This window comes from Cupressus sempervirens, chromosome 7, assembly GCF_028749045.1.
Source record: "Cupressus sempervirens isolate cs-2001-9-10 chromosome 7, ASM2874904v1, whole genome shotgun sequence".
In the NCBI taxonomy this organism is placed as follows: Eukaryota; Viridiplantae; Streptophyta; class Pinopsida; order Cupressales; family Cupressaceae; genus Cupressus; species Cupressus sempervirens.
This window is the reverse complement of record NC_143124.1, coordinates 880,345,031-880,417,119: the sequence shown is the minus strand read 5'-3', so window position 1 is coordinate 880,417,119 and position 72,089 is coordinate 880,345,031.

Here is a 72,089-nt window from a genome sequence, read left to right as displayed (position 1 = left end):
TTATTTTAAAAACTAAATGTCTGATCGCAACTATTTCTCCTTGACCAATTCCCCCCAGAGATTTGATCCTTGGACATCAATCAATATACATGTAGCTAACGCGAATTTTGCGCCAATGTCTATGCCAGCATCAAAACAACAATTTGTTGTTTTTAGTAATTAAATTACAAATTAAAGACTGTATCACAACTATTTCCCCTTGACCAATTCCCCCTAGAGATTCAATCCCTAGACATCAATCAATTTACATGTAGATAACGTGAACTTTGCACCAATGTCTATGCCGGCATCAAAACAACAATTTGTTATTTTTAATAATTAAATTAAAAATTAATTTAAAACTGTATCGCAACTATTTCTCCTTGACCAATTCCCCCCAAAGATTCTATCCCTAGACATCAACCAATTTACATGTAGATAACGTGAACTTTGCAACTTTGTGCCAATGTCTATGCCAGCATCAAAACAATAATATTAATTTAAAACTATATGTTAAATTTAAATTTAACTTAAAAAATACCATTTTGATGCTGGCATAAACATCTACATAGAAAAATGAGCGTAGGTTAAGGGAAAGATTTGGGAATCTGATTCACGGGAAATATAATTGATTAGTTCATACTATAGTAGCCTCCTATTTCCGTGGGTTGTAAATGATTTCAAGATTTAGTGGACAATGCCAATACTTATTGTAAGTTTTTTCTTTATTTTTACTAATATTTTATTTGCAAAATTTTTTATTAAATGATAAAGAGGAGATATTTTACATCAGCTAATATTTGTTGTAGAGGTAGGAACACACATAAAATAGTCTACTATAAGGTCAAGAAGTTAAGAACAATAAAACAAACATGTCAATAAGGTTATAGATAAAACAAACAAATCAAAATATTGAAAAAATGTTAGAATCAATAGTGAAGATGTCTTTAAGTCAAATTGTTGTAAAATACATTGAATTTAATCTACCAATCTATTGTGGTGGATTTAAATATATTATTATCATCTAATTTTCATTTGTAATGGAGAACAAATATGAAGACAAATTTATATTATTTTTATAAGATCATTAAAGATATCTTTATGTAATAATTGAACTAAATTATATTAAAATAACATATAGTAGAAGATTAAACATTGAAAGTAAAAATAAAAAATTAACTCCAAATAAGAATGTAAAGATAACCATAAACCATACTTGACAATAAAGTGGGCAAAGGCCAAGCAAGGAACACTCTCAAGGTGTCATAGGCAACAAGATTGGTGGCTAGTCTCCAATCAAAATTAGAATAGAAATCATTAAAGATTTATGTAGTAGGATAATATGATTCTTATGTTGAATTTTAAGGGTTAACTTGTACTAATGGATATTTTAGTAATTAAATAATATGTTAAATAAATAGTACAAATAGGTTTTAAAATGAGTTTTTCTATACTATTAATCTTTTAAAAAGTTAAAATTAACATTATTTTATATATTTGTGCATCCTAAATATATAAGACCAAAATATATTAGCCAATCAAATTGCAAGAAATAATTTTCATGATTTAAGAAATTAAAAAAATCACATGTATACTTTAGAAAAAATGAAAAGAGGCAATAAATAATAAAAATAGTTAAATCTAATTGGTAGAAATAAAAAATATTAATAACTAAGTACAAGTACAATAATGGAATGAGGATTGAATTATATAGTTCTCGGTGTGTTGAAGATAAGATGGATAGTATGAGGTTAGTGTTAGAGTTGTGCTATTAAATTTATCAAAAGAACATGTGTATATGGTAGTGTGACATTGTTGGTTGGCCTTGGTGGCTTTGCATGTTACTATCGTGTTTCATCCTGCCATTTGTTATTGATTTCTGTGGGCTTGTTTATTATTTTGTTTTTGTTTCGTGTTGTTTTTCCTTGCCATTAGGTCTTGTCTTGTTTCTTTTCTATGCCAGTTTGGTTTGGGTGCTCAACTCCTTTGTTGGCTTGCACATGTGACTCATACTAGATGGACGAAAATGATGATACTGTAGCAAGTGAGTTGTTAGGCAAGGATACAATGTGTGTTAATGATGATAAAGAGTCAAAGACAAACACTTCAGGCAATAATAAACCAGAGGATTCTGGTAATGATGGAAAGAATGCCCTCGATGAGGATATTATTAGAAATATAGGCCGTAATAAAAAGAGTGAGAAGCCTTCTTATAAGGAAACTCTTACTGATGTTTTAGTTCCAGTTTGTCTAGAGTTAGCTTGTTTTGAGAGTAAGTTTGAAAAGAAAGCAGTTGCAAAGTTTCCTAGTGGAGTGGGAAAAACCAAAACCCATGGAGATAGATGAGATGTTGGAGATTGCGGCGAAGCTACTCCTAGAGATGGAGATGGTAGGAATCTTTCTAATGGTTTGAAAACCCTAGCCTTATCTCCCAATAAGGATATGGTTAAAGCAGTTAGAGCAGATCAGAGTTGGTCAAGAAATATTGCAATTTTCTTTATTTTTCTTAGATGTTAATGTCTTACCTTCACGAAAATTTATTGATGAATGGTTGAATGTAGTTTGGGGAAAGAAATTTATCTTACATGTTATTTTTTGCAGAATGCTTCAAAAAAGGCTCTTTTTTATTTAAAACAAAATCATAATATGGAAGAAAGAATCCTAAAAAGGGGGTTTTGGAATGTTGAACATTCTCTTTTTAGAGCATATGCATGGTCAACAAATTGGAATTTTGAAAAATTTATTAAAATATCCACACCAAATTGGGTGGAGATTAAAAATCTTGAAGCTGAATTTTGGCCCTTTATTTCACATATCTTGAAACCTTTAGGTTCTATTTTATAGATTGAAGAATCTAGAGTTACTCTCCCCCATTTGAAGCTCGTATCCTTGTGGCCCTTGATCCCAATATGGTTTTTCCTAATATTATTTCTCTAGACCTAGAAGGAGAAAAATTATCATGGGAAGTCTCTCTATCAAGCAATTTACATGCTTGTTTTCATTGTAACCTTAATGGACATATTAAAAAAATTGTCTGGCTCTTAAAGTGCATTTTGATAAAGATAAAGTGAATGAACTAATAATGGTAAAGAACCAATTCTGAAGATGGTTAACAATGATGAGGCCACAGTTAATGATGGTTTACCACCTACCCTAAAAGATAATTTGGATAGTTATAATTCCAATCAATCTTTGCCCTCAAAGATTTCTTCTATGGTTGATTCAATGGAGTGTGGTGGGTTTTCCTCTTTAGATAATCCTCTATATGATAGAGAGTTTGAGGTGATCCCAACTACACAAGCCAAACATAATTATGGTGAAGTTCATCCCATGACTCTCGCTATGGCTTCTCCTATTATTTCTACCAAGACTAGCATTGGTGAGATCCCTACAAGATTTAATGCTCAAAAAATTGCCATCATATCCATTAATAAGAAGGATAGGGTTATTAAAAGTATTATTGCTGAACCTATGGAGGTCAATATTCCCTCACTTGTGATTCAAAAGACTTTAGATGCAAACCGTAGGGGGAAATTCACTGAAGTTGTTAAAAAAAAAGACATGAAAAAAGATCTATCTCTAGTAGTGATGGTAGCAGGAATGATATCCTAAATTATTTTAATAGGCTTTATAAGGCTCCAAAGCCTCCTTGTAAATAATTAGCCTCATGATGATCAATATACATAGTTGGAATGTTATAGGACTTGAAATGAAAGACATGAAGTATATTGTTAGAAAATGGTGTAATAAGTTTCAAGATAAGGGCATTATATGTCTGCAAGAAATTAATGTTGCTACTTTTCAAGCTTCTTGTATGATAAAATTTCTATGGGACAAAGCCATAGGGTTTCATTCTGAGCATGAAAAAGGTAAAGGTGGAGTGGTCACTTTGATTGGCCCCAAATGGGATGACTCCATCTTTCAGCATGGCTGCTCTCCTTGTCAAAAAATTTTTTGGGTAACTTTCAAGCATGACAAGGGATTAATTGGGGTATGTAATAATTATGCTCCAAATGATTACAAAGAAAGAGCTAAGCTTTGGGATTGGTGCTCAATAGAGTTTCCTAAAGCATACTATATTTTTACAGGAGACTTTAATATGGTGGAATGTGGGTGTGATAAACAAGGTGGATTGAAACACTCATGGAAAGGTAATGAACAATATTTTTGGTTAAAATTCAAAAGATTCTTTAATTGGATCAATCCTCTAGAAAATAACAAGAAGAACTTCAAAGATATTTGGTTCACTTGGTATAATAATTAAGGAGATCATAACACAGTCTTCTATAGAATAGATAGGGTTTACTATGAATCTTCGTATTTCTCCTTTCAATCTAAAGAGGGTCACTCTCCAATAATTGTTTCACCTACTGTAATGTCGGATCACTCTCCTATTTCTATGAGGATTCGAATAAATAAGGATGAAAATGTAAGCAGTAAGAATAATAGATGCAAAGTATTTAAGTTAAATACTTCATTGCTCAAGGATCCTCACAATACAGAGGCTATTAGAATGGTGACATTCTTGTCAAATATGTGTAATCAGACTCAAAAACTAGTTAAACAATGGTGCTAATTAGTGGATACTTGAAGGAAAATATATCAGATTATTGGAAAGAAAGTGGCTAAGGATGGAAATAAGGAAGAGAATGATCTTCAAACCAAGTTAAATGAAGTAGAATTTGCAATCCAAAATAAATCGGATGACCTTTTGCTTCTTCATGAACTAGTCTACATCAAGCATCAATTAGGTTTTCTAAAAAGATACAAGATCCAAGGATAAAGGATTTGGGCTAAAATGAATTGGTTAAGTGAGGGAGATATAGGATCTAGAGATTTGTTTAACATTATTAGGGATAAACAAAAGGCAGAAATGATAGATGATATTCAAGTGGAGGGTGGTAGAACTAATGATTCAGAGGTTATTAGGGAGGCCTTTTTCAGTTTCTATTCTGAATTTTTTTCTTCAAAGTTTGGGTCAAGACCAGAAAAAAAAAGTTAAAAGAGTGGTTGAAGATATATTGAACATGATAAGCTCAATAGAAGCATCTCATTAGAGGAGATTCAAGAAGCCATCAAAACTATGGCTAATGACAAGTCCCCTGGACCAGATGGGCTACCTATTGAATTTTATAAAGATAATATAGATTGGATTGGGGAAGAGCTTCTATTGTTTTACAATGATGCCTTTGAGTATGGTTCTCTAGGCAGCTCAGTGAATATACGAGTCATTAAATTTCTTCCTGAAGTTAGGGATAGATCCCTAGTTAAAATTTGGAGGCTTATCACCTTGCTTAATTTATCTTATAAAATTATTGCTAAAGTGTTGGCTAGAAGAATTGCAGAAATTACTAAGAGTATTATTTCAGTCACTCAAATTGGTTTCATAAAGGGAAGATATATTTTGGAGAACCTTATCACTAGTTGGGAAGCTATGAACTGGACAAAGGCTAGTGGGCAAGATGTGGCTATGTTTCTTCTTGATTTTGAGAAGGCTTATGATAGAGTTGAGTGGCCCTTTGTCATTGGAATGTCGAGAGCTTTTGGATTTCCTCCTTATTTTTGCAAATGGATTAAAATTATGTTTCAATATTCTTCTGCTATTATTGATGTGATTGGGGAATTATCAGACCCTGTTGTTCTTTAGAGGTCTATTAGACAAGGTTGTCCTATCGCACCCTGCTTATATGTGACCTCCTGTTGATGCTCTCTTCTACATTATAAGGGATTCCTCTTTGGGCCCTGCTATTAAGGGCATTAATCTCCCTAATTCAAAGGAATTAATTAATGCTCAGTTTATGGATGACACTTCTCTCTATTTGGAACTATCTGAAGGTAACTTCTCTTTGGCTCTCAACCAACTTAATTTTTTTGACATTGTTTCTAGAGCCAAAGTGGCCTCTCACAAGACATTTGTTTTGGGTTGGATGGAGATACCTCCTAGTTGGATTCTAAAGATGGGTTGGAAATGGACTAGGCCTAAAACCATTACTAGATATTTGGGTATCCTTTTTTCTTTGGAACCTTCTTTTTGTGATATGTGGGAGCAGATGTTCAACAAGATCAATAGAAAACATATCAGATGGAAAAATCATTCCCTTTCATTGGATGGAAGAGTTAGAATTGTGTAGAATTTCCTTTCTTCTCATCAGATTTATTTTTCTTTGGCTTGGATGTTTACTAAATCTCAGTTTGGTATGCTTGAAAAAATTCTCAGAGATTTCCCATGGTCAGATGGTTTGGGATCCAAAAAAAAGTATTGTGTTAGATGGGAGTGTTGCTTCCTTCCTAAGTACTTGGGGGGCCTAGGGATTAAAGACACTATAATTAAGGGGATTTCTCTCATGGATAAATGGATATATAAAGCCTTCTGGGGGAATGAACCTTGGAAGATTCTTGTGAGAAACAATGTTGAATAGTTAGTGATTAAGAAAGATAAACATTGGGGTAACATTCCTTTTTGGGATATTATTATGGGAGATTTTAAGATGAATATTTTAGGGTCTTGAGTGTTTAACTCCCTATGGTGTGCATGGGCACAAGTGAGGGAATTCATCTTTAGTAGGAATGCTACTAAGGGACCTCCTAACTATGTTGTTTCTCATAGATCAATCTGGTGGGGTTTGTATTTGAATAATAAACCTCTTGCTCTTACTCTAAGTTGTTTTGCAAAAAAGTGGAATAATAAAGAAATTTCTTTGATTAGTGATTTAATGGAGAACAACAAGCTTGGATCATGGGATGAGATATCCAATAAGTTTGGTATCCCCAAATCTCAAAAAAAGACATACACCCTTTTGTCCAAAGTGATAAGAAAGGAGAAAGTTGGGAAAATTGTGAATGGTGATACTTTCATCAGAAATATAAAATGGAAGGATGATATTATTATTGATAACACTTCATATAAATAGATGTATGGAATGTTTAAAGATGATCACTCTGTGTTGCTGCGTATAGTTAAATGTTGGGGTCTTAACTATCCTTTCTCAAACTAACATTTTTTCCTTGATTATTTTTGGAAGGGTCCCTATGAGCATGAATTTATTCATTTTAGATGGTTGATATTGATTAAGAAGCTTCTTGTTGGGTTAGTGTTATCTTCCATTAATGTTGAGTTTGTGACTTGCAAGTTGTGTAATAAGCCTAAGAGTTTTGAGCATGTTTTCTTTGAGTGTATTTATGAAAACAAAGTTTGGGCCATCTTCTTTCGGTCTCCTATTGATTGGAAAAATAGCAATGGTTTCTCTTGGTATAAAATTTTGGCTGGTTATTTGAGATCTTTTTACTTATCTTTTAATAGATTTTGGTTTTCTCTTACTAGTGAAGTACTGTGGTTTCTTTGAAAGGAAAGGAACAATGAGATATTTTCCCTACTGAGTTTAATCTTAAACTCATACATTTTTACATTATGTCATAGGTGTCCTTCTATCTAGAGATTCTAAAGTCCAGATTCACGAAGCTGGTGCATCATAGAGTGCTGCAAATTTACAAAGATGAAGTTAAGGCAACACAGTATATTGAGAAATATCAAATTTTTCTTACACAAGTAGAGATTGATGAGTTTAGTAGTCTTCTAGATAACTATCATATGGATCCTGATGGAAACAATACTAAATATAGATATCATTGTGATGAGAGGATAAGTGATAGAGGGGAAAACACATGTGTTGTCTCTGTAATAGAACCTATTGATATTACTATTCAGTTGGGTCATGATTATCAGAATTCTTAGAATATACTTCTGTTTTGTATATGTTGATCTTTTTGAATCCAGTACTATTTTGGATGCTCATGTAAAAAAACAAAATATGTAGTTCCTATGGGGCTAAGTCCCTAGATGGTTAGTCCCTAGAAGGTTAAAGTACTTCCCTCCATTTTTGTATTTTAATGAGGGCTGGTCTATGGGCTTACAAAAAGTTCTCTATGATATTGTTTATACTTTTTTAATAAATAAAAGTTAGCATAGAGTAGAAGATTAAACATTGGAATTAAAAATAAAAAATTAACTCCAAATAACAATGTAAAGATAACCATAAACCATAGTTGACAATAAAGTGGGCAAAGGTTATAGCAAGGAACACTCTCAAGGTGTCATAGGAAACAAGAGTGGTTGCTAGCTAGCCTATAGTGCCTACCCTCGTTCACATCTTTTCTAGACTTATTGTTGCTATTATTATTAGACTATGTAGACAAGTTTTATGTTGATGGTTTAGTGGTATTGTTTTGACACTATCAGATATTGTGATATGAATTCAGTTGTTATGTATGATGATCATTACATTGTTTTTAGTTATTAATGATGATTAGTTAGATGGTTTATTATCTCATGTGTTTTATTATGGTTACTTATGAGATACTTGCATGTGTATGGTGTGCGTGTTTTCTTATTGTATGATGTTTCTGATGTGGTTAAGGAAGGGAGTCGTAGTCACCTGGTTAGTCAAGATCTACATGATGCACCACTTCCTGCCATTGTCTGTTTAGCTTAGCATTATATATGCTATGTACATGCATGGTTTTCTGCAGGTTGCAGGTACCGGGTATCGACTTCCCTGAATTGTCAGGATGAGCGTACCCTATTATACTATCTCAATGATAAGAGAAGGGAGATAAATTCTCAAGTCCAAATCCCAAACCTAAAAACCATTTGTCCTAGTGAGTTAGGACAAGTATCAGAGTTGAGTACCCACCGAATGTGTCAGATGACATATTTCATGATTTTTAACCCTTTAGATTTATTTTGTATGATTTTTTCTATGATGGGTTTTCATATTTTATCTTGCAGGTCTATGGTGAATTTTCCATTAATTAAGTCTTAACAAATAGATTTAATTAATAAATTATTTATTTGAGAAAATTAATAAAACATAATGATCTTTGATATTTTGATTGTGATTAATTAAATGTGAATTATTGAGGAAAAGAATTAAATAAAAGAAAACTAGAAATTAAAATTAATAATAATAATAAAAGTTATAAAAAATTAAAATGAAAGTTATAAAATTTAAATAAAAATTATTTTAAAAGTAAATTGGAGTTATAAGATTGCATGGGAATTAACATGTGTCAACACGGGGGTTAGTGCATCAATTAAGCACAAGGTGTCTACAACTCTATGACTCACCAAAAAGGTGGGAAAAGACCCATTCTTAGTTGGTGACACCTTTCAGCGGTTTCAAGAAACATTCCAAAGGTTTCTTGAGAGCTCTTTATATTCAGGCATTCTTAGAAGCTTGGAGAGCGTTTTGGAGTGCAATTGGAGCATTGAAGGATTCGAAAGTTCTAAAGAAGGGAGCTTGCTCTGCGGGTTTTCTGAGGAAAAGCGAATTAGCATCAGAATCTGGGTAGATTCTTGTGATTTTTCTTATGCTATTTCTGCATCATGCATTCTTGTCTTCTTCGTGTCTTCCATATGTCTTCTGAGGAATTTCATATTTTTATTGTATGCATTTTTAGTATGGGCAATTAAATTTATTTGAGAATTTTATAGATCTGAAAGGAAGGTGGGGCTAGGGTTTAAATTATAGCCAAATCCATTAGAAAGTTATTGAGAAAATTTAAAGGGTAAATATTTTAGAATCGTATATATATATATATATATATATATATATATATATATATATTCTTTGTGAAATATATATTTATATATATGATTTTAGATTTGCATTTTTAATGCATATATATATATATATATATATATATATATATATATATATATATATATATATATATATATATATATATATATATATATATATATATATATATATATATATATATATATGTTTATAAAAATTTTGCATACACACACACACACACACACACACACACACACACACACACACATATATATATAAATTTAAATATATATAAATACATATATATATATACACATATATGTATATATATAAATATATTTATTGAAAGTTCAAATGTCATATCGCTCTATGAATTTCGTTTCTTGTAAAACGTTTATAAATTTCTTTATTAAAATCGAATGTCGGTGGTAAAACGTTTATTTCAAACGTTATCGAAAATCGCAATTGAAATATATATAAAAATTCATATGGAGGGGCGAGATTATACCCCGTAACCCCCTCCCTTACCACTATGGCAGGCCTATTGCAGCGAACATGACTGACGTCATGACCCGTATACTGTTCAGCGACAGTAGTCGCAGGCATTCACTGCGACCGTGGGTGGTACAGACCCGACACCCACGCCGAGTATAACCAAGCACGGGGTACGGGCGATAGCATATCGCTTATGCATAACAATTTCTTTATTCGGTTTTACATATAATGTTATTAAGTATTGTTCATTATTAGATAATGTTATAAGTTATTATATATATATATATATATATATATATATACATATATATATATACATATGTATATATATATATGTATATGTATATATATATGTATATATATATATTTATATGTATATATGTATATATATATATATATGTATATATGTATATATATATATATATATATGTATATATGTATATATGTATATATGTATATATGTATATATATATATGTATATGTATATATATATATATGTATATGTATATATATATATGTATATATATTATCAATAATTACATTATTTAAAATGATTTGTATAGATGGATCAATTTGTAAAGATAGATGATTTAAAAATATGTATAATAATTTATCAACTATTATTAAGAAATAGTAATAATTAACTTAATTAAATTTAGTTTAATTAAGGATAATTATTAGAATGTGTTATGAGTCAAAATTTTGGAAATATGTAAATTTTGTTGATAATATTGAATTCATTGGGAATGTCATTTTCAAACAAAGTTTATGTAAACAAAATATTATTAGAGCAATTAGGAAATTGAGTCTAATGGAGAAACTTTTTATCTATCAAACAAATACATGAGTTAGGTAAAAGGTGAAATTTCTCCACTTGATATAGTTTGGGAAACGTAAACCGAGACTTTTGCATTTGAATTAAAATTGAAAACTTAGCAAAACCAAAACATGTGTTTACATTGTGTATTCTTTATGCTATTGTTTTGGGTTTTGGGTTGACTAGTGTTGACCAGTTATAGGACGTCTACCAGAGGCTTGGGAGTTATGTGATTGTGATGTCATGATGATGTTTAATCTCAATTTTTATAAACCCAAACATGGTTACGTGATGGAATGCTCGATGTATTGGTTGTAATACTGATTGTTATAGATGAGACACTTGACTTAACCATTATTTTTGGTCATTGATCAGTTATCCTTGGTTATTTTCTAGTTGCCATGATGGGACTGAAATGTGGATTTATCCTTGATGATGTCATGTTGTGAAATATTTGACTCAACCATTTTTGGAGTCTTCGATCAGTATGATTGAGATATATTTTGGTTATTAAGAACCATTGGATACTTTTGATTATCAGTGATGCTTCAGTTGCCAATAGAGAGCTGTTGTGATCATGATTTTCTATGTATATTTGCTCATGGTGATTTGATGCTTTTATGCATATTTGATGATTTTGTTATGGATTATCTTTTGTGATTTTGAGTTTTATGATTCCATGAGCATTAGGGTAGGATATCTACATGTAGTGTCGGGAAGTGGCTTGCAATGGGGTCGGGGCCCTAAGAGGCTGCCAGGGTAACTCATTGTAAGTTGGATTAATAAGTGATAACATTCACACCTAATACTAACTGAATGAACCTAAAAAGATAAGAGTTTTGGTTCTCGCCCATGCCTTGAGTGCTTGTATAGGCTAGGATGGGAGTAGTGAGAACACATGGTTGCGACCTTGCATTCCTTAGTATGCCTTGTCAGTATGAGAGGATACTAGTGGCCACATGAGATCTGTATGGACCTGTGGAGTTTAGCTAACTGCCAGGGTAACTTGTATGAGATAAATGCGATGACACTTTCTCGCTTGCATAGTAGGTTCCTACATGTCATTGTGTGCCTCTGGGAGGTAGATGTCAGTTTCGTGATTGGAACCTTTGAGTTAGTATACTTTTAGGATTCCTGGACTATAGAGATTTATGCTATGTGTTATGGATAGCCTGTTTGGTACTTGAGAGTATCTCCTCAGCACAGTGGGAGTGGACCACTTAGGTACCACGTGGTCGGGTGGTAGTGTATTTTCCACTCTTATCATTTGAGATTCATTGAGACATCGTGGCTGATGCGTCCTTCATGATGGTAGATATGTATCCTTTCATTGATGATTTGCATTTGTTAGATGATGTTATCTTATGCTTTTATTTGCATGTAGATTACTTTCTGCATATGATATAGTATATGTTAGGAGTGACATTCCTACTATGTTCATACCGATGATATCTTCGGTGATTTTGGAATGTTACGCACGGAGGGATGGCTAGGGCCCACGATGGTCTAATGATGCTATTAACAGTTGGGAGGAACCGTGCACTTAGTTTATTAAGTTTGATCTTATGATGGATGTATATGTATTTTATGAAGATGTGTATCATGTGATTATCTTTACTTTGATGTATCATGGATTAGAAAAGGATGATGTACCTTATTTCACATATCTATATTCTTTTAAGCCTTCATACCCTGTGACATGTACAGTGGATGATGGTGCATTCTGGGATGTAATTCAAAAAGGACATTTGTATGTATCTTTATTATTTCATGTGGAAGTTGTACTAGATGGATTCATGTATGTAATTCAACGTTAAGGGATCTTTAAAGAATGTAATCGGTTATGTATGTTATGTTTACCTTCAGATGGACATTGCTATTGCTTTCATTATTATGTACAAGTTATATGTGTCATTTACTTTCATGTTATTTAAAAATAAAAATAAAAATGTGTTACCAATATTAGTGAAATTCTAGGTTAACTCTTTGGATCCCTTGGCGGGGCATTACATTTGGTATCAGAGCCAGAGTTTCTACATTGGGAGCTCTGGGTATTTTGGAACAACTAGAACTATGAACTATTAAGTGTATCTCTTCAACTTGAAACTAGGTGAACTAAAATAGAACTTGAACTGTTACTTGAATATTTTTCATACTCCAACACTTAGTTTTCAAAACTAGAAATTTTACTTAAACCTAAACATAGAATTGAACTTAGTCTATTGCAAACATGTGTCTTTTGATTGCAATAGTACCTTGTTCTATTGTAAGATGGTGTCTGGGACTAGGTCTTCTGTTAGAGGCCATGGTAGAGGCCGAGGAAGAGGCCGTGGTCGTGGCAGAGCTATCAGTGCCCACGAGTCTACCCATGAGGGATCAACTCATATAGAGAGCAGGGAAGAGCACTCTAATAGCCAGCAGGAAGAGAGCCATAGAGAGGACCAAGCTGAGTCTAAAGAGGTTGGGTTGAGACAAATGATGCAGACTATTCTAGAATGTTTACCTCCTAAAGTGCATCAAACAAAACAAGAGCATAGACCCAGATCTAGAAGTCCTCGGAAGGATCATTAGAGGTCCATTGTGTCCACTCAGATGAAGGATCTTTCAAAATCCAAGGTTAAGGCTTTCAATGGGCAAGGTTTTGGTTATGTGGCCAAGCAGTGGCTGATTTCCCTCAACAGGATTTTTGCCATGCAAGATTTTGACAGCAATGTTAAGGCAATATTTGTGATCACTAATTTAGAGAATTTTGGGGCCACTTGGTGGATGATTGAGGAGAAGAAGCTGGGAATCGATATGAGCAGTGTCACGTGGGAACTATTCTTAGAGATTTTCCATGAATGATTCCTACTAGAGGAATGGAAACTACATAGGGCAGATGAGTTTCATAATCTCAAGCAGTACACTATGTCAATGATCGAGTATGAGCGTAAGTTTTATGAGCTTATGCATTTTTCAAGGTTCAGTGGAAATTCAGCTCAGTTGACACAACACTTTATTAGGGGTTTGAACAACCGTATAATTGGGGGTATCAAGGTATTTGAGCCAAAAACTCTCAAGGATGCGGTACATCGAGCAATCCTTGTTGAGAAAAATTTCAACCTTGGTCAAGGTGGTTTTGTAGGAGCACCAGCAGCATTAGGATCTAAAGGCAAATTCAATTTAGGTGGTAACAAGAAGCCTTTCTTTTCTAAGGGAAAATAGTATTAGCAGTAGTCTTAGCAGACGCAGCAGTAGAAGGGATCAAATTCTCAGGCTCAAGGTGGTGGAAAAGGTTCTAACTTTAAAAACAACCACAATTCTCAACGCAATAAACAAAATCAACCCAATCAGCCAGCTCAGAGCAGCCAGTCTTTTGTTAGCAAGAACAGTCATCAGCAATCAAATGTACCACCTATGGGTAGAGGATCTGGCAGGAATACTAAATGTTTTTCATGTGGACAGATTGGACATTATGCAGCTCAGTGTCCACAGCGAGCACCTCATTTTTTTGGACCTAGGCCTACAACTTCAGAACCCACAGTTGGTGATGCAGGGAGAGCTCATAGAGTTTTTGCAGCAGTTGATCAGCGTCAGGCAGATCATTAGGGAATAGTGGTTGAGACCACAGGTGCTATTCGAAGTATATCTCTTTCAGTATTGTTTGATTCAGGAGCTACAGATTCATTTATTTCACCATCTATAGTTTTTAAGTGTAAGCTGGAAGCGGTGAAACAAGATCATGGTTGGCAAGTGGAGCTAGCCTCAGGCATTAAGGTCTCCACAGATTCTATAGTTCATAAGTGTGGGCTTAGCTTAGGAAGCTTTGATTTTGTAGTGGATCTTCGAGTCATACCCCTTGGTTCCTATGATGTGGTTTTAGGCATGGAATGGCTTGGATCTCATAGAGCCAGTATAGATTGTAGGAAGAAGATAATTATGTGCCAAGATGACCAAGGGAATGATGTGAAGATAGTTGGGATACCAAGGCCTATATCTCTGTGGATGATTTCTGCTATGCAAATGAAGCAAAGTTTCTGTAAGGGATGTCAGATATTTTCTGTTATGGTAAATGATCTTGATGAGGAAGACTTTAGATCACCCAATTTTATAGGAGTACACAGATGTCTTTCCAAGTGAGATTCCAGGCATGCCTCCAAGAAGGGACATTGATTTTAGCATTGATCTAATTCCTAGAGTGGAGCCTATCTCTAAAGCTCCTTATCGCATGACTACTCAAGAACTGGGTGAGCTACGTCTTCAGTTAGAGGAACTTCTGGCCAAAGAGAGTATTCGACCTAGTCTATCACCATGGGGAGCTCCAGTGCTCTTTGTGAAGAAGAAAGACGGTTCTTTGTGCCTTTGTATCGACTATAGACAGTTGAATAAGGTGACTATTAAGAATAGGTATCCTTTGCCTAAGATTGACGACTTATTTGATCAGATCAAGGGAGCTACGGTATTCTCCAAGATTGACCTTAAGTCAGGATACCACCAGCTTCGTATTAAGGAAGCAAATATTCACAAGACTGCTTTTCAACTGTGCTATGGGCATTATGAGTTCACAGTGGTACTTTTTGGGTTGACTAATGCTCCATCAGTGTTCATGAGTTTGATGAATGGTGTTTTTCTATCATATCTTGACAATTTTGTTCTCGTGTTTCTTGATGACATATTGATATTTTCTAAGACTCGGAAGGAGCATGACGAACACCTGCGATTGGTATTGTAGTGTTTGAGAGACAATCAGCTTTATGCCAATGCCGCTAAGTGTGAATTTTTCAAATCAAAGATTCAGTATTTAGGGCATGTCATCTCAGATGATGGTATTTTAGTGGATCCTACAAAGATTCAGGCAATAATAAATTGGCCTACCCCGACTAATGTGTCAGAGATTCGTAGTTTCATGGGTTTAGTTGGTTATTATCGCAGATTTGTCCAAAACTTCTCTAGGATAGCACATCCTATCACTTCTCTTTAGAGGAAAGGAAAGACGTTTGTGTGGATAGAGAAATGTGAGGAAGCATTTCAGAGGCTCAAGGAGCTTTTGACTAGTGCACCGATTTTAGCCATACCTGATCCAGAAGGTGATTTCATGGTATGTATAGATGCTTCTCTTGAAGGGATTGGAGCAGTGTTGATGTAGAATGGATGGGTGATTGTGTATGAATCACGCAAGCTCAAGGATCATGAGTTAAATTACCCTTCACATGATCTTGAGTTAGTAGCAGTAGTTCATGCTTTGACAAGGTGGAGACATTTCTTGTTGGGTCACAGATTTGAGCTACATAGTGATCATCATAGTCTTCAGTACATTTTTACACAGCCTAATTTGAATGCTCGCCAGAGATGATGGATGGAATTTTTATGCGAGTATGATTTTGAGGTTAAGTACATTCAGCGTAAGGAGAATGTGGTGGCAGATGCTCTGATTCGTAAGAGACATGTGGTAACATCGATAACTCTTAGTGTGGATTTGAGGAGTCGGGTTCTTCAGGTACTTTCTACGGATTCATGGTATCAAGAAGTGTGCAGAGAGATAGATTCAGGAAGACCCTTGGAAGGTAGGTTTGCAGGTTACGTTCAATGGTATTTTGAGACATTTGGGGAGGATTTATGTGCCATTTTTGGATGAGCTTCGCACCCTGATTCTAGCAGAAGCCCATCGTACACCTTACTCAACACATCCAGGTGTCAAGAAGATGCATGCAGATTTGAGACGTTTGTTCTTTTGGTCTAGGATGAAGCAAGATATTGCTGATTTTGTGGCTAGGTGTCTTGAGTGTCAAAGAGTCAAGGCAGAACACCAGCACCCGGTAGGACTATTGCAGCCTAACCTCATTCCTTCTTGGAAATGGGATATCATCTCCATGGATTTTATAGTAGGATTACCTATGACAGTTCGACGTCATGATGCTATCATGGTTACCATTGATTGGTTGACTAAGGTGGCACATTTTTCATCGATCAGGTCTTCCTACATAGCAGCTTCTATAGCGAATGTCTTCATGCATGACATTGTGAGACTACATGGTATTCCTAGAAAGATTATTTCTGACAGGGATCCTATATTCACATCTGCATTTTGGACATCGTTGCAGCATGAGCTTGTAGCGTAGTTAAACTTTAGTTTGGCATATCATCCAGAGACTAATGGTCAGACAAAGAGAGTGAACCAGGTTTTGCAGGATATGTTACGGATGTATGTGATGGATAGGCAGACACATTGGGAGGACTATCTCTACCTAGTGGAGTTTGCTTACAACAATGGGTATCATAGTTCTATTGGCATGGCACCTTTTCAGGCTTTATATGGTCATCCTTGTCATACACCCTTGAGTTGGGACAACCTTGAGGATCACATCCTATTGGGTCCTAAGATGCTTCGTGATATGGAGCAATAGGTAGTGCATATCCGTGAGCACTTGACTACGACACAGGATAGGCAGAAGAAGTATGTTGATGCTCATAGGATAGATAAGCAGTTTGCAGTGGGAGATAAGGTTTTCTTGAGAGTGCGACCGCGAAAGAGTCTGATCTGATATGGAAAGGGTTCTAAGCTAGCACCTCACTTTGTGGGACCATTCGAGATTCTTGAGAGGATTGACCCAGTTGCTTACCGCCTTGCTCTACTGCCCAGCCTAGCTCGCATTCATGATGTTTTCCATGTTTCAGTGCTTAGGAAATATATTCCTAATATTGTACATGTTCTTGATTGGAATGCATTGCAGGTAGAGGACGGGCAACTGGCTTTGGAGCCGGTTTGTATTTTGGAGCAGCGGGAATTGACCCTCAGGGGTCGAACTATCGAGAAGGTAAGGGTCCAATGGGACCCTACAGATGATTCTTCAGCTACTTAGGAGGATGTAGCTAGATTGTGGGAGTTATATCTCTATTTGTTTGTAGGCTTCCAAGAGTAAGCCTAATCCAAGGGGGGGTGGATGTAGTGCCTACCCTCATTCACATCTTTTCTAGACTTATTATTACTATTATTATTAGACTATGTAGACTAGTTTTATGTTGATGGTTTAGTGGTATTGTTTTGACACTATCAAATATTGTGATATGAATTCAGTTGTTATGTATGATGATCATTACATTTTTTTCAGTTATTAATGATGATTAGTTAGATGGTTTATTATCTCATTTGTTTTATTATGGTTACTTACCCCATACTTGCATGTGTATGGTGTGTGTGTTTTCTTATTGTATGGCATTTCTGATGTGGTTAAGGAAGGGAGTCGTAGTCACCTGGTTAGTCGGGATCTACACGATGCACCACTTCCTGCCATTGTCTATTTAGCTTAGCATTATATATGATATGTACATGCATGGTTTTCTACAGGTTGCAGGTATTGGGTATCGACTTCCCTGAATTGTCAGGATGAGCGTACCCTATTATACTATCTCAATGATAAGAGAAGGGAGATAAATTCTCAAGTCCAAATCCCAAACCTAAAAACCATTTGTCCTAGTGAGTTAGGACAAGTATCAGAGTTGAGTACCCACTGAATGTGTCGAATGACATATTTCGTGATTTTTAACCCTTTAGATTTATTTTGTATGATTTGTTCTATGATGGGTTTTCATATTTTATCTTGGAGGTCTATGGTGAATTTTCCATTAATTAAGTCTTAACAAATAGATTTAATTAATAAATTATTTATTTGAAAAAATTAATAAAACATCATGATCTTTGATATTTTGATTGTGATTAATTAAATGTGAATTATTGAGGAAAAGAATTAAATAAAAGAAAACTAGAAATTAAAATTAATGATAATTATAAAATAATAATAATAAAAGTTATAAAAAATTAAAATGAAAGTTATAAAATTTAAATAAAAATTATTTAAAAAGTAAATTGGAGTTATAAGATTGCATGGGAATTAACATTTGTCAACATGGGGGTTATTGCATCAATTAAGCACAAGGTGTCTACAACTCTATGACTCACCAAAAAGGTGGGAAAAGAGCCATGCTTAGTTGGGGACACCTTTCAGCGGTTTCAAGAAACATTCCAAAGGTTTCTTGAGAGCTCTTTATATTCAGGCATTCTTAGAAGCTTGGAGAGCGTTTTGGAGTGCAATTGGAGCATTGAAGGATTTGAGAGTTCTGAAGAAGGGAGCTTGCTCTGCGGGTTTTCTGAGAAAAAGCGAATTAGCATTGGAATCCGAGTAGATTCTTGTGATTTTTCTTATGCTATTTCCGCATCATGCATTCCTATCTTCTTCGTGTCTTCCATATGTCTTCTGAGGAATTTCATATTTTTATTGTATGCATTTTCAGTATGGGCAATTAAATTTATTTGAGAATTTTATAGATTTGAAAGGAAGGTGGGGCTAGGGTTTAAATTATAGCCAAATCCATTAGAAAGTTATTGAGAAAATTTAAAGGGTAAATATTTTAGAATCGTATATATATATATTCTTTGTGAAATATATATTTTTATATATGATTTTAAATCTGCATTTTTAATGCATATATATATATATATATATATATATATATATATGTTTATAAAAATTCATCATACACACACACACACACACACACACATATATATAAATTTAAATATATACATATATGTATATATATAAATATATTTATTGAAAGTTCAAATGTCGTATCGCTCTGCGAATTTCGTTTCTTGTAAAACTTTTATAAATTTCTTTATTAAAATCAAATGTTGGTGGTAAAACGTTTATTTCAAACGTTATCAAAAAATGCAATTGAAATATATATAAAAATTCATATGGAGGGGCGGGATTATACCCCGTAACCCCCTCCCTTACCACTATGGTGGGACTGTCGCGGTGGACATGAATGACGTCGTGACCCGTATACTGTTCAGCGACAATAGTCGCAGGCATTCACTGCGACCATGGGTGGTACAGACCCAACACCCGCGCCGAGTATAACCAAGCACGGGGTACAGGCGATAGCATATCGCTTATGTATAACGATTTCCTTATTCGGTTTTACATATAATGTTATTAAGTATTGTTCATTATTAGATAATGTTATAAGTTATTATATATATATATATATATATATATATATATATATATATATATATATATATATATATATATATGAGTATATATGTATATATATTATCAATAATTACATTATTTAAAATGATTTGTATAGATGGATCAATTTGTAAGGATAGATGATTTAAAAATATGTATAATAATTTATCAACTATTATTAAGAAATAGTAATAATTAACTTAATTAAATTTAGTTTAATTAAGGATAATTATTAGAATGTGTTATGAGTCAAAATTTTGGAAATATGTAAATTTTGTTGATAATATTGAATTCATTGGGAATGTCATTTTCAAACAAAGTTTATGTAAACAAAATATTATTAGAGCAATTAGGAAATTGAGTCTAATGGAGAAACTTTTTATCTATCAAACAAATACATGAGTTAGGTAAAAGGTGAAATTTCTCCACTTGATATAGTTTGGGAAACGTAAACCGAGACTTTTGCATTTGAATTCAAATTGAAAACTTAGCAAAACCAAAACATGTGTTTACATTGTGTATTCTTTATGCTATTGTTTTGGGTTTTGGGTTGACTAGTGTTGACCAGTTATAGGACATCTACCAGAGGCTTGGGAGTTATGTGATTGTGATGTCATGATGATGTTTAATCTCAATCTTTATAAACCCAACCATGGTTATGTGATGGAATGCTCTATGTATTGGTTGTAATACTGATTGTTATAGATGAGACACTTACTTAACCATTATTTTTGGTCATCGATCAGTTATTCTTGGTTATTTTCTAGTCGCCATGATGGGACTGAAATGTGGATTTATCCTTGATGATGTCATGTTGTGAAATATTTGACTCAATCATTTTTGGAGTCTTTGATCAGTATGATTGAGATATATTTTGGTTATTAAGAACCATTGGATACTTTTGATTATCAATGATGCTTCAGTTGCCAATAGAGAGCTGTTGTGATCATGATTTTCTATGTATATTTTCTCATGGTGATTTGATGCTTTTATGCATATTTATCTGATTTTATTATGGATTATATTTTATGATTTTGAGTTTTATGATTCCATGAGCATTAGGGTAGGATATCTACATGTAGTGTCGGGAAGTGGCTTGCAATGGGGGTCGGGGCCCTAAGAGGCCACCAGGGTAACTCGTTGTAAGTTGGATTAATAAGTGATAACATTCACACCTAATACTAACTGAATGAACCTAAAAAGGTAAGAGTTTTGGTTCTCGCCCATGCCTTGAGTGCTTGTATAGGCTAGGATGGGAGTAGTGAGAACGCATGGTTGCAACCTTGCATTCCTTAGTATGCCTTGTCAGTATGAGAGGATACTAGTGGCTGCATGAGATCTGTATGGACCCATGGAGTTTAGCTAACTACCAGGGTAACTTGTATGAGATAAATGTGATGACACTTTCTCGCTTGCATAGTAGGTTCCTACATGTCATTGTGTGCCTCTGGGAGGTAGATGTCAGTTTCGTGATTGGAACCTTTGAGTTAGTATACTTTTAGGATTCTTGGATTATAGAGATTTATGCTATGTGTTATGGATAGCCTATTTGGGACTTGAGAGTATCTCCTCAGCACGGTGGGAGTGGACCACTTAGGTACCACATGGTTGGGTGGTAGTGTATTTTCCACTCTTATCATTTGAGATTTATTGAGACATCGTGGCTGATGCGTCCTTCGTGATGGTAGATATGTATCCTTTCATTGATGATTTGTATTTGTTAGATGATGTTATCTTATGCTTTTATTTGCATGTAGATTACTTTCTGCATATGATATAGTATATGTTAGGAGTGACATTCCTACTATGTTCATACCGATGATATCTTCGGTGATTTTGGAATGTTATGCACGGAGGGATGGCTAGGGCCCACGATGGTCTAATGATGCTATTAACGGTTGGGAGGAATCGTGCACTTAGTTTATTAAGTTTGATCTTATGATGGATGTATATGTATTCTATGAAGATGTGTATCATGTGATTATCTTTACTTTGATGTATCATGGATTAGAAAAGGATGATGTACCTTATTTCACATATGTATATTCTTTTAAGCCTTCATACCCTGTGACATGTACAGTGGATGATGGTGCATTCTGGGATGTAATTCAAAAAGGACATTTGTATGTATCTTTATTATTTCATGTGGAAGTTGTACTAGATGGATTCATGTATGCAATTCAACATTAAGGGATCTTTAAAGAATGTAATCTGTTATGTATGTTATGTTTACCTTCAGATGGACATTGCTATTGCTTCCGTTATTATGTACAAGTTATATGTGGCATTTACTTTCATGTTATTTTAAAATAAAATAAAAAAATGTGTTACCAAACTTAGTGAAATTCTAGGTTAACTCTTTGGATCCCTTGGCGGGGCATTACATAGCCAATCAAAATTAGAATAGAAATCATTAAAGATATATGTAGTAGGACAATGTAGTTCTTATGTTGAATTTTAAGGGTTAATTTATACTAATGGATATTTTAGTAATTAAATAATATGCTAAATAAATAGTACAAATAGGATTTTAAATGAGTTTTTCTATACTATTAATCTTTTAAAAAGTTAGAACTAACATATATTTTTATATATTTGTGAATCCTAAATATATAAGACCAAAATATATTAGCCTGTCAAATTGAATGAAATAATTTTTTTGATTTAAGAAATCAAAAAACTCACATGTATACTTTAGAAAAAATGAAAAGAAACAATAAGTAATAATAATAATAATTAAATCTAATTGGTAGAAATAAAAAAATATTAATAACTAATTAAATACAAGTACAATAATGGAATGAGGGTTGAACTATATAGTTCTTGGTGTGTTGCAAGTTACAAGATAAGATGGAAAATATGAGGTTAGTGTTAGAGTTGTGCTATTAAATTTATCAAAAGAACATATGTATATAGAAGTCCAATTAAATGAACATGAAAAATAAGTGACATATTCATAAGAAAGTCACAAAAGAGAAAAACAATTTCTCTCTCTCTCTAATTGACATATAGTCAATAATTTTATTGTATTATTTTAAATTTTTTTAATTTAAAAAAAAAAGAAACTAGAAAATCTTATCGAGAAAACTACAAGATGTATTTTTAGCAAGTGAAAAGTGTCAACAAATCAAAGAAAAATTATATGTTTAAGAATTGGGTAGTGTCACAAGATCAAAGAAAAAATGTTCAAGGAGAAACTGAATTCATATCGTCATATTTTTTTAATGTTTGTTTTGTTATATTTCTATTAGGCCATCTGATGAGTTTAAGATAACAAAAAGAAATGAAATCTTGAAAGAATGGATTTTTATCCTTGGGAAAGGAGTTAACATAAGAATCCCTATTAGTACTTGTGTTTTCATTAGACATGTTTGAATTGATCCTAATTTTTTTCAATATCATTGGAATTCCTTTTTCCAAATCATACAATTAATCACCACTAAAAATTATAAGCCCTCAATTTTCATCATTAATATTAGAGGCTTACACTAGGAAAGACATGATCTCTACTGTGCTCTTTTAGAACCATTCAACATTCCTAATAAGACTAAGGATGGAATCTCATGGAGGGGGGCTTCCTAAGTAAATTGAATGAGTGTTTAGAGATTTCTTATGAATATTTTAGACCTTGTTCTAATGTAGTGCCACTTAAAAGTTTAACATGTGTCCCCATGAACTGTTAAGAGCTATCATTCCATTTAATCATAGGAAAATGATAATTTAAAATCTATCCCTAGTTTTGTGGACTAACCACTACTAAAATTTTAAAATATCTCTTGAATAAATAATATAATGAGAGATTAGGTCTAATTTTCTCTCTTTTATTGTCTCCCACTTTTTCTCAAATCATCTATATACAAATTATTTTATTAACATTTTATGTAAATATTTTATTTAAATGATTTAATAAGAAATAAAGAATAAAAATTAATAATCATAGGCCACTAGCTTCAAGAATTGGTGCTAGTTAAAACATTTGTCAATTATAATTATAATATTTTATATTAAAAATTTAATTATAAAAATATATTGTAGAAATAAAATTGATTATACCATTATAGTACATAAATAAATGAAAGCAAATGACAATGTCAAAATATAATATAAATATATAAAATAACATTTACTTAATATGAATAGGGAATGGCCCAAGATGGAGTCCAGCATTCATTTTCTCCTTCCTTGGAGGGGCATTATTCGAGAACAAAACAAGGATTGGCTTCTACATTACCTTCATGCTTTTGATGCCTGCACTAAACCTAGGGTGGATTTTCAAGATCTAGATAGGTTGGATTTCTCTTTCCCCAACTTTATCAAATCAAAGCAGGACAAAAAAAGATACATTTTAGCTCTAGGAGCAATGGTCACAGAATTCGAGGAAGTGGATGGCCTTATCATGGTGTTTTGGAAAAAAGAGGGGGAATAAATTTCCCTCCTTTCCATTTTTCCTTATGTTCTATTTAGTTCTTTTCAATTTTCAGCTTTAGGTAGTTTCTTCTTATTTTCTCCTCTAGTTAGAATTGGGTCTCCTTAGATTTAGTTGGGGAATTTTGGTGTCTATTTATAGGTTTCCTCCTCTGGATAGTATGTTTCTAGACTTTTGACTAGCTAGTTTTGGTGTATAGGGTTAGTTTTCTTGCTGAATTTAGGGATCTAGTTTTTTTGGTCTTCTAGATCCCTATATATAGCTTTGGCTTTTTGTATTTGAAATACATGTAAATGCAAAAGTTTAATATTATATATCAATATGTTTAAGGTATAGTTTTGGAATTCCTTGTTTATTGGATTGTTTAAGCTTTTAATTCTTAGTATCTATATTTAGTAGTAATTCAATCTTCAATACTTTGGCAAATATTTGCAATCAAAATGAGGGAAAGATAGATTTCTGGTTTAAAAGATGGGGTATTTGTCATCATGGTAGATTAAGGATGACCTCAAATGAACTTTAAATTAATGTATCAATTTGTTTAAGGCGTAGTTTTGGAATTCCTTTCTTATCAAATTATCTATATTTAGTATTAGTTTAATCTTCATTACTTTGTCAGACATTTGCAATCAAAAGATTTCTATTTTAAAAGATGGGATATCTGTCATCATGGTAGAGAAGGGATTTGGGTTTTTTGGTCTTTTGGATCCCTATATATAGCTTCAGCATTTTGTATTTAAAATACATGTAAATACAGAAGCTTAATGTTATATATCAATCTATTTAAGGTGTAGTTTTGGAATTCCTTTCTTATTGGATTGTTTAAGATTTTAATTCTTAGTATCTATATTCACTAGTAGTTCAATCTTCAATAGTTTGTCAGATATTTACAATCAAAATCAGGGAAAGACATATTTCTAGTTTAAAAGATGGCATATCTTTCATCATGGTAGAGTAAGGATGACCTTAAATGAACTTTAAATTAATGTATTAACCCAGATTTCAGCCTTTAGTAGGACACATATTATGATAGTCATCAATTGATAGGTAAATAGGGTGGGAGATAATAGAATAATAATTAACATTAAGAATATTGAAAGTAAAATGATTACAAATCACAATAGACTCTAAAAATAAGAAATGATCATGAATCACAACATAGACATTAAAAATAAATAAGTATATATAAATATTTAGTCACTAATCCTAAAGAAGAAACTATTATATACTTTCTTTTTGAATTTAGTAGAAGGCATCCACAATATAATTGGTGAGGAATTAGATCTGTAATCATATATTATAATTTAGTAAGAAGTTTAGAATAAAATTATAAGAATAAAAGAATAAAATTATTAATATGAATCAATTCAACCTTTTGATTTTTGAAAAATTTAGAAGATAGAGTAGAGCTTAATGTAATTTTTAATTAGCTTAATATGGGATAGGCTCTTAAGCATCAACTTTAAAATAGTCTTGTATTAAATATAGATATCAAGTTTTTGTACCCAAAATTAGAAGAATTATTGATAGATAGTACTAATATTTTAAAAAGAAGTTTGAAGTGGTTTGTGATTGCAGAGAATCAATAAGAAATACTTCATAAATAGAGCACAAAGCATAAGACAGATTTAAGAGGATAATCTTGGCCATGATCAGATACAATGAAATTTTTTTTAAACATATTCATAAAAGATGGAAATGAAGATTTTTCTTGCAAAATTACAATTCTATCTGACAATTAGTTATTAAAATACACACAAAGGAGAAATTTAGCATAGAAATGTTGTAATATGACAATCAAATTCTAAAACTGGGGAATGCCCCTTTTATATATGTACTTTGTAAAGGACTAAGGTCGCAGGCAAGGCTGGAGGTTTTCTTCTTAGTTCTTTCCTACCAAAGCCCATTTGAACAGAGATATTTGTAATTTTTTCTTTATTAATATAGTATATAAGGCTTCAACCATTTACTAACAAAAAAAAAACATTTACTTGATATCTAAATCTATGCATAAATAGTAAAAAGTAAAAAGTAATAATTAACTTTGTATTAATATTATGAATTTAGAAGTAATTTTATAATAATACATCAAAATAATATTTATAAGAAATATATTAATGTAATAGTGAAAAATAAACTAATTTTAATATTTTCATAACATTATGGAAATTTGAATGAGGTAGTGGATGCAAGCAAATTGGCTTAAAAATTATTAGCTTTCCGTAAAATTAGTCTGCCCTTAGAAATGGTCAAATGAGAAACCCTATAATACTATATAGACTCTTATTTTTTACAAGAAGATTGAAAATGATCATTTTCTTTTATTTTTTCTTCCTAAAAAATTGAAGCTTGAACCTCTTCATAAAACCTCATCCTAAAAGCCCATAGAACAAATTCTATATATTTTACCACTTAAATAATAATTTTTTTAAAAATAAAAAATTATTCGTTTGTTTCTTTATTTTTTAATTAAATTTCCTCAAAAAAACCCACATATAATTTATATGGACATCAACATGCACAAAAATACTATCAATTATCTATTCAAAATTTTATAAGCTTCAATCTCTAAATTGGAACCAATATCTTTAACCTCAGAACCCTCCAAACAATATGACATATCATATATCTTGAGCACAAAATTTTGACATATATTAGATGAAAAATGTTAGAATCCTCAAACACAAAAAAATAAAGTGGTGTTACCATATCAAATTTCTTTGTAAACAACAATATATAAAACTTTACTGTATTCAAAATACCCAATGCAAAATCTGCACAATGCCACAAATAATCATTTTCTCAAACCCTGAAGAAATCCCATGGTTACCAAATCAATGGAAATGTTAGCTAGCTATGGGTCAAAGATATAAATTTCCATATGCAAACATAAAGCAAAAAATTGAGGCACGCAAACTAAAATGCCACAAAAATGTGTCTTTCAATTTATTTTGAGGAAATTGTAAGATTTTTAGCTAGGTCTGAAAATAAAAAGAAGAATCTTGATAGAAGAAAGAAGACAAATTGCACAAATAAAAGAGAAAGCAAAGCAATAAAAAAATAAAAATCTCTATATTATATTGAATAGAGCATAGCTCAACAAAATTACATCACCATGTTCATTTACAGTAGCTATCATTTTATTATAGACTGAAAAACAAACCTCCCCTACATATACTACAGTCAAAGTTGCACTGGCAGATGAGAACAAGCTAGAGTCACCTGCATTTACGTTGGAGTCACCTATTCTACCGCTGGAGATTTGGAGTTGAAATTAATCACCAACACCCCCCCTTAATTCTAACTAAGGAGAAAAGAAAAATCTAAGAAGAGGAAAGAGGGAAAACCCAGTAGGAATAAAACCCCCCCTCAAAATAGATGCTAATAAAGCAATAAAACTACCATACTACAATTTCTTTGACCCCAAGAAGATCTCAAGAAAGTGAAATGGAAGAGAAGATAGATCCCTCCATGGTGTGTAGTGAATGGTAGATGCTCGACATTGTGTGCAAAAGGTGGTCCATGATCTTCGAACAACATTCTTCCCTTTAGAAAGAAACATAACTGAAGATGTATGAATGAAGTGTTGGAAATGATTGAAAAGCTCATGAATGAAGAGTAATGGAATTGGTAAAGAATGTTTTCAATCATTGTTTTTTCATTGATGTCAAACTTGCTACTTGTAGGAATGACAATTGCTTTAGTGATCCAAATACTATAAGTTGGTTGGTTGACAAGGAGGTGGCAATCAATAAGATGTAACTAGAGTACCTAGATAAACGTTGAAGTTATGATGTTGTAATGAATTATAAGGATCAACTAAGCCATTGATGAAATAGTGTATTGATGAAATACTCTAAGACATAGAGGATAGACACATCAAGACATATCAAAGATGTAAGGTTTAGCTAAGTCATTTGTATAGCCTAACTAAGTTCATAAGAGAGTGTCGAGCAAGCTAGTTAGTGCCGAACAGATTCTTAGTTGAAGCCGAGCAAGTTCACCTTTAGATTGTGTCGAGTGATCTTCAAGTACCGAGTAAATATCAAGTGTCGAGTGATCTTCAAGTGCTGAGTAAATATCAAGTGTCGAGCGAAGATCAGATGCCGAGCAGAATACAGGAGTCGAGTAATACAGAGGGTGCGAGCATCAGTAAACCAATAGTGTCGAGGTGCTGCATTATTTTGAAAATCAAAGATTCACCAGATCTGAGTCGACATGGTAGTTATCTAGAATTCTGTAAACCAGATAGAAGATAAGAATGATGAGTTGGTGGCACAAAACACTATGTAAACCATTTTTGGCAATACAATTGGACTCTAGACAAAGTTTCTAGATAAGAGCAAAATATGAGATAGATACATTATATCTTACCTAATCTATTGAAACCCTAAAGTTGGAAAGGGAGAATCGAGCGAGAAAGGTATTCTAGATTTCTATTTAAGGAGTCATAAGGTCATGAAGCAAAGAGTGGTGTGGTGGTCAAGCATGAAATTATGAAATGCTGAAGAAAGTGCTAAGGTGGAAGAGAGCACAAATACTCTGCTTTGATAGGTGACCATAGATATGATTGCATTGGTGTAATGAGTAAGAAGACTCAAGATGAAAAAGCTTGAGATGACAAACTTTTAGAGCTGCAGCAATTAAAACCAAGCAAAGGATTCAGCTAAAGTGTGATCTATAATCTGCAAGATATGTTGTAAGTTGTATCAGATCAAAAGTCATTATTGTTACTCTCTAGCAATTGTAACAGTTAAGATAAACCCTATGGACTTAGCTTGGTTTAATAGCCATGTTGTAAATCCTTTAACAGGGTGACATTCCAAGTGAATGTTCCAAAGTCTTTTAACCAGGCCCATTCCTAACAGTATGGTGAAATCCTCTAACAAGGTCACATTTAACAATGTGTTGTAGCCTTTAAGAGGGTAGGCCTTTAACAAGGCAGACCATCAGAAGTGGTTGAAATCAATTACGCAGTTATTTTGTGGGTATCATCCCCACCCCAGTTTAGCCTTCTTATTCCTAGAGGATTTCTAGGTTATCAAATTCTTAGTGTTATGGTGTGATGCATGTCTACTTTTCATAGTTGTTTAAATGTTCAAATTACATGCATGATAGCTTCAGTTATGTTCTATTGAGGATTAAGAGAGAAAAAGTGGCATTGGACCTTGAATAACTGATTCACCCCCCCCCCCCCTCTCAGTTATTCTAAAGAATTATAGCATGAAGTCTCCCCAATCCAGAAAGGAATATGAAGGAAGAAATCTCAAGATGTATGATTCCTCTGACAACTGCTCCATGGTCTCTGTATAGATCTTGAAATGTCTATAATCTTTTAGAAACTATTGTAGAACATAATCAAAAGACATATTTTTCACCTCAAAAGGCAAATAGATCTCCTCAAAATTTTGTGCAAATGTATCCAAACTCATATCAATCTATGAAGAATGACTATGTAGAGAAGGAAGAAGAGGGCCAAGAGGCTCCCTCACAAAAACTAAAGAAGAGTCACCTTCGTCAAAGAGAAGATGAATAAAATCAATGCTATCATCTAGATCAAAAGTGAGGGATTCTAAAAACAAAAATGATATGTCTAGTAGAAATCTATCCCAATGAACTAGATCCAGAAGACACAAATGATCTTGTTGTAAAGAAACATTGGAAGCTTTTGATGAAACAACTCTAATCTCTGAAGAAACAATAGAAGCACCAAGGTCATCAATAAACTGATCATCCACAAAGGATTTGTTCACACAAGATGAGGCAACTAAAATCTTAGTATCACCCATAGAAGTTTGGTTATCCAAGAAATCATCACTTTCAGATGAAGAATCAATGTCTCCATACAACTACCGGATGATGGTCCAAGCAATGAAAGGGCAACATATCCTCAAAAATACTAAGACATATTAGTCCATAGACAATATCATTACTATTAAACCATGCAATTTTTTGTTCATACTCACTTGGCTGATAAATGTGTCCAAGGAGATAGGGCATTAGATCTTTCTCAATGCAATGATCCTTTATCCCTTTTTTCCAAGACAGATAATTTTCTAAGGTTAGCTTGAAAATAGATGGATGAAAATATATACTAGACATCATTGATCTCTCTCAAAATGGAACTTTATCTCAATTTGTGATTACAAATAGAAACACATTAACAACCCCCAATGTAATGAAAAATTTTCATTTTAAATGAGCTCTAATCTGCTATACCTACAACAAAAATAATACTTCTTCTTCCAGCCAACTATGCTCTGATACCATGTAAGATTTTCAGCTAGGTTTGAAAATAAAATGAAGAATCTTGATAGAAGAAAGAAGAAAAATTGCACAGATAAAAGAGAAAACAAAGCTATAAAAAAAATCTCTATATTATATTAAGCAGAGCAGACCTCAACAAAATTACATCACCATGTTCATTTACAGCAGCTATCATTTTATTATAGACTGAAAAAAAAACCTCCCCTACATATATTGCAATCAAAGATGCACTGGCAGATGAAAACAAGCTAGAGTCATTGTTGCGTATTTTTGTGCCCCGCCAAAATTTGAATTCAAACACATGCTCAACCCCACCCAACAGCTAGTTCCAACTTTGTATTATCTTAACGTCCCAGAAATATCAAAAAAAAATTTAAATGATCAAACCTTATAATTTATTTCTACAAGCTCAAAAGTTCGCAATCGTTAGATCAAGGCAAAATCAATGGTCAACACTATGTCGCTATGGAAAGTTGCATGGTCCTTTGCCATAGTGGCATAACACCTTGGTGATGCATGGCAGGTGGGTCCATTTCTGTCTTGTGGGCTGCAGGTTGGACAGGTGGTGGCTAAGTTGGCAATTCTATTGGTGCTTGCTTCCCTGCATTTTGAACTTTGTCAGACCTTCTAACAATGCGACAAAGTGGGTTCTTGACACATGGATAGCATGATGTCACAATGGATGGTTGCAGAGGTCCAGAAAGTACAAGTTATGAGCACCGTCAGATCTCCCCAAATCAAGGGCCGAGGCTTTCTCGCATTATCAAGATGCAAGGAAGTTAAATAATGTGGGGAAGCAGTTTGGCAACACCTATCTTAGTTGATTTCATGGGCCCAATTTCTCAGAAGGCATCGATAGCTTGTCTTTCGTGGCAGTTGTCAGATGAGTTAGAGTATGATGAAGGCATCTCATTGGCCCACCTAGCTTACCAGGTATGCAGTCCTGCACATCGTCAGATCTCAGAGGATCAATGGTCGATGCATTCTCGCATTATCAAGATGCGAGATGTTTAAATAATGTGGGAATGCCCCTTTCTAATTCATGGACAGCATGATGTCACGCGGGGTCTTCCTCAAGTTTCAACGCACAAGTTGTGAGCACCGTCGGATCTGCGATGATCGACGGTCAGCGCACCCCTGCTTGATCAAATTGTGAGTGAGTTAAATATTGTGGAATAGCAGGTGGAGGACACATGTCTCGGTGAGCCTAGTCAAGGTATTAACATAGAGGCAAGCAAAGATCTTCCACCACCATTGATCTCATGGAGATCTATGGTAGGTGCTATCGCGCTATGAGAAGTTGCATGATGGATACCAATAGCACCATTTCACCACGTGGATTAGTGGGGCCAGGTCTTGCTAGGATAAGATTATAGGTTGTGCTTGGTGGTTGCCAAGTGGACTCATGGATTAGAAACCTTATGGGGGCAAGCACAAGAAATGATGAGTCTTCATGATTGTCAGATTAAGGAAGATCCATGGTAGGTGTTATCTTGCCATGGGAAGTTGCTCAAAAGATTCCCATAGTGACATAGTGCCTAGGTGACACGTGTCATGCGGGCCCGACCAAGGCATCATTAGTAAAGGCAGCGTGGTTAGGGCTGGCGGTTGTAGTTTCCTGAGATAGTCAGGGTTTGCAAGGGTGGCACAGTTAGTAATAAAAAGACATGGTCAACCACGTTAGACTTCTACACGGTGGCAAAATAAAAGAAGGTTATTGGCCCATGTGGCCCATTTTGGATGCAGAGTTTGGTTGACTTGCTGACCTGGCTAATTCAGGCAATCAGGAATGATAAGAAGTCAAGGTCTTACGTGAATCTAATCTTCATGATCAATTCCAACTGCCAAAAGTGAATGCGAGACAAGGAAGAATACTTTACCACCTCGATCTAATCCATCTACCTAGTTAGAGAAAACTTTATGGCGTCACTTCTATCTTCTCAAGGCCCTGTTTTAGTTAAATAGTTAGATTTCATGGTACCAAAAGGCTATACTTAGATCAAATTTCTCTAGATCCCCATGATTATTCCTTGCAAGACTTAATGGTGGTGGTTTCAAGACAATTTTGGAGGGAAAATCTCAGTTATGCCTGAACTATAAAGGCAAATTTTGTAAATTTTGTCAGGGTCGATCCTTCTTTGACTTTTCTCTGTTGTTGTTCTATAATTTTAGTGTAAAAATTCCCCTGTGCCTCTGAATTGTATGATTCTCTACTTTATCTCCTTCAGCCATTGGTATGAAAGTGCAAGAACTCTTTGCCTTCACCATTATTTTGTGGAAGTTTGTAATTTACATGACTGTATCTCCTTGGATTGATGAATGATAATATAAGTGAATATCCCTTTCCTTGTGTCATTCATCTTGGTCTTCTGGTCTGCATGTGGTTATTAGATTAAAGCAAGTATGGATGTGTATATCCTTGGTTTCATTCTAGTTCAATAGTGCATATATGGGCAGAGATTGGTTTGAACACTCTATTTTGGTGCATCACCTCTTTAGATTAGATTAGCTAGATTTTTTTTCATGCTCTCCTTCTCCCTTTTACTCTCCAAGAGTAGTTAGGTGCATCCTAATAGTAAGAGGAAGCCAACCTTCTTCAGAGACTCAACCTCACAGTTCAAATCCTACAGCTGGGAGGTTGTTTCCATGTTTCACTAGGTTGTCCTCATGCATAGGCTCTGGAAAAGGGTGCAAACCTAAGTGACAACAATTTTTGGCATGCCCGGTGGGACAACTTTCAGATTCAAATCAGTTTCTAGAACCTCCACCAGTCATACCAACAATTTTTGGCATGCCTGGTGGGACAAGGTTTAGAAAATTTCAAGCCTACTGGTGTCAAAAGAGAAGATTTCAAGATCAATACCAAGGAGATAGTACTGGCTTCGGTGTTTAAGCCTTCAAGAGGTTCATTCTTCAAAGTACTTGGTGACTCTAAGCTTCAAGTACATATCTAGTTCCAGACCAAAGTTGTAGTGATTCATGCCCAGAGCTGAAACAAGGGCATCTTCTAGAGGTAAGTTCCAGTATCAAGAGCTTTCATTCTCAAACCCTAGAAGAAGGAAGACTAGAATATCTTTATCACCAATTAGGAATGCAATAGTAACAAATACACCTACAAGATCTATCTCTACTCCTCTTGCTGTTAGATCTTAGCCTAGACTACCATCAATACATATCAACAGATCACTTGTCTATATGGCATTGCCTAGAGTTCATACTTTTGCCACCTTTAATGGTGGGAGTCCTCTCTTATTATCCCAAAGACATGATAAACCAGTATCTGCACTCAAAAGTATACCAGAGTTTACTAGTGAAATTTCTATCTCCCCCTCAAAACACATTCAAGAGGTTGCAAATGTCTATAATAGCCATGGTATTACAGAGGATGATGTTTTAGTTAGGCTTCTATCCTCATCCTTGAAAGGAAAAGCACTACAATGGTATAGAGGTTTAGCTCATGGTTCTATAACAGATTGGGATGGATTAGGAGTAGGATTGTGCAAATATTTTGAGGATAAAAGTGACTATTTGTCACTTTTAGAGTAGTTGACTACTATAAAAAGTGCCCCCCATGAATGTATGACTGATTTTAATTTTAGATTTCAAAAGACATGGGATAGAATAGCTACTTCAGTGAAGCCTACCCCTGGTAATGCCTTCTTGCATTATCTTAGAGCTTTTAATAGTGATATTGCCACTACAATCCAAACTATGGGAGGAGATACCTTGCCTAATGCTTATGACATAGCAATAAAATCAGAGACCATCCTAATACAGGGAGGTAAACTAGCTCCAAGGCCTCCTATGCCTTTCTTCCCTGATGTTCCAAATCATCAACCAGCAATGACTCCCCTTCCCACAACCTCTACATCACAATCCCTTACTCCGGCCCCTCAAGCTTCCACATCTTCAAATGGGATAGATGAAATCAAAGAGATGATGCAATCTCTGATATATAACATGGATACAAGAGAAAAGAACCTTGAAAAGAGATTGCAAGATTATGGGAAGAAGCTAGAGGATAATTCCTCTATTATGCAAAAAGTGAGCAATAAGGTGGTGACCTTAGAAAGATAAGCTCAAGGTAGTAAAGCTCATCAATTGCAAGGTCAAACTCTAATAGGTGGTAGGCCTCCAAATCCTAGTCATTGGAACAATTCTTTTGATCAGAGTAGGTAGGGTGGCCATGCTTCAACCTCAAATATGAACCAAAGTAGGGCCATCGTCCCTCAAAACAATATGGCTCAAGATCAAGATTTTTGTCCCTCCTATAACTTCTCCTATGCCTATTGTATGTGTTAAAAGGTTGATTCTTTTATGGCTTTGACAGTCCAAGAACCTGCAACAAAACCATTACACAAGGAGGACCAATTTAAAGATGCCTCGGATATGCAAAGACAGGGTGATTGCTCTTTTATGAATCATCAGATGGAGGAGCATTGTAATGTAAACCAGGATTCCATTGCTCATAATACTAGAAGCAAAAGAAGAGCTATGGAAGATGCTATCCCTCCTCCTCCCAATTAGGCCTCAACTTCAAATGCAATATCTCATGAACAAGTAGAAAATAATCAATCAAGTACCTTTCAGCAACAAAGGCAAAACCATGGGAAAAAGTTCTACCAAGACACCTGCTATTCCATTTAGTGTGGTAAAGCAAATGAAGAAGACAAATGTGAATATCTCCATGTGGGATGTTGTTCCTACTATACCCAAGCAAAAGAGGTTGTTGCAGCAAGAATTTGAAAGAATTGAACCAAAGGATCAGACACGCAGCATGGAAAGTGCCACAAGCCTAGTACAACCGTCAAGGGAGGTAAAAACAAGTAAAAAGGTTAGACCTCCCCCATTCTATTTTTTCTCTAATTATAGGGGGCAAAATAGTCCATAATTTCATGATTGATTCAAGGGCTAGCAGTTCAGTGATGCCTAGGTGTGTTGCTGATGCTTTGGGAATGAAATATGAGCCCATTGTTAGGTATGTATTACAGTTGGATGGTAGTACTATCAAGACTGTAGGGATCCTTAGGAATGTGGAGATGGCCTTACATGCATGCCTTGGTTGTACTATAACCCAAGATATCTCTATTGCTGAGGTCAAGCCATCTTTTGCCATCTATCTGTCAAGAGACTTTACTGCCCAAATAGGTGGTTTCATATCTTCTGATTGGTCATATATATCTTTTAAGACAAGATATGAAGCCAATGCTTCAATTAGAGCAGAGCCTCAAGCCCTCCATCATACTGAATCTTACACCCCCAATTCCATCAACATGAATTGCCCTATCCTAAAGATGGATGAGAATGAGATAGTGAGTGAGCCCATCACTTCCCTAGCAGAGATACCTAATTTTTTCTTGGATGAGTGGGCTAATCCATATCAATTTGACCCTATGTCAGAAACCCTTGAGACAGGTCTCAGTATATATTATATATTGGAGAAAGATGCTCTAATTCTCAATCTTGTGGGTGCTAGAGAGTATATGAGTGGGATGTGGAGTATGTACTTTGATGGATCAAGGAATAAAAATGGATCAAGGGCTGGTGTGATGTTAATTTCTCCTACACAAGTAAAGTACTACTTCTCCTTTAGGCTCCAATTTAGTTGCACTAATAATGTAGTTGAGTATGAATCCTTGATTCAAGGTCTCCTATTTGCATAAAAAAGAGGAATATAGGCCTTAAGGGTGTATCGGGATAGTGAGTTGGTGGTTAATCAAGTGATAAATTAGAATACCACCAAAAATGGTTTGCTCAAGTCTTATAAACATAGGGTATGGGATTTTCTTGAAGGTTTCAATGCATCTAATATTCAAAGCATCCCTAGAAAAGAAAAGAAACATGTTGATAGACTTGCAACAATAGGTGCATCTTATGATGTGCCAGGGAATCTTGAGGGGGAGAAGAAGCAACAAATTAGAGTGGTAGTAAGGCCTATTGTCCCTGACAATAACATCCATTGGCAAGTTTTCGAGTCTGATGAGAAAATTGTGAGCTTCTTGTAGAATGAGGTGGAATTTTTAGAGAGAAATTAGTCAAGACTGCAGGATCGGTATGGCAACCAGATCATTAACTTTAGCTCTAACAAGCTTCCTAAAGGTCTCATTACCTTAGAAAGTGTTTTCAATCATGATGATCAAGCAAGAGGCAGAATCATGAACCTAGCTACTGATGAGGATGATCATACTCCAGTCATGATTGCTCATGGAAAATCCTTAAACATGGGGAAGGTATGTTCTAAAATTGAACAAGAAAATTTGATTCATCTATGTCAAGAATTTAATGATGTATTTGCTTGGGCATATGATGATTTAAAGGGCTTTGACCCAAGGTTGTTTCAGCATACCATAGATTTAGTTGATAATGTCAAAATAGTAAGACAAAAGCAGAGGCCAGTGAATCCTAAAATTGAACCCTTAATGAGAAAGGAGCTATCCAAATTGATTGAGGCCAATATAATTTTTCCCATCAAACACTCATCATGGGTAGCAAACATTGTCCCTGTTAGGAAGAAGAATGGAGAAATTAGATTGTGTGTGGACTTTAGGGACCTTAACCTAGCTTCCCTTAAAGATCACCATCCTCTCCCTTCTATGGAGTAGATTTTGTCCAAGGTCAGTGGTTCAAAGAGATTTTCATTCCTTGATGGATTTTCTGGCTACGATCAAGTGTTGGTTAAAGAATCTGATAGGTACAAGACTACATTTACCACTAAATGGGGTACCTATGCTTATTGTAAGATGCCATTTGGGATAACCAATGTAGGTGCTACATTTCAGAAGGCAATGGAGATGGCCTTCAAGAATTTGATTGACAAGTTTGTCTTAGTTTATCTTGATGATATCATTGTGTATTCAAAGGATGTTGAAGATCATTTTGATCATCTAAGACAGGTATTCCTAAGATGCAGAGAGTTTGGGGTTTCCCTTAACCCAAGCAAGTGTGTCTTTGCTACTAATTAAGGAAAATTATTAGGACACATTGTATCTAAAGATGACTTAACTATTGATCCAGAGAGAACAAAAGCAATACTTGCCCTTCCTCTTCCTAAACACAAGAAAGGGCTGCAAATTTTCCTAGGCAGGATAAATTTTGTGAGGAGATTTATTCCAAATCTTGCTACCATGTTGAAACCTCTTACAACTATGCTCAAGAAGGGTATGGTCTTTGCATGGAAAAAGGAAGGGAAGGAAAGTTTTGAAGAGATCAAGACAGCCATAGCCTCAGCCCCTACTCTCATGAATCCAAATTTTGAGAAGGATTTCATTCTTTATACCTTAGGTGATGAGTCAAGTATCTCTATTGTCCTAACTCAAAGAAATGATAAAAGTGAAGAGCATCCCATAGCTTTCTTCAGTGAAGGGCTTAATGAGTACGAAGATAAATATAGCTATGTAGAGAAGCAAGCCCTTGTAGTCATCAGAGCTTTAAAAAAATTTAGACATCTCCTGTCTCATAATAAGATTCATTTGTTAGTACCCCATGCTAGTGTGAAGGATTTCCTTTTGAACAAAGATGTTAGTGAGAAAAGAGCTGGTTGGATTACAAAGGTAATGGAATATGATGTTGACATTCAAATTACCAAGCTGGTAAGAGGGAGAGGATTGTGTAAATAAATGTTATCATCTCAGGAACCTGATGAGGAGGCTGCTATGATACTGACAGAGCAACAAGAGGCAAGAAATGGTGACCCAAGGAGTTGGATGGATGATATGAAGAATTTCTTGCTAGGAAATGGATACCCTCAAGGATTAGATAAAGCTAAAAGGAGACGGTATAGATTGCAGTCAATTCCTTATGTCATAGTTGATGGTATCCTTTTTAGGAGAGATTTTAATGGAGCCTTATTAAGATGCATTGATATAGACCAAGCTGAAAGAATGATTAAAGAGCTTCATGATGGTCCTGATGGTGGTGACGTTTTAGCTAGGAAAACTACAATGAAGATCATGAGGGCTGGTTATTACTGGCCATCTCTGTTCCATGATTGTCATAGGTATGTGAGGAAGTGTGAAAAATGTGCTTTCTTTTCAAGAAAACAAAGGCTTGCAGCTCTTCCCCTTCGTCCTATCCAGGTGGACCAATCTTTTGCTCAGTGGGGATTGGATTTCATAGGCCCTATCAATCCTTCCTCTAGTTTAGGTCACAAAAGGATTTTCGCTACTACAGATTACTTCACCAGATGGACAGAGGTAGTTGCATTGAAGGATGCCACTGAATCTTTAGTTGTTGAATTCCTTGATGGAATTGTGACCAGGTTTGTTGTCCCTTCAACCATTATTTTAGATAATGCAAAATCTTTTTTTGGAGCTCAGATTTGTGCATGGGCAGTGGATCATAATATCTATTTGAGAACATCTTCAAATTACTATCCTCAGGGTAATGGTTTGGCTGAGTCATCCAATAAGAACCTAATCAGAATCATGGAAAGAACAATTGAGGATAACCAAAGGTGTTGGCATAAAAAGTTAAGGACTGCACTATGGGCTAATAGGATAACACCTGAGAGATCATTAGGGAACTCTCCATTTGTGTTAGTATATGGCAGAGAAGCAAGGCTTCCAATTTCATTGGAATTCCCATCCCTAGAGCTAGCTCATCAGCTAGAGTTGGTTGAAGATGATGCTATGACAATGAGAATGGCAGAGTTGATGGAGTTGGAAGAGAAGATAAATAAAGCCATGTAGACCCTAGAGACACATCAACAATAAATGAAGAAGAGCTTTGATAAGAAGGATAGGGTCAGAATCTTTAGGGAGGGAGATTTGGTTTTAAAATGGGATGCAAATAGGGAAAAACTAGGAAGACACTCAAGGTTTGATACATTATGGAGTGGTCCCTACCTAATTAAAAGTTGTAAATAGGCCAATGCTTTCCAGTTAAGTAGGCCTGGTGGTGAGATCCTGCCTATCCTAGTCAATGGGATTTATCTTAAGCCATATTTTTTACAGGGTTTGAGGTTCCATGTACATATTAGAGTAGTTTTCTTTCTGTTGGTTTCCTACTTTCCAAGAATTGCATGAGCACACGTTTGTCTCTGTGAGATAGTAGGTTTTCAAAATTTTAAAGGTTGCAGAAGATTTTTTGTTTTCTAGTTCCAGTTGCAGAAATAGAGTTTCTTCAGTATTTTACTATTGCCGCAGAAGTAAGGTTAGGGTTTCCTAGTACATTGATTCATATTTTCCATGACTCTATAGCCCAATGGATGCTTTAGGCCACTGGTCATATGCATAGCTGGCTTGCATCCCCTGTGAGTCACCAAAAATGTTGCATATTTTTGCACCCCGCCAAAATTTGAATTCAAATACTTGCTCAACCCCACCCAATGGCTAGTTCCAGCTTCGTATTATTTTAACTCCTAGAAATATCAAAAAAAAATTAAATGATCAAACCTTATAATTTATTTTTGCAAGCTCGCAAGTTCGCAATCATCGGATCAAGGAAAAATTAATGGTCAGTGCTATGTCGCTATGAAAAGTTGCACAGTCCTTTGCCATAGCGACATAGCACCTTGGTGACGCGTGTTAGGTGGGTCCATTTCTATCTTGTGGGCCGCAGGTTGGATAGGTGGTGGTTGAGCTAGCAATTCTATTGGTGCCCGCTTCCCTGCATTCTGAGCTTTGTCAAACCTTCTGAAAATGCGAGAAAGCAAGTTGTTGACGCATGGACAACATGATGTCATGGTAGATGGTTGTAGAGGTCTAGAAAGTACAAGTTACAGGCACCATCAAATCTCCCCAAATCAAGGGTCGAGGCTTTCTCGCATTACCAAGATGCAAGGAAGTTAAATAATGTGGGGAAGCAGTTTAGCAACACCTATCATAGTTGACGTTATGGGCCCACTTTCCTAGAAGGTATCGATGGCTTGTCTTCCATGGCAATTATCAGATGAGTTGGAGTATGACAAAGGAATCTCATTGGCCCACCTAGTTTACCAGGTATATAGTCCTGCACAGATCCGTGGGCATCGTCAAATCTCAGAGGATCAACGGTTGATGCATTCCTGCATTATCAAGATGTGAGATGTTTAAATAATGTAGGAATGCCCCTTTTTGATGCATGGACAACATGACATCACACAGGGTCTTTGTTAGGTTTCAACGCACGCACCGTCAGATCTGCGATGATCAACGGTTGGCACACCCCCACTTGATCAAATTGTGAGTGAGTTAAATATTGTGAAATAGCAGGTGGAAGACATGTGTCTCAGTGGGCCCGGTCAAGGTATTAACATAGAGGCAAGCGCGAATCTTCCACCATCATTGATCTTGTGGAGATCAATGGCAGGCGTTATCATGCTTTGAGAAGTTGCACAATGAATACCAATAGCACCATAGCACCCTTTTGCCATGTGGATCAGTGGGGCCAGGTCTCGCTAAGATAAGATGCTAGGTTGTGCTAAGTGCTTGCCAAGTGGACTCATGGATCAAACACCTTATGGGGGAAAGCACAAGAAACGGTGAGTCTTCATGATCGTTAGATTAAGGAAGATCCATGGCAGGTGCTATCTCGCTATGGGAAGTTTCTTGAAAGATGCCCATAGTGACATAGTGCCTAGGTGACATGTGTCATGTGGGCTCAACCAAGGCATCGTTAGTAAAGACAGTGCCATTAGGGCTAGCGGTTATAGTTTCCTTAGACAGTCAGGGTTTGCAAGGGTGGCACAGTTAGTAATAAAAAGACATGGTCAACCACGTTAGACTTCTGTAGGGTGGCAAAATAAAAGAAGGTTATTGGCCCACGTGGCCCATTTTTGATGCAAAGTTTGGTTTACTTGCTGACCCCACTAATTCAGGCACTTAGGAATGATAAGAAGTCAAGGTCTTACATGAATTTGATCTTCATGATCGATTCCAATCACCAAAAGTGAATGCAAGACAAGGAAGAACACTCTACCACCCTGATCTAATCCATCTACCTAGTCAGAGCACAGTTATGGCACTGCTTCTATTTTCTCAAGGCCCTATTTTAGTTGAATAGTCAGATTTCATGGTACCAAAAGGCTATACTTAGATTAGATTTCTTTAGATCCCCATGATTGTTCCTTGTAGGACTTAATGGCGGTGGTTGCAAGACAGTTTTGGAGGGAAAATCTCAGTTATGCCTAAACTATAAGGCAAATTTTGCAAATTTTGTCAGGGTCGATCCTTCTCTAACTTTTCTCTACTGTTGCTCTACAATTTTAGTTTAAAAATTCCCCTGTGCCTCTGAACCGTATGATTCTCTACTTTATCTCCTTCAGCCATTGGTATGAAAGTGCAAGAACTCTTTGCCTTCGCCATTGTTTTGTGGAAGTCTGTAATCTGCATGACTATATCTCCTTGGATCCATGAATGATAATATAAGTGAATATCCCTTTCCTTGTTTCATTCATCTTGGTCTTCTGATATGCATGTGGTTATTAAATGAAAGCAAGTCTAGATGTGTATATCCTTAGTTTCATTCTGGTTCAATAGTGCATATATGGGCAGAGATTGGTCTGAACACTCTATTTTGGTGCATCACATCTTTAGATTAGATTAGGTAGATTTGCTTTCATGCTTTCCTTCTCCCTTTTCCTCTCCAAGAGTAGTTAGGTGCATCCTGATTGTAAGAGGAAGCCGGCCTTCTCTGGAGACTCAACCTCACAGTTCAAGTCCCACAGCTTGGAGGTTGTTTCCATGTTTCACTAGGTTGTCCTCATACATAGGCTCTGGACAAGGGTGCAAACCTAAGTGACAACATGCACCTACATGTACACTGGAGTCACCTATTCTACCACTGGAGATCTGGAGTTGGAATTAATCACCAACAAAAATTGGTTGACATTGTAAAATTGTCTGATCATGTTTGGGTATTTTTTCTCCTTGGAGATTAGAATTTGAGTGTATTGAATATTGGGTTCTAGAATCTTAAGAACAAGTTTCTAGAAATATTGAATTTTTAATATTTTGTAAGTATCATGTAAGGAAGGAAAGTATAAAATGGAAACATCCATTTTTCTTACCACTAGCTTTCTTCTGTCCGTTGAGAGATAAATATTAAAATATTTTAGGACCAGACAAAGCTATTAGTGTCTACTACTTTCTCTTAATTACTTTTTTATTGAACAAAACTAGTTGATTTTAATTTTAAAAATATAGTAATCTTTAGATAGACTATGCGAAAAGTAAAAAATAGGTAGTAACATTATAAATTGGATCATACAAGCATCTTATTCAGATAACATTCTATAGACTAGCTAGTCCAACCAACTTACCATACATAGAATCAAATACATATTAAACTTGGAATTAGAAAAGAATATGTAATTATTTCTACATTTTATCTATGTCATGATATTTTAAAAATGATGTTTGATGTTTGAATTGCAACAAGTGTCTTCTTTCAACATTTGTTGAAAATTTCACCCAGCATAACAACTACCCTTATGTCAATTTTGACTATTTAACACTTTTAATTTAAGAATCAATTCTTAGTCTGTGATATTTTAGTCATCCACAAAACATTCATAGAAAGAATTAAAAAGACTAATCATTGATGCAATACCTGAGCCAATATCATAGACCTAATCATGAATACTATTAAGTACATCTCCAAAATAAATATAAGGATGTATTACTCATGGTTAGGTGTGGGAGATAGTGTTCCATGGTTGATTCCTCTTGAACAATATGATATTGCATCAATTAAATTAACCTTCTTTCATTTTCTCAATGGCTTTGTTTAGGTGAGTGTAACTAATTTCAAATTTTCAACCTTAATTTTATAGATCATAAAAAGAGTTATGCTAAAATTAACATATAATTAATCACATGTAAGGTGTTTCTTATATGAAACTATTGATTTATTTATCGATATTAATGGTTTATATTTTACAACCCAAGATCATAGGAAAACCCTCAACAATCCACTTAATTTTTATAAATTTGAAAAAAAAAAACTAAAAAGAAGATAAAGTATTTTAATAATATTCTATACTAACAATCTTGTAGAAGCCATGGGAGCCTTACAATATCTAAAACTTGCTAAGGAAATGGGAACTAAGTATGTTTTGGATGAGGGAACTATATGAATATCATTAAATGTCTAAGGGGTGAAAGTATAGCTTCATGGACCATAGAAAACATTATTTTAGAGGCCAAGTGCATTTGAAATAATTGTTCTAAAGTTTAGAAGTAATAAAAAATGTATAAGAAAATATGGGTATGGGTCAATCATGATTTGAGCAACCTCATAGATTTTGATAGATTACAAGGGAGAAAAGTACACTTTTAAAATGAAAATGATTTCATGGCACCAATTTGAAACCAATGGACATACAATTAAGGAAAGTAGAGGAGGAATTATTATCCTTTACAATTTGTACACTTTTTGGGTGGAGAAAGCTTTGAGTTTATGGGTTGTTCTATGTTGTTGGATTCTCACTATGAATAGGATTGAGAAAGTGTTTATTGGTGAAGTATAAAATGATGGGTGGAGATCTTAAAAGACATGAACCTTCTACCCATGAGCATGTAATAAGAGACACAAAGATTTGGAGAAATTTAGAGAAGGGTGGGGTTGTGAGGTTCCTAGAAAAATTGTATGACTTTGATACGAAAGTTACCAAAATCTTTGTGCATGATAGGGATAATGGTGTTATCTCCATTTAGGGGGGGGAAATTATTAGTAATGAGGATGTGGTGGTGGTTTCTACTAGTATGTCGATGATAGGGAAAAAAATATTATAATGATTGTAAGATGGGTAAGAAGGCCTTTGTTAAATTCCCTAAGACCATGAAGGAGAGTGACATACTAGGTAAGGGTAACCGGTCTTACCATGACCCTAAGAAATTATTAGAAGAGAATTCGCAAAGTGATGATGGAGCTCAAAGAATGGAAGGTACTCTCATTTGCACATATAACACTTGTTCTTCCATAATCATTGCAGGTATGAAGATTGCAGTTCTTTCCATTATTACTTATATTCTTCATTAAAAAAAAGGATTTAAGATAATAAAAAGAATCTTAAGAAAATATTTTTACACCAAGGGCTCACTCTAGTTTTATATAAGTATTTCAGGGCTAAAATTAATGAGAATCCTTCTGCTAGAATTAAAGAGGGGGAGGATGAACATAATGACTCTTTCTAACTCTCGTAAGGTGAGTGAGTTTGATTCAAAAATTATGGTGGGTAGTTTTAAGGGAAGGAAAATGATTATAGGGGGGAAAAGTGGCTCTACCCATAATAGAAGGTTTTGAGTAGTGAACGAGACATGATCGAGGATAGTGAGGATAAAAGATCTAAGAAGAAAAAAGGAAAACTTACTCCTATGCCAAGGCCCAAAAATAGAGAGTTTAAGGATAATTTTTGGAATCACATAGAGGATAGTGATGAGGAAATCCCTGGTGGTGGGTGCTCAATGCTTGGTTTAACTTAGTAAAAAATTTCTTGGAAGGATGTTTTTGGGGGTATGTATAATGTGGAAAAAAATATAGTTGGTGAGAAAATGGTGATAGGAGAGATTTATATTGGGTCACTTGTAACAACTCAAAATGAGAAGGAAGGTAAACAAATGGACTTTGGTTGGTACTAATTCTAAGAAGAACAAGGATAAGGAGGAAAAAATTGCAGTCTTTAAGGATGTCTAAATAGTTTATAATAACTGAGAGGGAAGGTGAATTAGTTATTCAAGGTCTAGATGTATAAATAAAACTTTTCACGGCTTAGTAAACTCATAAAACATTCATCATCATGCATGCATCCATAAAATTATGCAATCACTTAAAACTTGTAAGTTATTGTCAAATCAGCTTGAAGAAACGTAAACGTGAAACATAAAAAATTTCCAACATACTTTGACACAATGATTTACATGGAAACCCAATTTGGGAAAAACCACCAATAACATGCTACTCTTTTTCACTCTTCTGAAGTGATGCCCTGTAAAAGGCCAACCTTGTTAAAGGTTACAATATGCATTATTAAATGTGACCCTATTAAAAGATTTCAATCACCTTGTTAGGAGTGAGCCTTGTTAGAGGACTTTAGACCATTCACTTGGAATGTCACCTAGTTAAAGGATTTACAAATGACTATTAGGTCAACCTTAATCCAAAGAATTTACCTTACACTGATATAATTGTTAGAGAGTAATAGTAAGGCTTTGATTTGATAACAACTTACAAATTTATTTATAAATTATAGATCTATGTTCAATCCTTAATTATGCTTGGCCTTCATACATTACAACTCTAATAGCTTGTTCAACCTTCAAGCATTCATATCCTTAAGCCTTCTTTCTTAACATGCCAATGCAGTCTCTTCTTCTTAGATCACTTGATGAAACAAAACCCTTGACTCCTTGCTTCCTTAGGTTCTCACACATGAAAACCTTTTCTTCTAACCATTCATTCTCATAAATAGAAAATTAAGATATTTTTCTACTCATTCTCCATCATCCAATTTAGGGTTAGGATGGATTAGGTAGGATACAAGGAATCTACCCCACATTCCATATCTCTTCTAGAAACTTCTCCTTGAATCCTCTTTGAATTTTCCTAAAAATAGTTTACTTTGAATTTTGTGCCTCCAACTCATCAATCTTATCTTCCACCTGGTTCACATAATCCAGGAAAAAAAACTTTTTGGCTTAGATTCATTGAATTCGTGATCTTTAAAATAATGCAACAGCTCAACATTATCTAGCTTCTGATGCTCAACACATACTGCATTGCTCAGCATCCTTTTTAATATCACTTGGCATGAACTAAAGTTTATTGGTACTTGACATCAACTAAACTTTACTTGGCATCCATTGTTGTGCTCGACATACACTAGAATGAACTTTTACTCAGCTCCAACTGATTTTCTACTTGGCATGCACTGTCTTTGCTCAGCACCTACTATCCACTCATTTAAGCTTGACAAAAAAACTTGGTGTAACTTGTTCTTCTAAACTTTCTTAGTGTAACCAACCTTTGTAACCTTAAGTAGATTATCAATACATCATGTTATCACTATCTTAATTTATTCTTGTACTTCTTTACATAAGCATAACTCAACCTTTCCTCTAGGTGCTATTGTTACATCTTTTGATCAAATCCTCTTCATCAATCAAATCAGTGATAGTACATAAATCATATAAGAAATTATTTTACCAGCAAGTAGCAGGTTTGACATCAGTAAAAAAATAAAGATTGAAACATATTGATTATACTTGTATATTCTCAACAATCTCCCTCAGACAATCTCCCTCTTTTATTGTTTTCAATCTATTCTCAACAATCTTCCTCTTTGGCATTGCAAACTAAACTAATCAACCAAATGGAAAACACCTTGTTCAACCAAACTAACTAGGTTAAAATAGTAAGAAAATACCAAAAAGAAAATAATTCCTTGTATTGAATCTCTCTCTCTATCAACAACTTCCATCTTTTGAATATGTTACAAAACTCTTTCTTATAACTCCCTCTGAGTTTCTTCTCATATCTCCCTCTTACTAGGTAGATGTTAGAATTTCTCTTTCTTTGTTCTCCTTATCAATTGTCTCTAATCTCCCTCTAAGATTAGTAAATCTCTCCAATTATCATTCCCTTTGATCAAAAATTATCTCCCTCTAAGATCCATTTTATATTTCTCCCTCTAATCACCATTTTATATTTATCCATCTAATCAGTAAGTATCTCCCTCTTTGACAACAATGCTAAAGAATTTTCATCTTAACATGCAAATATAGTGCTCCTTCAATTTCTCCCTCTATTACCTTACTTGTGATTGATTTGAAGTTTTAGTTTGTTGATTGCTTTAGGAAAATCCTAAAGTAAGATCCTCTGCATCAATGTATATCATATGAAAATCATCTTGTTTGATGCAAGGCACTCCTCTTGTTACTCAGATAGCTTTTGATAGTGGTATCACCCCTAGTTTACCTCTTAGATACTCATAGGCATCCTTAGGTAATGCTTTTGTGAAGATATTAGAAATTTTCTCTTTTGTGTTGACATATTCCATCTTCACCTCTTTATCTTGAACTAACTCTCTCAAGTAATGATACTTGATTGCAATGTTCTTTGTTTTTGTGTTCATCACAAGATTCTTTGATATATTGATAACACTTGTATTATCACAATAAAATATCACTGGTTTTGTGATCTCTTCCTTTATACCTTTGAGTAGCTGTTTGATCCATACAATGTTTGTACAATTTATAGTAGCAGTAACATATTCAGCTTTAGCAGTAGATTGTGAGATGCAATTTTGTTTCTTGCTAGTCCATATAATTGATCTATAGCCTAAGAAAAATGCTTCGCCACTAGTGCTCTTTCTATCATTGATGTCTCCAGCCCAATCAGTGTTAATGTAGCCTCTTAATTCAAATTTCTCATTTTTCTTATAGTATAGACCATACTCCTATGTTCCTTTCAGATATCTCATTATTCTCTTCACAGCCATCAAGTGATTCGCCCTAGGATTAGTAGAGAATCTTGCAACTATCCCTATAGATAATGCAATGTTAGGTCTTCTATGTACTACATATTGTAATTTGTCAATCATAGACCTGTACAATGTTTGATTCACCTCGGCTTAATCATCATTCTTCGACAACTTGTGTCCTATCACCATAGGTGTACTTACTGGTTTGGAATCCTCAAATCCAAAAAAATTTAGTATTTCCTTGACATACTTTGATTGAGTGATTTATATACTATATTTCATTTGATATACTTGCAAACCCATAAAGAATTTTATTTCTCCAAACATAGACATTTCAAATTCTTGCTTCATTTGATTTGCAAAATTCTTACATAAAGCATCTTGACCTCCAAATATGATATCATCAAAAAAAAAAAAAAGATAAAAAAATACCTTTTCTTTTCTCTATCTTTATGTACAAATTGTTGTTATCATCAGTCCTTTCAAGTCCAATCTTCACAAGATAATTCTGAAGTCTCTCACACCATGCTCTTCATACTTGTTTCAAACCATATAGAGCCTTGTGTAGTCTACATATGATGTTCTTATTGTTAACATCAACAAATCCTTTTGGCTGTTCTATGTCAACTTCTTTCTCTAATATACCATTCAGAAATATAGATCTAACATCCATTTGATAAACTTTGAAACCTTTGTATGCAAAATAAGAAAGTAAAATTCTTACTCCTTCCAACCTAGAAACAAGGGTAAATGTCTCTCCATAATCAATCCATTCTTCTTGTACATATCTTTTGCAAACTAATCTTTCTTTGTTCCTTGTGACTTCACCAAATGTTTTCATCTAGCTTGTTTCTAAATACCCACTTGGTGCCAATCACATTTTGATGCAGGAGCATCCAGATGTATAAGGGAAATCTTGTGTCACCCAAAAAAAAAATGTATTTAGACTTAGTTTCTGTTTCATGTGTTTTCATTTTTGGATACCCATTTGGGTCAAATAAAGGTTCCAACTCTCACAGTTCCACTATCAGTGTTCGTGTAAATCTCAAAAAAATAGGAGTATGTAATTGAGCCATCATTTTGGTGAACTAGGAGGTGTAAATTGGCTAGATGAATGTAATTGTAATTTAGAACATTCCAGAAAAAGAATCAGGTCAAAAAGGCCCCACGGTTTGAAAGTTATTGCAGCTTTTTGGGTTTTGGAGACCTCCAAAGAATGCTTCAAAGTCAAGTTAGGGGCATTAAATGACCTTGAAAAGGGCCAAAAAATGGGGGACGAGTGGAGCTTGTCCATAGGGCTATAGAGTGCTTCGAGAGCTTTTCAAAAATGTAAATGGTTTGTCAATCAGAACTACGATTCAAAAGTTATGCCTCCCGAAAGTTCGGTTACCGTTTTTGGATTCTTCTAGATTTGCATCGACTTCTAATGTAGCTTTTGGAATCTTCTATTTGGTCGGTGGATGCCTACTAGCACTTTCTAGAATGTACTCCTAGTCATTAACCCTCCGGGGTCTATTTAAGGAGATTTCTAGCATTGTAAAAGGCAGTTCGAAGTGGAGTTTGAGAGGAGGTACTGAAAGGAGAAAATTATCTCCAGATTTATGCTATTGTAAGCCCTTAGGGCAGGTTTTGAAGTTTATTTTTCTCTATACTATTTGTACTAGCTTATTTTCCCAGTTAATATAATTTCCCCCTTTTCTGTTGTGTCCATTCTATGCGTGGGTTGTGTCCCCATCACATTTTTGTCTTCTAGTCTAGGAACTAGAGTCCATGTTTTATTTTTCCCAATTTGTTCAATTTCTTCTTCCATGGCCTTACTCCAATCTATATCTTCTAATGCATCTTTCACTAATTTGGGTTCCTTCATGCTCAGAAAATGTGTTTCATTTCTTAATATATTTCTTGTCATTGGTCTAGCATCTTTATCTTCAAAGAATTTGTGCAATTGGATGATGTCTTTTGATATATTTAGACAATCTTGGTTTAGCTCTAGTTTCTTCATTTTGTCTTTCAACTTCAGCATCACTATGTGCATCTCTGTCAATTAATTCAACATCTCCTTCATGTATACTAATCTTAGAAGCAAAATATGCTTCAACTTCATTCTATAACTCAACATCTAAATGTAGCTCAGTTCCTGAATGCAACACAACATTCATAGTCTATGACTCGATAGTCACTAAAATTTACTATTGGTTTGTAGCTTTTTTGTAGCATCTTCTTCAATAGGCATACCTTCATAAGAGTATAAAAATGATTTTTATTCTTCTAGTTCTTTCATAGGTTCAGCCTCGTGTACTTCTATATATTCATCAAAGTTCACATTTGTGCTTTCTGCAACTTTGTTAGTGTTAGCATTCAATCATTTATAAGCTTTACTTCTTGTGGAATAACCTAGGAATATACCTTCATTACTTTTTCATTAAATTTACCATTCCCAAAATCTTTAAGATTGTAACATTTTCTTCCAAATACTTTATAGTATTTTACATTGGGTGAGTATCCATACCATAGTTCAAAAGGTGTTGAATGAGTACCCTTCTTGACTTCTACATGATTCATGGTATAGATAGATGTACTTACAACTTCTCTCTAGTATTTCAAAGAAACATTTTTCTCCATCATGAGCATTCTAGAATAGTCCATTATAGACCTCTTTCTCCTTTCAGCAATTCTATTCTCCAAAGGGGTTCTAAGAGCAGATGTTTGTCTTTTGATTCCTCTATCATTACACAACATCTCAAACTCATTTGATGTAAATTCTTCTCCTCTATTAGATCTTAAACACTTTAGACTTTTTCCAGTTTCCTTCTCAACTCTTGCTAAGTACCACATAAACATTTAGAAAGCATCAAATCTCTATTTCACAAATATAATTGTCATCATTCTAGAGTAGTCATCAACAAATAGCATAATGTACTTATGTCCTTTGTAATTTTTCAAATCAATTGGTCCACACAAGTCAGTATGAACAATCTCTACTAAATCTTTAGAGGTATAATTTTTACTCTTTAAACTTGACTTTGTCATTTTTCCTAACGAACATTATTTACACATTATATTATCAAGCTTCTTCAACTAAGGAAAACCTCTAATTTTTCTCATATGATTGATACTAACCATGTTATCAAAATTGACATGACATAACCTTTTGTGCCATAACCATACATCATCAAATTATATAACTAGAAAATTAGCATCCTCTATATCAAGATAGAATAGATTACTCCTAGTCTGATAAGCTTTTCCAATCAATTTCTCATTTGTGTCATATATCTTAATAATCCTATTTTCAAACTCAACCTTACATCCCAAATTATTCAGTAGTGACACACTCAACAAATTATAGTTAAGACCTCCAGTATAGTAAGCATTGTCACATAAAATCTTCTCTGTGAGATTGATATAACCTTTTCCTTTTATCAAACATGGTGCATGATTACCAAATCTTACACTATTTCCATCATAAAAATTTAGAGTAATGAACTTACTTTTGTCTCCAGTAATGTGATGTGAACACCCACTATCAATGATCCATCTATCATTCTTGTTCACACAAGTCACAAGTGGAGTTGCCTCATCTTCATCAAATTCATCCTTCATTGCAGCATACACCAATTCATCATCATGTTCGTCAGAATTATCCTTTGTTTCCTCTTCAACAATATAGCAAGACTTTTTTCCTTTTTCTTTGTAGTCATTTCTGTCTTCATCTCTCCTACTCTTATATTTGTCGCCACCTCTATATTTCTTCTTCTCTGGACATCTAGCAGCAATACGACCAACCTCATTACAATTGAAACAAATGATAGGTAATTTACCTTTGAACTTGCTTTTACCTTTGTGAAATATTATTGCCAATAGTGCTTCAAGCTATTCTACATCCTTCTCATTTGTATCACTGTTTCTAGACACATACCTTTTCTTTTTCTTCTCATCAAGTTCCTTCAATGAAACTTTAGCTTTGAAAGAAGATTCTATACTTTTAGGTTTGTAATTATCAAAGTTAGATAGCTCAAAAGTAGTGAGTCTACCCACCAGTCCTTTAAGTGATAGATCATTCCCTAGTATGCATCTTAGTTCTTGAATTGCAGAAACTCTAATAGCATAAATAGGCAATAGTGTCCTTAAAAAATTTTTTAATATAGTATCATTATCTAATTTACCATTAGCTCCTCTTATTGCATTAATAGCCTCTTTTATCCTTGCAACATATTGAGCAATATTTTCACCTTCTTCCATTCTTGTATCATCAAACTTACCTTTGAGAATTTCAGCTTTGGCTCTTAGAACATTGGATTCTCCTCCATAGATGGTGGCTAAGGCATCCCACATTTTCTTTTCCCTATCAAGATCTTTGATATCATTAAATTTAGCATAGATTGGGGTAGAGGCAATCTCCAGCATTTTCTAGTTATGTTCTTTCTTCTTTTTCATATCCTTAGTAGTTGGGGCACCAACAGGATCAACATGCTCAACAATAATGGTAGATTGTGCATGATCTCCAAGTCCTCCAATATGTAGCTTCATTAAAATTTTCCATGTAGGAAAGTTATCTCTATTAAGCTTGGATACTTCTCTTTTTGACATCTTGATCTTTGTGCTTCTAGTACCTTCAAACTAGTCCTCTTAAGCAAATGGCTCTAATGCCAATTATTGGAATACTTTAGAATAACTGAGAGGGGGGGTGAATCAATTCTCCAAGGTCTATATGTATAAATAAAACTTTTCATAGCTTAGTTAACCCATAAAACATATATCATCATGCATGCATCCAAAAGATTAAGCAATCACTTAAAACTTGTAAGTTACTAGCAAATCAACTTGGAGAAATGTAAAACATGAAACATAATAGATTCATCAACACACTTTGACACAATGATTTATGTGGAAACCCAATTTGGGAAAAACACTAGTAAAATGCTACTCTTTTTCACTCTTTTCAAGTGATGCCCTGTGAAAGGCCAACCCTGTTAACGGTTACAATACACACTATTAAATGTGACCCTATTAAAGGATTTCAATCACCCTATTAGGAGTGAGCCTTGTTAGATTACTTTAGACCATTCACTTGGAATGGCACCTAGGTAAAGGATTTACAAATGACTGTTAGGTCAACATTAATCCAAAGGATTTACCCTATACTGATACAATTGTTAGAGAGTAACAGTAAGGCTTTGATCTGATAACAACTTACAACTTCATTTGCAGATTACAAATCTATATTCAATCCTTAATTCTACTTGGCCTTCATACATTGTGGCTCATATATCTTGTTCACCCTTCAAGCATTCATACCCTTAAGCCTTCTTGCTTAACATGACAATGCGGTCTCTTCTTCTTAGGTCACTTAATGAAGCAAACCCCTTGACTCCTTGTCTCCCTTATGTTCTCACACATGAAAACCTTTACTTCTAACCAATCATTCCTATAAATAGGAAATTAAGATCTTCTGTTGCTCATTCTCCATCGTCAAATTTAGGGTTAGGATGGATTAGGTAGGATACAATGAATCTACCCCACATTCCATATCTCTTCTAGAAACTTCTCCTTGAATCCTCTTTGAATTTTCCTAAAAATGGTTTACCTTGAATTCTATAACTCTAGCTCATCAATCTTATCTTTGACCTAGTTCACATAATCCAAGAAAACAAACTTGTTAGCTCAGATCCATCAAATTTATCCAATTTAGGGTTAGGATGGATTAGGTAGGATATAATGAATCTACCCCACATTCTATATCTCTATTAGAAACTTCTTCTTGAATCCTCTTTGAATTTTCCTAAAAATGGTTTACCTTGAGTTTTATACCTTTAGCTCATCAATCTTATATTTGACCTAGTTCACATAATCCAAGGAAAAAAACTTGTCAGCTTAGATCCATCAAATTCATGATCTTTAAAATAATGCAATAGCTTAGCATTATCTAGCTTCTGATGTGTTGGCGCTCAAAATTGTAGCCCAAATTTTGAGCACCATTGAGAAAATCAAGCCCTATAAATGCTTTTAGGTGCACATGTATTCGGCTGTACCTTTGAGCCCCAAGAGGTGTTTAATGCTTCTAGCACCTTTCATTTAGTGTGTCCACTTTTTCCATGAAGTTAAATTGAGATTTTGAGGCATCCTGTGAAGTCTTGTTTTAAGCAATTGTCAAATCTGCGATTTTACCCTAAGTGTCAAACAGTGACAGGAGGTTGTGTTCATCATCAAATAATGTGCACCCAAAAATGTTTTAGGACTCACCACTTTGGGAATGTCTAGTGTCCATACAAGAGAGCCTATGTTTCATATTTTGAGTTCTTTTGAGTTTGTTTGACTAGGTTTTGAATCCCTCAAAGTTGGTCAGTTACTATTTTCATGCTTTTGCACTTTGCACCTAATTCTGGGAAGCCATGTTTGGCGTGCTATAACTTTGACCCAGTTGACCAAAATGCTAAAATTATTTTTTTGTTATATCGTAGATGTCATAGAATTGTTAAGTTTTAAGTTTCAACTCTTGACGAATCTATTTGATTAGTTTTCAAACATGATTCATAATGCAATTTATAACTTTTTATTGGTGTCAGCATTTGCAGATTTGTTGGAACCCCTATTCGTGATGTTGTATCTTGAAATTTGTGATGGTGAGATTGAATGGATTATACCCCTATATTGTCCTCCAAAAATACTCCAAGTATGTCATTTTGCAAGTCATGATGAATCCATTTGCACACTTTTCCAGGTCAATTTCATTTGCAAAAAATGATTTTATGCCAGTATTTCTAGTCTGCAAAATCTGAGTGGCCCACTATGACTAATCGCCATTTGTGCCCTGTTATTTTTCATGAGTCCAAATCAAAAATGCATAATATCCTCATGACAAAGAACCAATGTCCCAATTTTTGTTTCCCCATGTGCTCATTTGCCCAGTTTTTAGAGCCAAATCCAAACCCAATTTAGTGTTTTCTGACATGTTAACTTGCAGGTAGTTCTGAGAGGTCAACTTTGATAGCGAATATCTTTTGACCCCGAATTTTTCATGAGACAAGATTTGACAAGGTAAGAGTATGCAAAACAAAGAATTAGTGTGCTTGTTTTTAGATCCTGATCAGCTTTAAGGCGCTGAAAGCAAAGAACAGGAGCAGCTTGGAAGTAGGGAATCCACGCTATAATAGGAAAGATGCCCACGTCTTGAGTTGGGGAGACGTTACAAAAGGACAATCTGCACATGATTATAAAGAAATGAGTCTGCAAACAAGATAGCTCCACACATATTATAAAAGGAGACTGCCCACGCACTAGAAAAGAAGCCACCAGTGCATACAAAGGAGCTTGTAAATGGCTTGAAGTGGAGTTCAAGCTGCAGGTAGCTAGAGAAGGAGGCATCTGGCACATGAAAAGTGCACAAAAGGCAAAGGAGGTAGCAAAATAATGAGAAGAAGCTCCACGCCTAAATGCAGGGTAATCCATGCAAGCCCATAGCCATAAAAAGAGGCTTCACACAGTAAGAGCCCACACAGATCAAAGATCAATAATAGCTTGAGTAGTTGAAAAGAAAAGATGTTGATAGAAAAAGGGTAATAGTGGGACTTTATCCCACATTCACCGTGGGCAGAGTTTCTAAAGTCTTTAAATACTTTTGCATTAGAAAGAGGTGGTTCCAATAAGAAAAGGCTTTTGAAGCCTTCCGCAGGTGAGGGCCCACTCATCTCGCCATGTGGAGGGGCCCATGGGTCTAAAGTTAAATCATTTTGACCTACAAAAAGTCTGAGCCATGTGTATAAATGTAAGGTGGTTTCAAAGTAATTACAATGTCACGCCTAAGCGTATGAGCAAAAGCAATTTTCAAGGGTCCTCCGGTGTTACGCTTAGTGTATGAGAAAAGATGGAAGTGTTAAGCCTTCCCAACCCTACGCAAATGTTTCAAGCGTATGTCCGTAAGTGAAATTTCAATGCCCTATGCTGCTCCGCTCAAGTCATGAAAGCATGAAGGAAATTCAAGCTCGTAAGAGCGTGAAACAATTTTTTAAGAATCCTGGGCTTATGTTCAAGCAAGTAAGAACATAAAGGGCAGTGTTTCCCGTATGAGCGTAAAGGGAAAAAGGATAGCATTTAGCATATGCATGTAAGCCAAATTCACAAAGGTTCTCGATATTACGTTTCAAGGGAAGCATATAGGTGAAAATGGAGTTGTTAAAGGGTCTCGGGGCTATGGAATAAGGGAAATTATTATAAAGGATTAAATTAATTGATTATATTATATTAATTAATTAATGTTTTCAAAAGGTCACAGGCAATTAGGATCTAACACATGGTGTCTTCAGATTGAAAGAGAAGAACAAAGTGAAAATTCAGTGAGGATCAATGCATGATTTGTTTAAATGAAAATTTTCAAACTTTTAGAATTTTTATATAGTCCAAACTATATACTTTTTTAAATTTTTCATTTTTAAATGCAAAGCCATAGTCCAGGACCAAATTTTTAAATGGCCATATCAGGGGCATTTTTTGTTCGAAATAGGTAGTGCAGTCTACCGTTGGAATCGAGAGAATCCAAATTTTCCAGATATGGAGTTAGATTATGCACAAGTATTCACTAGTTTGTGTTGTAAGAAATTTTGTAATTCCCAGGGCCTCCTTAGTGCAATGACCAGATTTCACCATGAAGCATTAGGATCAGTTACAAGGAAGTTTTGAAGACCTTTTGGAATCTGAATATGAAGAAAATCAAGCTTAATCATTTTTCTTGCATTTTACAGGCCATTTTCAACTGATTTGTTACTTTTACCTTGTGCTTTTACTTGAACATCCAAAATTAGTTACTTTCTCTCATCATCAAATATCTGAGATTCTTTATGCATGGAAGAGCCAAAATGATGAAGATTTGATTCACCAATTGAGGGGAGAGATTAGAGAGTTGTTTTAACCTATTAAGAATGTTTTCCAAGTGAACAGATGTCATGTTTTTATCAAATTTGGGATTTCTTCTCCTATATATTTATTTTTCTCATCTATTGTAAGGGTTCCAATTTTTTGTCACTGAGAAACCAGTTGGTTCTAGTCTTTTGGAGAAAATTGGCACACTACTGTAATACCAAGGTTTTGGTTCCAGTCTTGATGCATTCCCAATACTGAGACACCATATTTTTCAACATAATTCTCTCATATGAATAGCAGTAGGAAGGAATATATAGATAGTTCAGATCTATTAGGTTGTTTCATGTTTTTCATTACATGCATATGGTTGTATTGTTTCAAAGAAATTAATACAAAGAATAGCAGGTTGAGTTTCATCTTGAATCTTATCTCTTATCTCAATGAGCTTCAATGTTTTACAATCTTTGAACAAAGAGCCTAGATCATAGTTGCAATCCCTTAAGGCTGTGTGTTGTCTTATTGTTGCTTGTAACTCAAGGGTTTATGTAAATGCTTCAGTGAATCAACAGGGTTGCAGGTTTATTGAGAAGGATATCATGTAAGAATGAGGTATAGATTGAGCACAGATGTTTATTTACAAGGTAAATAGATAGATCATATATCTGAATATATAAACAAGTATTAGATATCTATATGTATGCATTTGATTCATCAATTTTCCCAATGGATTAGGCACTGGTTAGCTACAGGATCATTAAAGTCTTACTATTGCATATCTGAGGGTTTGTTGAATTCAATATTATTAATCAAACAATCTTTCCCTTTCATGTTGAAGGAGCGAAATGTTTAACCTCACTCAGCTTATGAGATTCATAGCTTTGCATTTAGCTACTGTAGATCTATGTCATTTCATGAGTCATTAGGAGAAATAAGGGTAAAATTTGCTTAATAGATTCAGGGATATGTTTTTTCACTGGTACGGTATCATTTGAATCTGAGGTCTACCCACCTAGGTTTAGCAGAGCCTAAAGTAGAAGAAGGGTCATGCCTTATAGTTGGCCTATTGTCAGAAAGGGCATGTTGAAAATGGGAGTTAGCTACCCCTAGATATGTCAGTTTCTTAGTGGGATAATTGAAAACCCTCCAGCATTTTCAAACACCAACAAAATGGTGACTCCACTAGGGAATGCATATAGAAGAAGCTAAAATCTCTGGTATGAAATAGATTGGATACAAAAAATATATAGAAAGAGGTGTTTCTTATTTCCTTGCTCAAGTTTCATGCACCCTAGTAAGTTTTATCCATTTGCAGTAGCAGCTTTGAGGTTGAATGTAGATTTTGTTGTTCTTGAGTTTCATTTTCAATCAGTTCAACTAGATTTTGTTTTCAAAGTGCTATTGTAATTTCAGAGTCAGAATTTTTTAAAAGTGTCTTCTCTCTTTTAAGTGTTTAAATATTTGCAACGTTCTACAAAGCAAAAATCCAGTTCAGATCTATCATGTTATGAATCATGTTTTGAAATCTTTCTCACAATTGTGAGTGGTGACTCTCAAAAGGATCTCTGAACCAGTGTAGATCAGTTACATAAAATTGCTTTCAAGAGTTTTCAATTGAATCAGACAAATCTGAAAGTTGCATCAAATTTTAAACAAAAAAGGAGAGTATATGAATTTCTGACCAATAAGTTTCAGAGTGTTGTTGATTTGTTGTCATAAGAATTTTTTAACGATAAATGTGAATCACTATTTTGATTTCATTTTTCTCCTCAAGGAGATGGCGACTCTATAAAGATATGGTCAGTGGTGTGAGGAATTAAGATCAACACCAGGCCAATAAGCAGATCAATGTTTTCAGTAGCAACACTTGAGGTATTTTACAATTTCATGTGATTTTGTTTCCATGAAAGTAAGCTTTACATATGTGTTCTCCGTCAAGTGAGTTTCAACACTAAGAAGAGGAGAATAGTTTGAAAAGTTTCATACACTTCATTGATTAAGTTTCAACTTGTTTTTTTAAAGTTGTGAAGTGTATTTGAAATGTTCATTTGGTAGAGGGTTGTGTAGATCTCCTGCAAGTTGTAAATCAAAATTTATTATGGGTGAATGAGTTTCATATTTTGAAAACAATGTCAAGATTTATTTCACCTAGTATGCAGCAAGTTAGTAAAGTTTCTAGATCCATTTCTACCAAGAGATATATGCCATTAAGTTTCAATGGTATTAATGGTTTCCCGAATGTCATTCCTAGTGGTGTCGAAAATAATTTGCCTAAGTTTAGAGGAGACCATCATGTTTCAGCTAGTCATCATGTTGAGTTGTTTACTGATTTGATGGGTGACTATGAGATTGCTCATGAAGATGTTCACATGAATTTATTTGTTCAAACCTTGGAAGGAGATGCTAGAGATTGGTTTTCATTTTTACTAGCACTTTCTATTTCATCCCAGAGTGAGTTGCATTCTGCCTTCATGGAACAATTTGGAGAACAGGTAAGCATATCTGATTCTTATGATAAGTTCTTGAAGATTCACATTGAAGATGATGAATTGGTTCCTCAATTTAATATCAAATTTGCAAAGGTTCTGAATGAAATCCCTGAGAGTTATAGACCCGATGATCAAATGTGTTTAGCAGTGTATTTTGATGCATTTGACAAGAAAATGAACTATCTACTAAGCGATAAAGAACCACAAACATTATACCAAGCTTTTATGACTGCTAGAGATATTGAGAATAATTTGAAGTACAGATTGACTAGAGGTCATTTTGCCTTGAATGATTGTTAGTATTCTCTTACAGTGCCTGTTTGACGCAGTTTAGTGAGTGCTCCTGTGAAATCATCAAAGGAACTAGGGCCAAAGCGCTCCAAAATGAGGGTGCACAATTCGCTCCACGTTGGGCCTACATTAGCCTTGATGTACCAACGGAACCATTGAAGAGCTTCATGTTCCAAATGAAAAGATGCAAGGGGGACTTTGTGGTTATCCAAAGTATTATGCAAGCTGAAATACTGCTCTGCCCTATAGATCCATCCAGTCGGATCAGAACCATCGAAGCGTGGAAAATCAAGCTTTGGTCCACGAAAATTGCCAGAAGAGGACCCAGTATCGCCTGAATGGTTTCGGCTCATGGCTGACTGCTGAAAGTTAAGACCCAGAATTTTGTCATCCAGATCTTGAAGTTTGGTTTTGAGGGATGCAATTTCCTCTTCCATGATTTTTGCTCCTGTACGCGTAACAACCATAAAACAAGGTTTTTTTTTTTTTTTTTTTTTTTTTTGGAATGGCTAGAAGATGAGAAACAAAAACTTTTTTAGTTACGGCAAACTTGGATTTGGGTGAAACTCATATAGGAAATGGGTGTTCGACGGGTGGTGGGAGACTACCTGGGGACAAGGGAAAAAGAAAAATGAGGGTTTCAAGGGTAGGGAGGCGAAATGAGGCGAACAGTCCAAGAGGGATAAGGGAGCAAAATGAGGAATCGAATCTTGTGGCTCAGTTTGGTGGCGATTGGATGAGAGGTGAAAAAGATAGGGCAAACCCTAAAATTAGATAAATGAGGGATTTAGGGCTTTGATATGTAAAATTTGGGGTTGGGTCGCCAAGGAAGGAAGTATGCGAAATGATATTGCAGACGTTCTGCGGAAGTATGAGCAGAAACAGAAAACAAACAAGGAAGCTACGACTAAAAAACAGAAAAAATTTTACTCTCTTTTTTTTTTTTTTTTTTTTTTTTGAACAGTCGGCTTAGAAAATTTCACTCACAGACAGAACAACTGAAAAGAGTTATGGCAATAACAAGAGATATTAGAAGTGAGAGGAACCTGAAGGCCACGACAGAAAAAAAAAATTTGATGTAATTTCCACCCAGCGAGCCCAAGAGAGTGCTCTGATACCAGATGTGAAGAACCTCCTTATAGCAATATCGTGAGAATGCTCGAAATAACAGAATACCAAGTGATAGCAGAACTCAAAATGAATCTACTGATCGCAGGCCACTTCGAGGGGGTAACCTCCTTTGAGCAAGCTCAATACAATAAATTCGTCCGTACCCATCAAGGGCCTCAACCTATTCTTATATACTGGGTACGATCTAGAAAAGTAATACTACCTATGCATGTGGGATAATAAAATATACTCACGGGACGACTTACAAAGCATATGCGTCCAACAACACTACTCTAACAAAATAAACAGAAGGAACACACAGGTTCCTAACAATTTGAAAGAAAGGATAAACATAGTGTTGATGTTTCAGTTTCAAATCATAATGTATGATCAGATTGAAAATTTAGATCAAAATGTGTGTGTAGAAAAGAGTGAGTTTATTAAAAATAGAGACACATATGTTCGTGATGCTACAGCGGTAGGATATATCTCAGACTTTGATAGGGTTCAGCATTATGTTGATTTCACGAATCAAGGTTTAGTTATAGCAGTAAGTTCTTCTCATGATAATTATATGTATGATGATGTAACTAACATTTCAAAATTTGAAGTTGCTGAACCTAGATCTCAATTTTGTGCAAGTGAGAAAGTTGAAAGTTACCTCTCTGATCATGAACTTAATGTTGCTGATCTGACATGTCATGGAGATATAACACAAGATGAAGAATGTAAGTTACACTTATCCCAATCACAGTCAGAAGAACTAAGCTCACATGTTGATATGTTTTAGTAGTAGAGGGTAAGATGCATTTTCTTAATCAGCAAGATAGGAAAGAAATGAATTATCTTATTGAGAGATTGCATCATGTTGAGAACATTATTAAATCTTAAGTTGAAAGATAGTCATATCAATGTGAGTATGAGGAAGTTGAAAGTCATCTTTCAAGTGATAATGAAGTTGCTAATCCAATGTATTGTAAGAAGTATCATGTGAAGATAATGGTGAGATTTGTTACTCAAACCAAGGAGAGGATAGTCATAGTGTATGTTCATCTTCATGTGAATCAGATGCAAGTTGGGAAGAAGAGAGCAATGACAAAAGTGAGTACTCTTTTGCTAGTAAAGGTATGAGTATTATTTCTAAATCTGAAAGTAAATTTCCATTTTAGAATTGTGTAAATCAGTTTGAGACTGAAAGTTATGAAGAAAATGTCTCTACACAATATGAAGACAAAGAGGTTATCCATAAGGATGCATTACCTAATTGTGTAGAAGAATGTCTTGAAAATGCGTGCAGTGATGATCAGTATATAAGTGATCCTAAGATGAATACATCAGCACCTATTGGTAAGATAAATGATGATTTTCTTGCAAGACATTTGAATCACCTACATGAAGACAATGAAAGTAACTTTGATTTATATTCTACATGCTTCATTGATGGAATAAATGATGTGTCTTTGAATAATGATTCTAATTTTTCTTCTTCATATGTTGATAGCATCTATGACAGTGATGTTAGAAATGGTTTTAAAGTTTTCACTAATCTGTTATATGGTGAGGAGTTTGATGTTGATTAGCACATCACTTGTCCTAATGTCTACAAAGGCGCTTTGCATGGAGTTATCAATCCTCTTTTGAAGAACACATGGACAATTTAGATTTATTTGAGAATGAGTCTGATGATGGTACCTTATCTTACTATTGTAAGAGATCATAATGTTCTTCTTCCAAGCTTGATAGTGAAATTGATGATTATGTTGCATCTAATGAGATAGATGACAAGGTGTTTGACGAAGTTGTTTTTGAAAATTAGTATGCACCTTGCAATGAGTTTTATGATGAACTCTCTGATGTGAAGACTAATCTGTTTGTTGTTTGTGAAGAACCATTTGAAGATTATGGATTAGTTTCATATTATGATGTGGATGACATATGTGAGTATCAGTCAGATTGTTCATTTGAGTATCCTTCGGTTACGCATAAGGAAATACATTTTCAAGGTATGAGTGATTCTTTTCCCCATGATGAATATGATACATTCATATTCAACATTGATAGCATGCATGATTCATTGAATGAAGAGAGTTTTCAGTTTGAGTTTGATAGTTATAAGCATGTTGATCAGAACTTTCATGATGTGCAAGTTGTGGAGAGTGAGTCAAATTTTCATATGCATTTTGGAAGTCAAGGTTTAGATTCAGCTTTGCTAAGCGGTGAGATTCAAGATATATATTTGATTGGTGAAACTGATATGAGTGATAATCCCAGTTTATCTCATGCAATTTCAAATGAGAATCATGTTTATGACAGAGGTAAAAAAATTTGTTGAAGTACGGTGGCTTGGGGCCATCGTTTGTACATAGTAGTGGTAGTTTTCTTGCTTTCAATAAAGTTGTTCGAGAGAGAAAGTTTTTTTTGTTCCGGGAATGGTCTGCTTCTTCCAGAGATCTGAATCCTTGCCATGCTCATAAGGGACATGCATCCCCAGATAGAGCCATTGTTGGCACTCAAAATTGTAGCCCAAAATTTGAGCACCATTAAGAAAATCAAGCCCTATAAATACTTTTAGGTGCACATGTATTCGGCTATACCTTTGAGCCCCAAGAGGTGTTTAATGCTTCTAGCACCTTTCATTTAGTGCATCCACTTTTTCCATGAAGTTAAATTGAGATTTCAAGGCATCCTGTGAAGTCTTGTTTTAAGCAATTGTCAAATCTGTAATTTTACCCTAAGTGTCAAACAGTGATAGGAGGTTGTGTTCATCATCGAATAACTTGCACCCAAAAATGTTTTAGGACTCACCACTTTGGGAATGTCTAGTGTCCATACCTAAGAGCCTATGTTTCATATTTCAAGTTCTTTTGAGTTTGTTTGACTAGGTTTTGAATCCCTCAAAGTTAGTCAGTTACTGTTTTCATGCTTTTGCACTTTGCACCTAATTCTAGGAAGCCATATTTGATGTGCTATAAATTTGACCCAATTGACCGAAATGCTAAAATTCTTTTTGCATTGCATTTTAGATGTTAGAGACTTATTAAGTTTCAAGTTTTAGCTCTTGACAAAACTGTTTGATCAGTTTTCAAACGTGATTCCAAACGCAATTTATAACTTTTTACTAGTATCAGCATTTGCAAATTTGTTGGAACCCCTGTTCGTGATGTTGTATATTGAAATATGTGATTGGTGAGATCAAATGGATTGTACCCTTGTATTGTCCTCCAAAAATACTCCAAGTGTGTCAGTTTGCAAGTCATGAAAAATCCATTTGCACACTTTTCCAGGTCAATTCCATTTGCAAAACATGATTTTATGCCAGTATTCCCAGTCTGCAAAATTTGAGTGACCCACTTTGACCGATCGCCATTTGCGTCCTGTTATTTTTCATGACCCCAAATCGTAGATTCATAATGTCCTCATGACAGAGAACTAATGTCCCAATTTTCATTTCCCCATGTGCTCATCTACCCAATTTTTAGAGCGAAATCCAAACCCAATTTAGTGTTTTCTAACATGTTTACTTGCAGGTAGTTTTGAGAGGTCAACTTAGACAGCGAATATCTTTTGACCCCAAATTCTTCATGAGATGAGATTTGATAGGGTAAGAGTATGCAGAATAGAGAATTAGTGTGCTTGTTTTCAAAGCCTGATCAGCTCCAAGGCGCTAAAAGCAAAGAACAGGAGCAGCTTGGAAGTAGGGAATCCATGCTATAAAAGGAAAGATGCCCACGTCTTGAGTAGGGGAGATGTTGCAAAAGGACAATCTCCACGGGATTATAAAGAAACCAGTCTACAAACAAGATAGCTCCACACATATTATAAAAGGAGACTGCCCACACACTAGAAAAGAAGCCACCAGCGCATACAAGGGAGCTTGTGAATGGCTTGAAGTGGAGTTGAAGCCACAAGTAGCTAGAGAAGGAGGTAGTCGGCACATGAAAAGAGCACAAAAGGTAGAGGAGGTGGAAAAATAATGAGAATAAGCTCCACACCTAAATACAGGGTAATCCACGCAAGCCCACAGCCATAAAAAGAGGCTTCACGCAGTAAGAGACCATGTAGATCAAAGATCAATAATAGCTTGAGCAATTGAAAAGAAAAGATGCTGATAGCAAAAGGGTAACAGTGGAACTTTATCCCACATTCACCGTGGGCAGAATTTCTAAAGTCTTTAAATACTTTTGCATTAGAAAGAAGTAGTGCCAATAAGAAAAGGCTTTTGAAGCCTTGCGCAGGTGAGGACCCACCCATCCGGCCATGTGGAGGGGCCCGCGGGTCTAAAGTTAAATCATTTTGACCTGCAAAAAATCTGAGCCATGCGTATAAACATAAGGTGGTTTCAAAGTAATTATGATGTCATGCCCAAGTGTATGAGCGTAAGCAATTTCCAAGGGTCCTCTGGTGTTACGCTCAGTGTATGAGCAAAGATGGAAGTGTTAAGCCTTCCTGACCCTACGTGAATGTTTCAAGTGTATGCCCGTAAGTGAAATTTCAAAGCCCTACAATGCTCTGCTCAGGTCGTGAAAGCATGAAGGAAATTCACACTCATAAGAGCGTGAAACAATTTTTGAAAGATCCTAGGCTTACGTTCAAGCACGTAAGAACGTAAAGGGTAGTGTTCCCTGTATGAGCGTAAAGAGAAAATGGATAGTGTTTAGTGTATGCACGTAAGGCAAATTTGCAAAGGTTCTCAATATTACGTTTCAAGCGCAGCGTATAGGTGGAAATGGAGTTGTTAAAGGGTCTCGGGGCTATGGCATAAGGGAAATTATTTTAAAGGATTAAACTAATTGATTAATATTATATTAATTAATTAATGTTTTCAAAAGGTCACAGGTAATTAGGATCTGACACATGGTGTCTTCAGATTGAAAGAGAAGAACATAGTGAAAATTTAGTGAGGATCAACACATGATTTGTTTAAATGAAAAATTTCAAATTTTTAGAATTTTTATATAGTCCAAACTACATACTTTTTTTAAAAATTCATTTTTAAATGCAAAGCCACAATCCAAGATCAGATTTTCAAATTGCCATATCAGGGGCATTTTTTGTCCAAAATAGGTAGTGCAGTATACCATTGGAACCGAGAGAATCCAAATTTTCCAGATATGGAGTCATATTATGCATAGATATTCATTGGTTCATGTTGTAAGAAATTTTGTAATTCCTAGGGCCTCCTCAGTGCAATGACCAAATTTCATCATGGAGCATCAGGATCAGTTAGAGGGCAGTTTTGAAGACCTTTGAGAACCTGAATTTGAAAAAAATCAAGCTTAATCAATTTTCTTGCATTTTACAAGCCATTTTCAGCTGATTTGTTACTTTTACCTTATGCTTTTACTTTAACATCCAAAATTAGTTACTTTCTCTCATCATCAAATATCTGAGATTCTTTATGTATCGAAGAGCCAGAATGATGAAGATTTGATTCACCAGTTGAGGGGAGAGATTAGAGAGTTGTTTTAACCTATTGAGAAGGTTTTCCAAGTAGACAGATGTCATGTTTTGATCAAATCTGGGATTTCTTCTCCTATATCTTTCTTTTCCTCATCTATTGTAAGGGTTCCAATTTTTTGTCACTGAGAAACCAATTGGTTCCAGTCTTTTTGAGAAAATTGGCACACTACTGTGATACCAGGGTTTTGGTTCCAGTCTTGATGCATTCCCAATACTGAGACACCATATTTTTTAGCATAATTCTCTCATATGAATAGTAGTAGGAAGGAATATACATATAGTTCAAATCTATTAGGTTGTTTCCTATTTTTCATTTCATGCATATGGTTGTATTGTTTCAAAGAAATTAATACAAAGAACAGCAGGTTGAGTTTCATCTTGAATCTTGTCTCCTATCTCAGTGAGCTTCAATGTTTTACAATCTTTGAACAAAGAGCCTAGATCATAGTTGCAGTCCCTTAAGGCTGTATGTTGTCTTATTATTGCTTGTAACTCAAGGGGTTATGTAAATGCTTTAGTGAATCAACAGGGTTGCAAGTTTATTGAGAAGGATATCATGTAAGAATGAGGTATAAATTGAGCACAGATGTTTATTTACAAGGTAAATAGATAGATCATATATCTGAATATATAAACAAGTATCAGATATCTATATGTATGCATTTGATTCATGGATTTGCCCAATGGATTAGGCATTGGTTAGCTACAGGATTATTAAAGTCTTATTGTTGCATATCTGAGGGTTTGTTGAATTCAATATTATTAATCAAATGATCTTTCCCTTTCATGTTGAAGGAACTAAATGTTTAACCCTCACTCAGCTTATGAAATTCATAGTTTGCATTTAGCTACTATAGATCTGTGTCATTTCATGAGTTATTAGGAGAAATAAGGGTAAAATCTGCTTAATAGATTCAGGCATATATTTTTGCACTAGTACGGTATCATTTGAATCTGAGGTCTACCCACCTAGGTTTAACAAAGCCTGAAGTAGAAGAAGGGTCATGTCTTATAGTTGGCCTATTTTCAAAAAGGGCATGTTGAAAATGGGAGTTAGCTACCCCTAGATATGTCAGTTTCTCAGTGGGATAATTGAAAAGCCTCCAGCATTTTCAAACACCAACAAAATGGCGACTTTGTTGGGGAATGCATACAGAAGAAGCTAAAATCTCTGGCATGAAACAGATTAGATACAAAAAATATATAGCAAGAGGTGTTTCTTATTTCCTTGCTAACTTCCTAGATATGCTCAATCCTTTTCTGATAAAGATCTATCATCGGTGCCTCCATCACACTACTGAACATAGCAATCATCCCAAATTATACATACTAAAAATAGCAAGTCTACCATAGAGACTATCAAAACTCACTTTCAACTCATGAGGGTCGCAATGATGACTTGAACAATCCTAACTATAGGAACTTGTTAAAATGGGGGTATTACACTAGCCTTGTTAGGAGATTTACCCTATTATACACAACCTTGTAAAAGGGTATTACTCTCTCTTTATGGCTCACCTCTAGCTCCTTGGCCTCTGTTAGTGTATCCTATAGCCATCTCTCCTTCCTCTTTCAGAGAGTGATCTCTTGTAGAGGAACATTTTCATGCAGCCTTGTCCCTTGTGGGAGTCTAGCTATACAAGTTATACCTCTATATTAGTTGACTGATCAGAAAGAAAATATCATTGAAATGTATTATTCTCTCTAGATTGACAATATCAGAGTTCAAGTTTCATGCATCCAAATTTGTTATATATTCTACAATATAATTACAATTTGAACCCACACTTATTTGATTATCATATGCAAAAAAAAAACTAAGTATGATTGTAAAGGCATATATTAGGGCTAATGATTCTTCTTTGTCACAATAGTTTCAAACAGTCTATAATACTTTGAGAGTCATTTTCAAATTGATGCAAGTACCCACTTGGTTGTTACTCTTCGAAGAGATGAAGCATATGAGGACTTTGATCTTATCAAGAGTGTAGATTCTATAATGCTTCTCATAAATCTTCCTAATGAAGAAGAGAGGGTGAACTATGTCCACATAATTCTATGTAATGGTCTAAGAAAATATCATGTCGTTAATTGATTTCATTGCCAATTTTATATTGAAAATTATTGATTATTGATGAGTACAATATTATTTTTATTAATGCTAGTAGTGTCACGAGTTACTAGTCACCCTATCATGCTAAGAATTTTTCTTGCCTTATTCTTCTCATTTTTCTATGTCAACCTAGCTAGATTCCTTAGATCAAGATATCTTTAGAGTTTTCTTTATAACCTTCAGACATTAATGCACATAATTTCCAAATATTGTTACTAAGAGTTAAGTGATCTATTAAAATTGATGTCCTAAATAAGAGTTTTGTATTTAGTGATGGGCTTATTTATGGATTTCTCACCACTTGGTTATATTTTTTCTCAATATTCTCTTTGTATTATGTTTAAGCGACATTCAATTTCTAAGTAGTTGTTTATCTTATTTCTCAAATATTTTGGATATATGCAAATTAGAAGCTAAGAGATGTTAGAGGATTGAAATTATGGTCTAGTAGCTTTATTGAAATGTCATTGGGACTTTTCAATTTGTTTAATATCATTTTTTTTTTTAACAATAATTAGTTATTGTTCTTCACTGTGTAATAGTGTGTAGATGCATCCATTTTCCTGAAATAATTCATGACCCTAGAAGGAAGAAAGTACTAATCTCATTCTTCCATAAAATTCTCTCAATTTTTTGACAATTTCAATTGTCTTGAGCTCTACTATTATCAGATATCTAACTATTTGGATTATTGTTGTCTACTTTACAAGTATTATTACAATAAGGTTACAAAACTTTCCAAGTAGACAATTCTAGATGATCTAAGGGTTTGTATAGCTATTTTATTCCATCTATAGAAAATTGAAGTATAACTCTTCCCTTATATTTTATTTTTGTAGAATAATATAGGTAGTTTTAACTACAAAAAATGTTGATGTCATGCTTAAGTGATTTCTCCTATGAGAAGGAATTTTCTATAGTTGATTGTTATTGCCTAATTATAGAATGTCTCACTGTGAAATACTAAATAATTTATTAGTTAGGTTTTAAATGTGATCTTGGCTATCTTCTAAATATGATTATTCATGTTATAGGAATTAGTCTATGTTGCTTCCCCAAATAATCTAGAGAAGAAAAGGATTTCAACAATATTTTTAACAATGTGCAGAGCACATTTTTTTGAAGCTGGTCTTTACTTGCAAACCTTAGTGCAACACAAAATCATGCACTCAATGTTAGCACTTGGTATTACCCTCACAAAAGTGGCACTATGCACTTAGAATACTCTCAAGACTTAGAAACTTTACCTAAGAAACCAAACTTTGTCAGAACTTACTACCATCCAACCTTTACTAGAGTAGCCTGCACTATTGTAGATTCACCATCTTCTAAAGTAAGGCCAATACATCTTGAGCCCATCATCAACATGGAAATTGCTCTGCTACACTACTAGATCTTTTCTTGGTTGGCTTAGTGATTGTTACTCTTATGTGATTTTTTACTGGGATTTATTTTCATATTTTTTAGTAAACACTTATCAACTCAAATTTTTGGATAATGTTTCACAAGAACTTTGCTTTTGGGATTTAACGACATAGTTTGATATTTCTATCCTTGTCCAACTCTAGAATATTTGTTATTGTAGACTTTATAGAGCCTATTACTTTGTTTTGTGAATAATCTTAGCTAATTTTGAAGAAGTTGGTGCACTGAGAACATCATTGTTTTGCATTATTTAGTGTTTTATAAATAGTTTCACTATATTTTAGCATTACATTTAAGTTTTTAGAAATTATTATTTGTGTACACTGAGAATATTATTCAATTGCATTATTTATTGTGGTGTAAATAGTCTCATTATATTATTAGTGTTAACATCTAAGTTTGTAGAAATTGTTAGAGGTGGCTAACTACAAAAATGAGGCACAAGAAAATATTCTTGCATTGATAGGTACATGGATGGTATGGATTATGAAGAGTTTAGTATGTAATTTTTTTGGCTCATCTATTTATGACTAGTGGATTTTAATCTATTATTGGAGTGTCATGCCAATGGCTAGTACAAAGTGTCATTAAGGCAATGACACTATATCTAGTATAGAGTATCTATTTTTTGATGACACACTTGAAGAAATATTCTAATCACTACATGCACCTCTACATTGTTAGTAACAAGTAGGACACCATTTTTTAATTTGAAATCTATTACCCAAATTCCCTTTTCCTTTGACTAATTTAAGTTTGACAAACTAGAATTATTTTTTGAAAGAAAAGGAGCCTTTAAACTATCGGCTTGATTCGATGTTGCCTTGTTGCCCCCATTTCAAGAAATATAGGTCCATAAACTTTTTGGGTGCTATATTGAGAATGAAATGAAACAACTAAAAAATTATTATGAATTTTTTAAAGGGTGCTAGCTCAATGGAAGAGCACCTACTTTACAAGTAGGAGGATGGTGGTTCGATTCCATCATGCCCTATCATGACCAAGTACACTACCAAATATGTGACTAATATGCTATTGAATATGCTACTAAATATGTGACCAAATATACTATTAAATACACTATCAAATGTGTGACAAATATCTGACTAAATATGCTATTGAATATGCTACTAAATATGTGGCCAAATATACTATTAAATATGCTAGCAAATACACTACCAAATATGTGAGTAAATATACTAAATGTGTGATTAAATATGCTACTAAGTATACCACTAAATGTGTGACTAAATCAACTATCAAATATATGACTAAATATGTGATTAAATATACTATAAAATATGTGACTAAATTGATGATCAAAATCAATGATCAAATAAGTGACTAAAATCATTTAGTAGTAAATTTAGTAACATTATAAATGACTGGATATTAACTACTATTAGTCACATGACTGATTTTAGTCGCATATATACAGATTTTAGTGGTTTTTTAGTCACATATTATTATTTTTGTATTGGTGTTTAGATCACTACTACAATGGTTAAAGATAACACTGAGATGATCTGATTTTTATGTAACTGAATTTCTAACTACATATCTCAATTGTGGCTTGCAAATTTGATCCTTTCTGATCGAATGTATCTTTGTTGCTCCACTAGAATATTTTCCTTATCCTTCTAATTTGCTTCCTCTAAGTATCTTTTATACTTCTATAGACTTGCACACATTCAATCCTCAACTTGACCTTATCTTTATACCTTATTCATTGTCAAGCTGGCTTGAATACAACTTTAGAATAATTAATATTCATTTCCTTAGTTGGCTATAACCAACAAACAAATCTGTTAAAATCATTATGCCAAAACAAGAAAATCCTTCATTAGCTGACCCTACTCGATAGACACTAACTCAAAAATGATTTTCCTACGTTAACCAAGTGAACTTGGTTAACACTACATCTTCACAAACTTTCTTTGGTAATCAAGTGATCTCAATTAACACTAGTTCCATTCAACTTTTCCTTCATTAATCGAATAAACTCAGTTAACACTCAACTTTTGTGAACTTCTCTTTGTCTTCTAAACACTATCTTCTTAACTTGGCAAGTTATGGAATGCTCTGCAGACACGGGAAACTGTCTTCAATGCCCGAGTGAGCTCGGCATACACTAAATGGTAAAGATATGAAATTTTGTGTAACATCAAAGATAATACGCAATTAACCAATTGTATTCAACATAAGCAAGCCTGACAAAGTTATGTGTAAGGAATGTCAGATTGGTAAGATGACAACATCAATCTTTTCAAGAAATACCAATTAATATAATGATATAATAGAGTTGGTTTACACAGATGTATGTGGTCCTATGAATGTAAAAAACTATTATGGTGATTGAAATTCTTTTTTTTTC